The sequence below is a fragment of the Gossypium raimondii genome, chromosome 10 (assembly GCF_025698545.1).
Source record: "Gossypium raimondii isolate GPD5lz chromosome 10, ASM2569854v1, whole genome shotgun sequence".
Taxonomy (NCBI): domain Eukaryota; kingdom Viridiplantae; phylum Streptophyta; class Magnoliopsida; order Malvales; family Malvaceae; genus Gossypium; species Gossypium raimondii.
Window position 1 is genome coordinate 23,540,812 of NC_068574.1, and position 72,089 is coordinate 23,612,900.

At 32.6% G+C, this 72,089-nt stretch overlaps 4 protein-coding genes across 7 annotated transcripts; all 4 read left to right on the forward strand.

The window, feature by feature from the left end:
* Positions 1-7,308: 7,308 nt before the first annotated feature.
* On the forward strand, positions 7,309-31,843 carry LOC105776650 (2-isopropylmalate synthase 2, chloroplastic). 3 transcript variants are annotated; one of them, XR_008189895.1, is made up of 12 exons: positions 7,309-8,173; positions 8,815-9,028; positions 9,111-9,191; positions 9,775-9,867; positions 9,960-10,046; positions 11,444-11,544; positions 12,408-12,441; positions 12,522-12,596; positions 13,644-13,727; positions 14,555-14,689; positions 15,459-15,633; positions 31,698-31,843. XR_008189895.1 is itself a non-coding variant. In XM_012599444.2 (12 exons), exons 1-12 carry the CDS (start codon positions 7,473-7,475, stop codon positions 16,156-16,158), a joined length of 1,884 nt encoding a protein of 627 aa, XP_012454898.1. In that variant the 5' UTR covers positions 7,310-7,472; the 3' UTR covers positions 16,159-16,468. The 3 variants fall into 3 exon arrangements, 1 of the variants encoding a protein (XP_012454898.1); XR_001128048.2 differs by lacking the exon at positions 31,698-31,843 and adding an exon at positions 15,780-15,925; XM_012599444.2 differs by lacking the exons at positions 15,459-15,633; positions 31,698-31,843 and adding exons at positions 15,780-15,925; positions 16,026-16,468 and having other exon boundaries at positions 7,310-8,173.
* On the forward strand, positions 23,416-32,388 carry LOC128033910 (2-isopropylmalate synthase 2, chloroplastic-like). Its single transcript, XM_052622408.1, is given in 13 exon segments — positions 23,416-24,083; positions 24,736-24,749; positions 24,752-24,948; positions 25,031-25,111; positions 25,694-25,786; positions 25,879-25,965; positions 27,363-27,463; positions 28,324-28,357; positions 28,438-28,512; positions 29,559-29,642; positions 30,468-30,602; positions 31,698-31,843; positions 31,944-32,388. Coding segments are annotated over 13 exon segments (1,848 nt in total). The 3' UTR covers positions 32,077-32,388.
* Positions 32,389-43,098: 10,710 nt separating this feature from the next.
* Positions 43,099-47,277, forward strand: LOC105778475 (PTI1-like tyrosine-protein kinase 3). 2 transcript variants are annotated; one of them, XM_012602187.2, is made up of 8 exons: positions 43,099-43,321; positions 43,931-44,084; positions 44,720-44,973; positions 45,117-45,243; positions 45,369-45,642; positions 46,084-46,216; positions 46,551-46,637; positions 46,786-47,277. In XM_012602187.2, the coding sequence occupies exons 2-8, from the start codon at positions 43,991-43,993 to the stop codon at positions 46,909-46,911; spliced, it is 1,095 nt and encodes a 364-aa protein (XP_012457641.1). In that variant the 5' UTR covers positions 43,099-43,321; positions 43,931-43,990; the 3' UTR covers positions 46,912-47,277. The 2 variants fall into 2 exon arrangements, with proteins under 2 accessions (XP_012457641.1, XP_012457643.1); XM_012602189.2 differs by lacking the exon at positions 43,099-43,321 and adding an exon at positions 43,363-43,507.
* A 1,884-nt stretch (positions 47,278-49,161) lies between these two features.
* On the forward strand, positions 49,162-54,560 carry LOC105777892 (uncharacterized). The gene is made up of 4 exons (XM_012601396.2): positions 49,162-50,385; positions 52,021-52,279; positions 53,051-53,228; positions 53,674-54,560. Exons 1-4 carry the CDS (start codon positions 49,308-49,310, stop codon positions 54,211-54,213), a joined length of 2,055 nt encoding a protein of 684 aa, XP_012456850.2. The 5' UTR covers positions 49,162-49,307; the 3' UTR covers positions 54,214-54,560.
* The last annotated feature ends 17,529 nt before the right edge of the window (positions 54,561-72,089 follow it).

Consider the following 72,089-nt stretch of genomic DNA (forward strand, 5'->3'; position numbering starts at 1 on the left):
TTGAAGGCTACTTAGCGAGGAATGTATGACCTTCGCTCAAGATATTTGGAAGATGTTGAAACAAGGTTAAATGCACCAAATAGGAATGCTTGGACTCACGGACCATAACTTAGCCGATACTTATTTGTTCCAAAGTTTTGGAGAACCAATCGGCAAAGTTGAAATTACGAATTAGATCATTTATCGTGGGTACAAGCACATCGATATGTTCTGCTTTCACCACGAATCATTGGAACCTTTACTAAGTAAGTTCTACAAATTTGATAAATATTTATCAAACTAATAACTATTTATCTTCTAACAAGGTGAACATTTTTTAACATAGTGAGTACAAACAAATAGTGAGATCTCGTCAGCCCCAAGAACACAACATCGAGATATCAATAAGATGTTTACGAATCTTTTATGAATGGTTAAGCCAAACAAGATGCGCTTGGAGCTTCCGCTACAAATAATAATGTTTTCTCATAACATTTTTAATTACTTAGTTTACTTTCCGTTCAATAGGTTTGGAGTGGGAAGAACGTAAACGATGAAGTTAAATGGCTCTCCCGAGGTCCAAATCGAGTGGTTAAAAGATATAGTGCGTTCCTCATCAACGGATTCAGATTTCATACAAAATATCGTGAGAGGTTGAGGAGAACGCAAAATTGTGGAATAGTTGTCAATTCTGCAATCACAAGTTATGCTAGTGCTAGGGACAATAATCCTGTCGAGGGAAATATGGAATATTTCGGACATCTTACTGACATAATTGAGTTGGATTACTACGGCAAATGGAAAGTTGTCTTATTTCGAGGTGATTGGGCCGATGCTAATACAGCTCGTGGAATTAAGCAAGATCAATTTGGTTTTACAATGGTGAATTTTGACCGATTGATTCACACAGGACAACAACAGATAGATGAGCCGTATGTATTCTCATATCAAGTTAAACAAGTTTTTTACTCAAAAGATCCAACTGATGAGGGTTGGTACGTTGTACTCCGTAACATCCCTAGAGACTTGTTTGACATGGGCAGTGGAAGTAGATATAACATCGACGACGATCGTAAACTTTGCCCTTTCCGAACAAAACTTAAACGACAATATCCCTAGTACTAGTGCACAATTTCAATGGGTTCGTCAGGAGACCGATGAAGATATTTACGAATAATGATGTAGTAAGATTTTACGATTCTTTATTTATATGTAATATATTATAATTTAAATCTTGGTCTTATTATATATTTCAATTGTTTTATATGTGCTGATATTGTTGTAATTAGTTATTAAGTTGTCAACTATTTTATGTGTATTGTAGATAAAATGCCTAGAAGAAAAATTCTAAGGGGAAGCATTACGAGGAATGATCCTAACTCGACAGAGACAAATAGTACTGAACAGCAGACATCAATTGGATCTTCGAATGTTCCGATTACAGCTGAGGATCCTATAGAAGTTAAAAGTAATTTTAGGTTTAATTTACATGCGTGTTTCTGTTATAGTTGATTTATTTTTCAAATTCTTATATTATAATATACCATTTGTAGTTGAAAATGGTGGGACGCGTAGAGGTCGAGGACGTACGCTACTTAGAGAGTTATACGAGTTAGATCCAGTCGAGCGTGTCAAAGTTGGACAAAACAGTTTTGGTCAGCCTGTTGGATCAGAAGCTCGACTTTTAGCAGGATACATGGGCATTTTAGCACGAAATCCGAATATGTTGCCTATCAACTACGAGTCATGGCATCAAATGCCCGAAAGCAAAAAAAACCAAGCCCTCGATAATATTAAGGTAACAAAATGTTAATGCCATCTGTAATGCTTGAGAAATAGTTTCATTTATATTTACTTTATTAACTTGTGTTTTTTGTTTTTTGTAGGCGAGGTTTGCTTTAGAGGTCTCGGATGCTTACGTAAAGAAAGCATTGGGAAAAAGATGGAGAGACAATAAAAGTACTTTGAAGAAAAATTATTATAAAACAAAAACAACCCTAGATGAGAAATTGAAAAATGTCCCGCCGGGTATGTTGAGGTACCAATGGGAAGATACGGTTAGATTTTGGCATTCGAAGAAAGGCGAGGTATGACGTACTTCCAAACTATTTTAATTATTTTGGTTTATAGTATTTTCTATTTACGTACTAAAAATTTCATAACGTAGGATCGTGAACAAGTTGGAAAAAGCAGCAGGCAGAAACAAAAATTCACCCACACAGCCGGGTCGAGAAGTTTTGCATGTGTAGCTGAGGCGGAGGTATTTTTAATTTTTTTAATATTGTCGAATATATATAACTTTCTGTTAAATAATATTTATACTACCATATTGTAGGAACTATCGTCCGGTCAAAAGTTGGACGCCTTCAACTTTTGAAATTACACATAGGAAGAAAGATGGATCTCCCATGACTCTCAAGTCGGTGAAATAATGGTACGCTTACTTAATAAGATTTGACTTATTTTAGTTATTTTAGTGTTTATTTTCTAATGGTTTAATTCATTGCTTGTAATGCAACTATTGTTATGTTGCATATGTTTTTAATATATAATATTGCGCTCCTAACTATGTGATTTATTTATTAGGAAAACTAAAGGATAAAAGGCGAGTACTGGGCGATTGCTTCTAGTGATAGTTCTGTTCATCTTGAAGACATTGATAATCGGATTATTACTGAAGTTTTGGGTCCTGAAAGGTATGGTCGGGTTCGATTTCAAGGATCTTTTGTTAGCCCAACCCAATATTTTGGATCCAGCTCCCACCAATACATGGCTTTGGGAGTCGGGCTCAAGTCAAGTTCGAGGTTGAAAGACCAAATGGTCGAGATGCAAGCGACCACAGTTGAGGTTCAAAGGAAATATGAAGAACTCCAGCTACAACTTAAAGAGAGGCAATGAGGAAGCGGAAGCTGCAACGAGAGAAGCAGAGCAGGCCAAAAAGTACGACGAACTCCAGCAACAGCTTCAGGCTGTGATGAAGATGTTTCTGTCGCAACTTCCGCCTTCATAGTGTATGACATAAATATTTTTATCATTTTAACATTTAACATTTTTGCAAAAATACTATGAATTCACTTTTATTTATTGATATTAATATTATTTTATTCGTTTAATTTGAAATATTTTATAAATTTATTGCTTTTATCGGTTTAAATCGTTCCTTTTGATTTGTCTGCATGTGAGGTGAAAAAATGAAAAATTTAATATAAAAAATCCGAAAAATAGTGGCGTTTTTGTATAAAAGTGCCGCTAAAGAACATGTTCTTCTGGAAGCGCCGCAAATACCTTTAACGGCGAAGCACCGCAAATACCTTTAGTGGCGTTAAAAAGTGCCGCTACAGGCCCAGAAAAACGCCGCTAAAGACCTGTTTTGGTGTAGTGGTGGAAACTTTTAAATGACGTGTAGTTTTGGAGATTAAAATTTTTAGTCATAAATCTAAAATCCATAACTAAAAAATGCAAGTACTAGATCACGATATAGTGTCGCTAATACTGTTAAACCCCACCTGTAGGAACAGACACGTCGCAAATCATTAAGTAAGGGCAGGTACATCAAGTGGACACTATTAGTATCGGAATCCAGTATAAGTACCCTCTATAAGCTGTAGTATATAGGCTCGAGCAGCCTGTACCTTCTCCATCTCGGTCGCATAATCCGATAATGTTTTAAAATTTACCTTCAACCACGAAAATTTTAAACCCGTAAATTTATTGGTACCATCACCTGGAGATCATCCAAGTAAGTCATAGTAAAACATCGTAGGATCTACTATGTCGCTTGAATTGGTTACCGCATCACTGTCCACGAGGAGCCTAATTACATTGCGACATCCTCCAGTATAATGGTGCATTTCCTACATGGTAAATGAAATATGTGCGTCTCTAAGCGTCACCGCTCAACTAGTGCCGATATTAAGTCACCCCTCAGCTCAAACACATGGATTAATGCCACTGATCCAAATCTCGCGACATCTAAGTAGGGCATAATCTGTGCATCCGGTTGGTAGCTCGGACCATGGGTACGCGGCCTCAACACTCGGTACGAACCCTAATCATATTACAAAATTGGTTAAGACCTCATAATTAAATAAAAAAGTACGTGCAACTATGCCAAAAATACGTACAACATTAGAACATTGTCTTACCGATAAATAGATTATCTTAATTGTGTGATCTTCTGCAGTAATTAAAGAACTCATATCGATATCTGCAAAAACAATTAAGATTTTAATATTCGATTTAACAAATAAACAATATAAAAATCACGATTAGTACTAATACTTAAACCATTAATTTTATCTCAGTTTACCTTAAAAATAATATCAACCAATAAAATGTGAAATATAGTACAACAACATATATACCAAAGGCTAGTATACTAATAAAACTGAAAACAAAGCCTTGAAAAGTTAAACTTTTAACACAATTCTAAACTATTAATAATAATTATAATAATAACAAAAAAAAACTTGGTTTTCTTTGAGAGATCTTCGGCTGTGAGGAGGAAGGAGGACTATCCAAATATTTGTAATATAATATTTTTTTAAAGAGACAAACACCGACTAATATAACTAATTATACTAAAAAAATTAATACATGTTTGACTTTCGAGATAATGAGTACTAACTTCTTAACAAAATAACATACTTTAAAAATATCAAACTACTGTTAAAATAATTAATTACACTAAAAAAAGAGAAGGGAAAACTTGGAACTTACCTTCGGTGGTGAGGGGGAAGGGAGCCCCTTCAAATTAAAAAATTCGTGTGGGGGTCCTTTTCTAATAATAAAAAATAATCTTTATATTATATTTTTTTAAGCTGAAAAAAATTGTTATAATAAATTTTAGGTATTGGAACTCGAACCCATGATCGACGGGTCACGAGCTTGGGTTTCAATACCCGAAAATTAAAATGTTAACTTTTTTTAGCTTAAAAAATATTTTTTATTATAAATAATATGGTGCCACCTGACATATCGGTGACACCAATAAAAAATATTTTTTTCGTTTTTATGCTTATATATGTAAAAAAAATAAGTATTTTGGGTTTATTGCACCCAAAAAAATAATTGTTTTTAAGAGGGAAGGGGTGCTATCGATTGGTCAAGCGACACCAATTACTTACAGTAGAATTTACCTAGATTCGTGAATATTAGTGTCGTTATATTATTCTTGTATTTATTTATTTTATATTATTGAAGTAAACCTTGGTTGATAAGTGACAATTTTAATCCTCAATTTTTATATATTTTTTTCAATTTGAGCCTAATTTTGTATAAAAATTATTTTAAAAATAGAATATCTTATATAAAAATCTAGAAAAATAAAGTCTCGAAAATGTTGTTGTTGAAAAACTAATATGTATGAGAAATAAATAAAATTATCATTTAATAGAATCCAATAACTAATTAAAACAGAACAAAACAAAACAAAAAAAGTTAAATAATGTTTCTCAAAACCAAATTAGTAATATTTTCAAGTCAAGTTCCATGCCCTTAAAGAACATCCGAATTTGATATTATAAAGTCTTGTGAAATCGAATCGATGCCAATTTTTAGCAAAATAATGTAATTTTTTCTTTTTCAGACTCAATTCAAAATTTCAATTCATTTAAATTATTTTTCAAAACCCAAATCGTTAAAAAAAACCCTATATTTTCAATTTTCTTTATTGTAATGAAAATGCTATATGACGAAATATAAGAGGTAAAAATAAAGAACCAATAATTTTACTTAATGTTTTATTTTTTTCTATGTTTTTAAAGAATGGATATTAGATATTTTTATACAAATAATACAAAGAAAATTTGAAGGATTTAAAACAATTTCCCTCGTTTCCTCTCACTTTATTTATTTTTGAAATTTTATTTACTTTTACTTTTATTTTAATTTTTAGAAATTTCTAAAATTTAAAAGGAATTTCAATTTTATAATTTTATATAGGCTTAAAGGTGCAAAAGTCCTCAAACTTTTTCCAAAAAAAAGTAATTAAGCCCTTTTTTTTTGCACTCATTTGGATACTTGAACTTTTAAAATCATCAAAAAAGCCCTCAAACCTTAAAAATAAAAAAAAGAAGCAATTAAGCTTGTACTTTTTTTTTGCACTCAATTGGGTACTTGAACTTTCAAAATGCATCAAAAAAACTCTCAAACTTTTTTAAAAAAAGTAATTAAGCCCTCGCTTTTATTAAAATTAGAAAAAATTAAAATCAATAAAAGCTATAAATATTATTAAATTTTAATAAAAATTCAAATATTAAAATTTATTAAAAATTATAAAAATAGTAAAAATATAAAAAATTGTAAAATTTTATAAAGTTGTAAGAAAAATATACAAAATGTAAAAAATATAATTTTGTACAATTTTTTATAAAATTATCGTACCAAAAGAAACAATTTATAATTTTTTATAACTTTTATTAATTTTTATCATTTTCACCATATGTTATGATGTGTTGCGACACGTGATGATTTTAATTGAAAAACTAGAAGTCATTAATTTTTTATGATTTTTATAAAATTTTACAGTTTTTATTTTATGATTTTTATAAAAATTCTAATTTTAATAAATTTTTATTTTTATTAAAATTTAATAATTTTTCTAAAATTTATTATTTGTTATTTTTTTTAAGTTTTAATAAGTAGGGGCTTAATTATTTTTTTGAAACATTTTAAGGGTCTTTTTGATGCATTTTGAAAGTTCAAGTACTCAATTGAGTGAAAAAAGGCATGAGCTTAATTGCTTTTTTTTGAAGAAGTTTGAGGGCCTTGTTAATGTATTTTGAAAGTTCAAGTGCTCAATTAAGTAAAAAAAAAGGAGGGGCTTAATTGTATTTTTTCAAAAAATTTGAGGGTTTTTTACGCCCTTAAACCTTTTATATATGATTAGGTCAATTGATTTAAAGTATAAAAATTGAGGATTAAAATTATTATTATATCAACTAAAAATCACTTAACAGAAAAATTATCCATAATTTAATGATTAAAAGTGTAGTTTATGGCGATCAAAACTCCGACGAAGGCCAAGAACTATTGGGGAAATTCTGGTTAGATTATAATTTAAGTTGATTTTTTAATATTTTTAATTTCATCTCATAAAAAATTTAATCTTTTCTTAATATTTGGATTTTATTATTAAAAAGATTTAAATAAAACAAAATGAAGATTTAGTATTTAAAAAATATTAATTTTTAAAAGACATCCGTAGTCATCACCTTAAAAACCCAGTCATGATGAACCTTTATAATTTGGATTTGGCTTGTTATGGAAAGAGTGGGTCCCAGGCTTACCAGATTTTTGATCCTTTTTAAGACTCTCCCTATCTTGTTCAAAACAAAAATTCTGCTCTATCTCTTATCACCCCTCTGTGCTGGCGGCGCCTCCACTCTCATTTCCCTCCCAACCAAACTGAGAAAAGACAAATTCACAACCAACACACTGTCCATATAAACCCAAACTCTTCCTCTGTAATTCTCTCTACCTTCTCTCCTTCCATGGCTTCCTCCATCTTAATTTCCTCCAAGTTCTCTCCCTTTCATTTTCCCTCTCCCAAATCCTCCCTTTTCCTCCCTTCTCCCACTTCCCTCCACTTCCTTTCTTCCAACCCACCCTGTTTCCCTTCTTTTCCTTCCAAATCATTACCCAAGGCCAAGTCTCTTCTCATTTCCTCTTCTTTAGCCCCTACTCCCCCCACTCCCCTCCGCCGTCCTCTTTACATTCCCAACCATATTCCAGACCCCAACTACGTGCGCATCTTCGACACCACTCTCCGCGATGGCGAACAATCTCCTGGCGCCACCTTGACTTCCAAGGAGAAGCTTGATATTGCACGTCAGCTAGCCAAGCTTGGCGTCGATATAATAGAAGCTGGGTTTCCCGCTGCTTCCAAAGACGATTTTGAAGCTGTTACGGCCATTGCTAAAGAGGTTGGAAATGCGGAGGATGAGAATGGGTATGTGCCTGTCATTTGTGGACTCTCTAGGTGTAATGAGAACGATATTAAGGCCGCTTGGGAGGCGGTTAAGTACGCCAAACGGCCCAGGATTCATACATTTATCGCTACCAGTGGTATCCATTTGGAGTATAAGTTAAGGAAGAGTAAAGAGGAGGTTTTGGATATCGCTAGAAGTATGGTTCGGTTTGCAAGGAGTTTGGGTTGTAATGATGTCGAGTTTAGCCCCGAAGACGCCGGCAGGTTCGAGTTTTTCTCTCTCTCTCTTTTCTTCCTATCATATGTTTGTGAAATGGTTGTTCAAGGATAAGATTATATTCCATTGTTGTCTATATTTTATTGAAGAAATGAAACAACAGAAAGAGGAAGATTAAACTTTAAAATCAAAATAAGCAGTAGAAGTTTAAATACGGATAAAGATAATCTATTGTTTAATTTATGTATATTTCTTTTCTGTATTTAATTGAAGTTTTTTTTTTTGGTGAAAGATATGTGCTTGGTCATAAAAATCGCTGCAATAGGGAGCATGCATGTTATTGTAGAAATGGGCGTTAAAAAAGTTTGTTTTGTAGAACTGACCATTATGTATTTGTATTGTGCTTGTGTATTTTGTCTGGTAATTATGGTGTTTTATATTTATATAAATTTTGATATGTTAATAATTTGTACTATCTAGAATCTAAGACATTCTTGTATTAATGTTGTCTTGTGTTTTTTTTTTCTGCTTTGTGTAATCGAGTTGTGTTTAACATTGCCAGAGGCATTTTGCAGTAGTATCAGTGTATACATGTCCTATATGCTACTATTGAAATAAATAAATGAAAAAGGGTAGATTTTTTCCCCTCTTGCTTACATGATATTGTTGTTCCATTGGATCCTACCAGATCTGACAGAGAGTTTTTATATGAGATTTTGGGTGAAGTGATCAAGGCTGGAGCGACAACTCTCAACATACCTGATACTGTTGGCATAACTATGCCTAGCGAGTTTGGCCAATTAATTGCTGATATAAAGGCCAATACCCCTGGAATTGAGAATGTTATTATTTCAACACACTGCCAAAACGATCTTGGGCTTTCTACTGCCAACACGCTAGCGGTATGGTCCTGGTTTACTTTGTTAATTAATGCACATTGAGGTATACTTGGTCTGTATTTACATCTTTGCTGCATGAATTCAGGGAGCTTTTGCAGGTGCAAGGCAGGTGGAAGTAACAATCAATGGCATTGGAGAGAGAGCTGGAAATGCTTCATTGGAGGAGGTGAGCTTTTTCTTTATTCAATATTATAATGATTGTGAATTTGGGATTTCAGTTACGCAGAAGTAGATGGGAAAAAGCCTGGTTTTCTTTAGCACCATATGATGTTCTTGGACATTTAAGGTGAATAATTCATGATCTTGAGTCTGTACAACCTAAGACCTGTTGTCAATCAAATCTGCTTTAGATGGAGACACATTGCACTGAAATTCAGTTGACAAGGGCTCATTGCATGATCACGTGCTTCTATATATGAGATATGAAAATTATTTTACATTAATCCACTTCATTTTTTGTTTGCAGAGATAGAGAGGGGGAACGGGGTCTTGACAATGAGGGTGCTTATGCATCCATCTGATAACTTTTGTCTTTCTAGTTTTGCAGTCTGCCTATGTTAAGCATTTAAATTTTGTAAATAAAAGTCTTTTAGCTGTCAATCTCTTTATTCTTGTGTTGTGGCGACTTAAGAAAAATTATTTTGGTTGCAAGTGTCGAAACTAGTTGGACAGTTTTTGTAAATTGTAAGATTACCTATGTCTTGTTTTACTGTTTTGATTCCGTTGGGCTGCTACTTTTGTTTATGCAGGTTGTGATGGCAATAAAATGTCGTGGCGAGCATGTATTAGGAGGTCTTTATACTGGAATCAATACTCAACACATTGTGATGTCAAGCAAAATGGTATTTTTTTGTGAACTTTGGTTCAATTAGTTGGCCTTACTTTTGATTGAATTAGCTCTGGGAGTTATTGTTGACTTAATATGGTTTTTTAGGTAGAGGACTACACGGGGTTACACATACAACCTCATAAGGCTATTGTCGGAGCCAATGCTTTTGCTCATGAAAGTGGTATCCACCAGGTTGGTTTTTCCAACATTTGACTGCATATATGTTGTGAACCACTGAACCTCTGAATGTTTTCTGTCAATTGGTGAAGCTTTTCTTTATGGCTGATCTCATTGATTAATTTTGGAATTGTATTTACCATTGTAGTTGAAAATTAATAAAATGCACTTAATAGAATGCACTAACATGTGTTATGATTTTGTCCGTCTGTAAATTTTGCTACTGTGAATACAGCTTTGTTGTTTAGTCTTTAGAAAACCAAAGTTATATTCTCTTTTGCCTTCCATTAAGAGTTTGCGAAGTTTAGATGCATGGTAGAAATTAATAATGGACTCTGTACACCTTTTCTTTTATTATTATTTAAAATGTTTGAGGGTGTAGCTAGCTAGTAGCAATCTCTTGCTCTGGGGAAACAATGTTAGCTGAGGAGCATGTTTGAGCTTGTGGTCTATTTATTGTTTGGCAGAATTTAGTGGGGCAAACTGAGGATTAAATATAGAACTTTTTAAGGACCATTCTTACAAGATTGGAGTTTGATGCTGTTTACCAAAGCCCTTGTTCAACCAGAGTGCTTAGAAATTAAGTTGCTAATTTTAGATGGTAATATTAAGTCATGCATGTGTAATGATATCTATACGTGTTTGAAGTTGCAGGTGGGTGGCTAGATTCTGTAATCTTTCCATTGTTTGGCCCTTTAGTAGCATTTTTATTTGATCTGTCAATTTCCTTTCTTGTGTTGCTTTTTCTCCAGTTATGCTTGTGTGTATGTATATGTATATATGCAAATATGAGGATGTTGTTGACTTTGGACCATTACTCCTTCTCATGTTATCATTGCGTGAGTGAAACAATGATGACAAGCGAAAGTAATACACAAGTATTTTCTAGCATAATTCTGACTGCAAGTCTTAAAAAAAATGACATGATAGCATAAATGGGACCACAATTTTATTATTCTAGTCAAGGTTATCATTAGAAAGTAGTATTCATTTATGCTAACATGGCAATTTCAAATGCTGCCCTCACCATAATTTGATGGGCCACCAATTGATGTGGTAGGAATGTAACACTTTCTCCTAGCTAACTTTTTTTTACGAGGAATACTAATGTGCTTTTTAAGTTTGCTTGAATGTGTTTTACTGGTTGCCCTTCTGTTTTCTTTGTGTTTTCTTCATTTCTCCTGTTAAGTGAATATTTACAATATTAGTTGATAACACTTTTGATACGTTTAGCTACAATGGTGATTTCTTCTACAAATCAGGCTTGCTGAGTGAAATTGTTGACAATTATTGATGGTGTAGTTAAGACCCAACTCCATCAAACTCACTTTTAATCCCAAGCTAAATATGTATGCTTACTAAAAGTTAAAAGCAATAAGAAATATAATCCATATTTGCTTTCTATTCTATAGGATGGAATGCTTAAGCACAAAGGTACTTATGAAATTATTTCGCCTGAAGATATCGGGCTTGAACGGTCTAATGAAGCTGGTATTGTCCTAGGAAAACTTAGGTGGGTATTTCATCTTTCAAAATTTTTCCTCCATTTTTGTGGTAATATATATATTTTTTCGTTTGATATGTTTTAAATAGTGTTTAAAGCGATGTAGATGGATCATAGTGATTTTTTTAGAGCAGAACATGCTATAAGTGGTTTACCAGTTGATTTTCAATGTTGGATGTGATGTCACAACAAATCTGACAGAAATGGTTGAGGACTTAACATATTTACATATTTTATCATCATCACTAAGAATACTATACTTAGGTTTTTGAATATATCTTATACCAATCTTGATGAGTATATTTTGAACTTTATTTGAGGATAGTGGAATCCCTGCAGTAGTATGGGGTGATCTTTTAATAGGTTTTTTCCTTGGCTTTTTTCTTCTTCATATGAAAAAAAAGTGATCATTCACATTTATTAAGGTAGTCAAATCAGGTTATTATTATCACCTGAGTTGCTAGGCAGAAGAAGTATTTCGGCCTGGTACAATAGGTTGCATCTTATTAGTATATTGGATAAATATATTTAACTTTACCTAATATTCTTGAATAGCTCGGCAAGTTATAAAAAATATTTGATTTTTGAAGCATAAAGGGTCACTCCATTTGTTAGATTTCTGCGAAGTTTCTTAGTGTCAAATACAGACTTCTTTCTCTCCTGACCAAAAAAAGAGTTGTCAGCTTCTTTTGCGAGATTGATTCCATCTTCCAATATTTTGCTACTACTTTAATTTATGCAGTTCTGTTGTGATATTTATGACATTCATGTTGTTGGTATCTTCCTATTCATTTTTTTTTTTACGATTTCATTTGTTACAAAACTCATGATTTCTCTCTTAATTCTTTTTATTCTGCAAATCTATGGTAAAGTGGACGGCATGCTTTAAAAGACCGATTGAAAGAGGTATGGTGCTATTTAGCATGTTACATGTAATTACCTCTCTTTTCTTCATCTAAGCACCTAGTTCTTGTTGTTTATCTCAGCTTGGTTATGAGCTTGACGATGAACAGCTTGGCAACATATTCTGGCGCTTCAAAGCAGTAGCTGAACAAAAGAAGGTGACCAAAATTCTCTATTGATTTCCTGGATTTCTTTTCCTGTAATATCATCATTCAGGCAACTATTTATAACATTCCAAACTGAATGAATTGTGTTTTAAAAATGAGATGTCTTCAACTGTGGAATTCTCCTTTCCAATGATAATTTCTAAGAAAATGAAAATTGAGGAGAGGTTGTACATAGAGTCTGTATAAAAATTTCCCTTGGCATAACAACAATATAGTAATGGATCTTACCTTTTTGACAGTTTTTCTAGTTCTCCACACCTTTTCAGTAATTTTGAAAAACTGGTTTTCTAGTCTCAGCAACTAAACTACTTATCTGTATGGAATGAAAAAAAGATTGGGATACAATACTGAGACAGGAAATAGATAATGCTTTTATTGTTAAATGTATTTTTTCTTTTTCTTGTTTACTATATGCTGGTGGAGTCATAAGCTCCATTTTTGTTGCTGAATGTAATTTTAACTCAATAAACACCAATCTTTCTCAATCCATCATGGAATTATTACATGGTTAACCTTTTAATTTAATGGTTAAAGATATGATGTTGGTTTGAGAAATTGTCTGTGGGCTTAGAGAATGACGACATAGGGGTTGCTGGCAGGTGATATGTTGCAAGATTTCCTGGGTATCCCTGGTTTAAGGATTCTTGTTATCAGGGATGGCTTAGCAAATAGTTAGTGACAGATGTAGGTGGATTTGTGATCCACATAATTGAAAATATATTTTCAAGATCATATAGTGATTATGGAAAGGTAGTGGAAAGTAACAGTCTTTGTTGGTTATGAATGCTTGTATCAAATTTTGTTGGTTATGGCATTTTTAGTCAGTTTGTTTTAGCTGAGTTGTATTCTTTTGTACTATATTTTGATCTTAAAAGGCAACACTAACTGTTGTTCTAAAGCGATGCTAAAAATGCATGATTTCTGTTGTTTGGAAGTTCAGTTTATTTTAGCTGAAGTGTATTCTTCTGTGCTATATTTTGATCTTAAAAGGCAACACTAACTGTTGTTCTATACATGTTCTATTTACTGGTGTTCTAGAGAGTCACTGATGCTGATCTAATAGCCTTGGTTTCGGATGAAGTTTTTCAACCTGAAGTTGTTTGGAAGCTTCATGATCTGCAGGTAACTAGAGATAGTTGAACCATAGTTACAGGAATGTGACATGGATGTGCAAAGGGTTTTTCATGGTACAGTGGGCGTACGCTTCACTAGTTCTATTTGGATTGCAATATTATATGAAGCATTATTGGGGTTGTATTACTTTAAACTCTATATATTTTTTGCTTTTGGTTTAATTTAATTTGAATAATATAGAGATAAGTGTATATGTAGTTTATAGTCAGTAATAGACATGATTATAAGAAAATGCATTATATTTAGATTGGTTGCTTTCAGTTTATTTAATTTTCCTCTAATGAGAGAAAAATTATGGTATATTTTGTAGTAATTTTTCCTCATTCCCTAAATGATGTGTCTGCCAATTAATTTACTTACCAGTGAAAAGTCGAGAATAAAGCTCTGCAATTATAAGCTTGATTAAACCCTGATAACAAATTTATGAACTTCATGAAGCCCCAATAACAATTCAAAATCCAAAATAATGGCTTTAATTCATGTTCTCTTAACCTCCAGCTGTTCTGCCTCACTGTTCGCACCTCATGTTAAAAGTTTCCAGATTCTTCTGTTTTCCTTTTATTTTTGATTGGTCACATGCTTTTCCTATCAGATCCTCTTTTTCTTTCTTCCTATTTTACCTATCAATTTAGGTCCATGGTTTTGCCGATCCACATTTTGCACCAAAGTGATCCAGGATGTAAAATAGCCATGATCTGTGATATACAATGTGGAATTCAGTTCTAGTATAGCAGCAATCCCTGGAACTGTTTATTTTACAATGTGGATCATCATCTTATGTGAACTTAATTTTTAATGGAAAACATTAAATGCAGGTTACTTGTGGAACTCTTGGCCTTTCTACTGCCACAGTTAAACTCATTGGTGCTGATGGCGAGGAGCATGTTGCATGCTCAGTTGGAACTGGGCCAGTAGATTCAGCTTATAAAGCTATTGATCTCATTACAAAGGTTTGATACTGAAGATTAGAAGTTTTCCTTTGTTTTCTAGAGTTTTCTGTTGGGTATTGGATAAGATATGATGCAAGATTCAGTGTTAGGGTTATTAAGAAATTGTCTATGAGTTCTTGATTTTATTATCATGAATGTCCTTTTGGGATTTGCTTTTTCTTTATAGGGTTTCATTGGCTCCAACTATGGAGCCATTTAGTTCATAATTTTCAGTTTCGAATATTGAACCTCAGTGTGGTCTATTCATCATTTTAGTGAACTTTCTTTCATTTTCATTCACTCCCTACTTCTCTTCATGTGCCTATGTTACTCAAACTCTTGTGTGCGAGTGTCGGATACAGGTACGTGTATGTTCAACTTTTCTATATTTGTGGGATCTTTAGAAGGTCATGTACTCATATATACGTCCAAAATGTGCCAGATACAGATGGTTCAACAAAATGAAGAGCCGAGCAACATTGTGTCGTGTTACCTGAATTTAGTAGCAGAGAATATGGCTTGTATTTATTTGATTAGTCGGTCAATAGACATGTTCTATCCAAACTTATCTTGTCGTGCTTGCCATAAAAATAAAAGCTCCTTACCTGCTATTAGGAACCTGTGGTTCATCACTAGGGCTTATAGGTTGTAACCTATAGTCAATAAAATTTCTGTTAGAATTTAAGGTTTCCTAATTGAATATCTTCTGTTTTCTTTGTACCCGCTCCCCTTTCCGCCTTGTGTGAAAATATTATTTGAACCTGAAGCTTATTTCAATTGGTTCATACAGCCACTAGTAAGGGATGGCATCCAGGAGATCTGGAATTCGAATTCCAACATCCATAATCTCAGGCTGCAGGCTCTTTGGTACCATTCTGAGTATTCTTTGGTGAATGGTTTCCCCTGTCCATAATGGTGTTCTGTGGCATTTATTATATAAGGAGGGATTCAATTTGAGGACAATAGTAAATAATTCTGCCCTTTGTTTTTCTGGGTTTCCACCATGCACTCCATCTTCCCAACCCTTCTCGGTGTTTGAATGCTTCTTTCTACATGTTTTTGCTGAGATTTTTGAGTAGTACTTAAAAGCTTTTTTTCCTTCATTTTGCAGGAACCAGTCACACTTCTTGAGTACTCCATGAATGCCGTTACAGAAGGCATTGATGCTATAGCCACCACCCGCGTTCTAATTCGTGCTGAGAAAAGCCGCATATCAACTAATATTTTGACCGGTGAAATTGTTCAGCGAACATTCAGGTATGGTTTCTTCGTATTCTTGTTTCCATTTGACATGTGTACTTCTTCCACTTCCACTTCTGAAATTCAGTGCTTAAAATCGATCTCCTTTTTGTGCCAGTGGAACTGGGGCAGGAATGGATATCGTTGTTTCCAGTGTCAAGGCTTATATTGGTGCATTAAATAAGATGTTGGGTTTAAAGGAACAATATCAGACAAAAGCTTCGATAGAACGAACTCCGGTTTCTGCTTAAATGGTATCGATCCCGTACATGCATGCATCATGTCAGTTTTGTAAATACATGTGCTCTCCTTTTAGTGACAATGCTTTGAAAGGTACTTGTGTATACAAGTTTCATAAGCAGATATGTTTGTTTTTTTTGCTACATCATAGACAGAAATGTTAAGTAAAGACAATGTTGGTTTTTTGTTATTTCTTGTGAATTTGTAGTAAGAAATTGTCAAAACTTAGTGAAGCGTCAGTTGTTATATTAAAGACAAACAAGTTTCTTTGGACCTAGGTTTCTTGATCATGGAATAAGAAACTCAATTGTAAATCAAAAATGGGTGGTCGGATCTTAAATAAGAATTTCAGTGGTAGTTGATCCAGTCGAAATCTGGTACAACATATCACCTGAATTAAATTTACTTTTCTTTTTTTTTTTTAGTTTTTATATTGTTTTCTATAGAGGACCAAATTTTGGAATTGGAGAGCAAAACAATGATGCTTGAATTAAATTGGTTGTACTGAAAATTGATTGAGGTATCAGTTTGGAGAATAGTATTGAATCATTAAACTGGAATCAATACGGATCGATTCAATTGGGTTTTTTTTTTTAATATTTTTTAATCGAATTAATGGAACCAGTTGAATTGATTGAACTAGCCAAGTGGTGTCCTAACTGATTCAATCATTAATTCGGTTTTAGAAGTATTGAGCAAAACTCAGTTTAATTAAAAAAATCGAAAAAAACCCGAATTTTAAGCTAATTGAATCGAGTTACTAAGTTTTTTGGATTAACTCCAATAAATAATTTGATTTTTTAAATTCAAATCCAGTTGAATTTTGTAACTTAAATAATTTTAATTACTCAAATAATAAATTAATGTAAATGCCTCATAAATTTTTGCTAATTTTGAAAATGAAAAACTGACTTCTCTCATAAGAAATTATAAACTATTTCAAAATAATTTTAAAAATCAAATTATATATAAAATTCCTCTATCATATGAACCCAATGTTACCCAAAAAAGAAATACCACTAAATAAATTTGAAGTATAGAATTCTTCTAAACATGACTCTAGCAAACTATATATTTTTTTTCATCACCAAGTAAATGTTTACTAAAATATCTTTTCTAATATAAGGTTTTTTTTTTTAAATCAGAGTGTCCACTATTAGTAGCAATGATTAATCCTCTCGTCGCAAGTGCTTTTCAAAGAAGTAAACTACTAGTAATAAAATGTGCTACATTCTCATGCACTAACCTCTATAGTATCTTTATAGTACCACGATTAGAATTTGATGGTGTGATATTGGCAACCAATTATACAATGACATGTAATAGCTTCATATCATGACACGTGGCAAACCCTAATAAAAATTTATAATCTTATAAATTTATAAAAATATATAATTAATTCTCAAGAATGAATTTGGGCATTCGTTTGTTCATATTTATTCTCGAAGTGAAATAATTTTATATATAATTTTAAGGGTAAACTATACAAATGTTCACACAACTATTAACATCTTTGTGTTTTGGTTATCCGCCTTTAAAATGATAATGAAAATAATGATGGGATATTTTTTAATTGGTATGATAACATATAAGTCTTCAGTACTTACATGTTCTATCAATTTAATCCTAATTCTAAATAATTCAATAAATTTAACAATTTACAAATCCTATCGAATTTATTCTTAAACACATATAATTACTATATATTTTGAAAAAGTACAAAATACAAAATTATTATAGATTGTATAATAGATGGAGGCAGTTACGAATCTTTCACTTTGTAAGCTTGGTATTGTAGATCATGATTGATTCTAGTTCAACTTTTCTTGACGTTTCCTGGGGAAATGAATAACGGCTAAAACAAAGGCTTGATAGGAAGAAGACACTTTTATCTAGAAAATGCAGTTTTTTAAATAGCATTATGTTAAATCCTGATGCATAAATATCAATCATTTCAAAATGAAATGAGGAGAGGAGAGAAAATGAGAAATTTTCCTTCAATTTTTCTCCTCTTACCAAGTGAATCTATAGAAAAAAAAAATTATATATTTTTTAATCTTTCTAATTTTCTATCCCTTTTCCTTCAATTTTCTTTCATTTGCAAATCATCTGACTTACAAGCCAATAGCCATTAGTTCAAAGTGCTTTAAAGCTACAGGAATCTCAATTATTCTCGTCGATGATGGGTTGAAACTTAACAAGAAGCATGACATCCGTTGGCACAAAAAATTGTTACTTGGTAGGATACTCAAAATCCAACATCCGGTTGAGGAGATTCTCGTTGGATTAGGAAACCTTTCAATGAACAATATTTAATATGCACCATCAATGAATAAAACCATGATACATTATCATTAAATAAATTAAAAATAGTAGAAGACTTATAAATAAATTCTAATAATTTTATTTAAACATAATTAAATTATAATGATGTCATGGGTTTGCTATATATGAGTTTCAATAAATATTATATAATATTTTATTTTATACATTTTCAAAATATATATTAATCATTTAATTATTTTTATTTTTATGATAATTATATATGTTTAAGGATAAAATTGATAGAATTTGTAAATTAGAGGGTTACATTTAGGATGTATAAGTATTGAAGACTTAATGTGTTATTATACCGATTAAAAAAGGCCACATCATTATTTTTGTTGCCATTTTAACGGCGAGTAACCAAAAATAGTAATGTTAGTGCCTAACTTGATTTTCTTATAGTTGAGTAATCAAAATAGAAACGCACTAATAATTAGATGACCATTTGTAAAGTTTATCTTATTTTTAAAAAATAGATTATATCGTTTACATATTTTTAATTAAAAATAATAATATAAAACCCAATTTTTATCATAAATAAATAAAATTACTAAAACAAGCACTTTTAGATTGAATATGAACAAATTGTTGTCCAGGTTAATCTAATTCTAGACAACCATTTGTCTAAGTTCTTTTTTTATATATGAAATAATTTTAATAAATTTATATATTTTTTAATTTTGAATTTTAAAGTGATAATATAAAAGCTAATATTTTATATAAAATAAAATTACTTAAAAAGTCTAGAATGAATGCACACAATTAATTGTCCATGTTCATTCTCGACCTAAAATAATTTATATATATATATATATATATATATATATATATATATTATAAATTTATAAATTTATATATTTTAAAAATATATTTTTTAAGACTTTCAATGTGCTATGATGTGAGATTGTTTACCCAACTAATCTCAAAGAAATAAATATTTATAAAAATGATCCTGTTTGAAAAATTATGACTGAAATAACTTAAAATCTATAGTGCCGGGCAGTGCAGACCATCTCACCACCAGCACCACCCTCCATCATTCCTTAACCATGCCTTAATGATTGTCCCGCATAATAAAAATGATATTTTTATGCTTGGCGTTGTAATGGTCGGCACCCATATATATATTTGAAATACCTTAAAAAATATGGGTATTCTACGATTTAAAAAGGAAAAGATAAAAATACTATTTTAATAGGTATCGGTATTGAAGTGGTCGGCACCGGTTAAAAAAAAAAAAGGATTGAGGAGGAAGAGAGCTACACTTCAATTATGTCAATTGGCTCGAAAGATGTCGATGATGGCATATTGCATAGTGGAGTGAATGAGGCAGCTAGGGCAAATTGAGAAGAAAGAAGAGAAGTAAAAAATAAAAAAGAAACCAAAACTAATCTGTAACCATTATTGGGGAACAGTTACAATGATAAATCAATAAAAGAAAAAAAAATAGTGAAAGCTGCCTTAAATACAATAATAATTAATTAACAATTATTTAAGACAAATCAATAAAGAAAAAATATTTTTAATTTAATAGTCAAATTAAAAAATCATTGAATGTATGTACCTTTGAGATTAAAAAATATAAAAATATTACTAAAACACAAATACAAATATTATTAGTAAAAAATTAAAAGTTAAAAATTTAATAGATCATTTTTAAAAAAAATTTAGTCATTTTATATTAATGCCTACAGTAACAAAAGAAAATGAAAGTGAAAGTAAATACAAGGTACCGAGAATATAAGCAAATTTTAAAGATGAATATTAGTTTCCATAAAACATAACAAAAATTGAAAGTAAAAATAGGAAAATATATTTCAAAAATCAAGAAATTGAGATAATATAGTTAAAAATGATGTTATATAGTTTTCTTGGGGGTTTTAAAATTAATATATCTAGTTATCTTCAACATAAATTCAAATTAAATAAAATATATTTTAAAATTTAATAAAATAATTAAAATAAATTTTAAAATTTTCTATTGAAATAGATAATATTTACATGGAGTAATGAAATATGTATTTAAAGTTATTTATTGGTTTTCAAATTTAACTTAGATATCTAGTTGATTAGTTTCATAATAATAAAGTAAATACGTCCCAATGAGCTTTTATCTCATATCCTCCTCCTCTCCTCAATAACGCCATGATTGCTTTTAAATTTTTTCTTCATTCTTTACTTCTCTTTTTCTTCTCCATATGTCCTTGTCCCCGCCTTCACTCCACTATGCAATCATCCATCACCAATGTCCATCGGCCAATCGACATAATCGAGTTTAACTCTTTTCCTCCTTAATCAATATTTTTTATTTTGAACCGATGCCTATCACTTCAAGACGACACAAAAAAAATCATTTTTTAAAGTTTTAAACCGGTGCCAACCACTTCAACATCGGCACCCGTAAAAGCAAAAATTATTTTTTAAAGCTTTGAAGTGGTGTCGGTCACTTAACACCGGCACCAAAAAATAAAAATTATTTTTATTAAAATATTATTTTTCCTTTTATTTTAAATCGAGAATACCCTTATTTTTTAAGGTATTTAAAAAGTACATATGGGTGCTGACCATTACAATGCCGGCACTAAAAAAATATTATTTTTTATTGGACGGGGCAATCATTAAGGCATGATTAGGAAATGATGGAGGGTGGTGCTGACGATGAGATAGCCAGTGCCGCCCGACCCTATAGATTTTAGATTATTTCCGTCATAGTTTTTCAAACAATGTCATTTTTAAAAGTATTTATTTTTTTGAGGTTAGTTAGGTAAAATAGCCTATTACTACTGGTGTCAATTCATCAAATTCTAATGACATTACTTTAGATGTACCAAAGTGTGTGATGAAATCCAAGTTCAGTACCAAAAAACATTTAGGTACCAACTAGTTACAAGTAATTCAGTTCAAGGGGAAAATATATATTAACCCTACTAAAGATTCATAATTGAGTTAGTGTCACAAGTCAACTGGTCATTAACTCAATTATAAAATGATTAAAAGTCATTCATTTCACAAAATAAATTATTATAAGAATGCTTTTATTTTTATATAAAATCAATAAAAAGTCCATATGGTAAGACTTGAATTTAGACCACTATAATTTTTAGACCTTTAGTTTATCATTTCAACCAAAGATTTATTTAATTCTTACGTAAATATTTTTCATTCACATTTAAATTGTGCTATAATCTAATTTATCTTATGGTCTTGTAACTTGTTTGTGTCATTTCATATTTAATTATTTTCATAATATTTTTGTACCATGTCTTAGTGTTAGAGGTCAATTGATGAAATAGGGTTCAATTAATCCGTTTGAACTCACCCGACTCATAAAACATATGGAGAAGCCCAATGAAACACTCTAATAAAACCAAAATTATCATGGTAAATAGTGTAAATCTTAAAGTGATAAGATTTTTTAAAGTTTAAATCTCTTAGGATTCTCAATTGTAGATAGACTCTAATCTTGACTGTCGATGTAACTCAATCTGTACCGTTGGTTTTGGGAGAGCTCAACTATAAATAGAGACCTCCCGCTTCATTTGTAATGATTCCATTCATAGTTGTGAATGTATTTGAAAGCATTTACTAAAACATTTGGTCTTTACTCTTTCATTTCGAGCTTGCTTCCTCTTTGTTTCAATGACTTAAGAGAAATTCTACAAGAATTCTCATTTTGCGAGAGTAAAGCTGACTTAGGCGAATTTGAAGTAAAGAAATCGCCTAAGATTGCGTGGTTTGGCAGACTAAAATTCTAACCCCGTGACATTGACAATAATAACAATGTCAACCTAACTATTACTCAATCGACAAAATTAAATGAAATTTTGGTTCAAATGAAAAAGTTAAAAATATAAAGGCCATAGAATTAGAGGTTTCACTATGTATGAGCTTTTTAGTAATTATATATATATATATATATATATATATATATATATAATCTTATAATAATACAATTTAATTTGTAAAAAAAAAATTATAATCATTACCTGTTGAATTAATGTTCAATTGGCTCTTGGACCTTAGGAGTTTAATACATAGTATAGACCAAGTTTAATTCACAAATAGATATCTAAATTATGTCATTTTTCACATCTTGATAACTTTTTTGGTCACACATGATATTTAAATTACTTTTTTTCTTCAAGTTGATCACTCGTTAATCAAACCATTAAATCTATTTTTTTCAAAAAACCGTTAACCTATAAATTAGTACTTAAAGAATACTTTTTTTCTAGGTTGGTACCTAAACTCTTTTTTGATTACAAGTGGCACTTAAACTGTTCTTCCGTTAACCATTTTACACCAAAACATTATATCCATTAAAAAAAATTTAGCCAATAATAGATTGTCATGTCATTATAACTTTTAAAAATATTTTTTTGATTCTTTTTTATTTTATTTTACATTATTTCTCTCCTTATTTTTTTTCTATTTTATTTTTTCTTCCTTTAAATATTTCACAATGCCTACAATGTTCGAAATTGGTCCTCCCGAGATTGAGACACTAGTGATTAATTCTTTTTGTAAACTTCACCGCCTACTTGCTTGACCTGATATGATCGAAAAAGTTCTTTCATCAATCAAAACCTGTAACACCCCCAACCCGTATCTCTTGCCGGAACCGGGTTACGGAGCATTACCGAGTTACTAGATCAAAGAGATGAAATTTCAAACATTTCATATCATCAAAACAAGTCATCAAAGCATCATTTTAATCCAAATTATAAACATATCAAATCCAAATCAATTTTGCCTAGTTCATGAGCACTTAAATATAGAATTAAATTCACATGCACCTATCTAGATTTAGTTCAATTTATCATGCCATAATATGACTTCAAAAACAAACACATATTTATATGTATAAAACCAGCCAAATATAAACTTATAACCTCAATTACAATCAAACCACAAAATAATTATTATTTAGACACCCTAGGTACATGCCGTTTCATTTTCCCTCTCCCAAATCCTCCCTTTTCCTCCCTTCTCCCACTTCCCTCCACTTCCTTTCTTCCAACCCACCCTGTTTCCCTTCTTTTCCTTCCAAATCATTACCCAAGGCCAAGTCTCTTCTCATTTCCTCTTCTTTAGCCCCTACTCCCCCCACTCCCCTCCGCCGTCCTCTTTACATTCCCAACCATATTCCAGACCCCAACTACGTGCGCATCTTCGACACCACTCTCCGCGATGGCGAACAATCTCCTGGCGCCACCTTGACTTCCAAGGAGAAGCTTGATATTGCACGTCAGCTAGCCAAGCTTGGCGTCGATATAATAGAAGCTGGGTTTCCCGCTGCTTCCAAAGACGATTTTGAAGCTGTTACGGCCATTGCTAAAGAGGTTGGAAATGCGGAGGATGAGAATGGGTATGTGCCTGTCATTTGTGGACTCTCTAGGTGTAATGAGAACGATATTAAGGCCGCTTGGGAGGCGGTTAAGTACGCCAAACGGCCCAGGATTCATACATTTATCGCTACCAGTGGTATCCATTTGGAGTATAAGTTAAGGAAGAGTAAAGAGGAGGTTTTGGATATCGCTAGAAGTATGGTTCGGTTTGCAAGGAGTTTGGGTTGTAATGATGTCGAGTTTAGCCCCGAAGACGCCGGCAGGTTCGAGTTTTTATCTCTCTCTCTCTCTTTTTCTTCCTATCATATGTTTGTGAAATGGTTGTTCAAGGATAAGATTATATTCCATTGTTGTCTATATTTTTATTGAAGAAATGAAACAACAGAAAGAGGAAGATTAAACTTTAAAATCAAAATAAGCAGTAGAAGTTTAAATACGGATAAAGATAATCTATTGTTTAATTTATGTATATTTCTTTTCTGTATTTAATTGAAGCCTTTTTTTTTTTTTGGTGAAAGATATGTGCTTGGTCATAAAAATCGCTGCAATAGGGGAGCATGCATGTTATTGTAGAAATGGGCGTTAAAAAAAGTTTGTTTTGTAGAACTGACCATTATGTATTTGTATTGTGCTTGTGTATTTTGTCTGGTAATTATGGTGTTTTATATTTATATAAATTTTGATATGTTAATAATTTGTACTATCTAGAATCTAAGACATTCTTGTATTAATGTTGTCTTGTGTTTTTTTTTTCTGCTTTGTGTAATCGAGTTGTGTTTAACATTGCCAGAGGCATTTTGCAGTAGTATCAGTGTATACATGTCCTATATGCTACTATTGAAATAAATAAATGAAAAAGGGTAGATTTTTTCCCTCTTGCTTACATGATATTGTTGTTCCATTGGATCCTACCAGATCTGACAGAGAGTTTTATATGAGATTTTGGGTGAAGTGATCAAGGCTGGAGCGACAACTCTCAACATACCTGATACTGTTGGCATAACTATGCCTAGCGAGTTTGGCCAATTAATTGCTGATATAAAGGCCAATACCCCTGGAATTGAGAATGTTATTATTTCAACACACTGCCAAAACGATCTTGGGCTTTCTACTGCCAACACGCTAGCGGTATGGTCCTGGTTTACTTTGTTAATTAATGCACATTGAGGTATACTTGGTCTGTATTTACATCTTTGCTGCATGAATTCAGGGAGCTTTTGCAGGTGCAAGGCAGGTGGAAGTAACAATCAATGGCATTGGAGAGAGAGCTGGAAATGCTTCATTGGAGGAGGTGAGCTTTTCTTTATTCAATATTATAATGATTGTGAATTTGGGATTTCAGTTACGCAGAAGTAGATGGGAAAAAGCCTGGTTTTCTTTAGCACCATATGATGTTCTTGGACATTTAAGGTGAATAATTCATGATCTTGAGTCTGTACAACCTAAGACCTGTTGTCAATCAAATCTGCTTTAGATGGAGACACATTGCACTGAAATTCAGTTGACAAGGGCTCATTGCATGATCACGTGCTTCTATATATGAGATATGAAAATTATTTTACATTAATCCACTTCATTTTTTGTTTGCAGAGATAGAGAGGGGGAACGGGGTCTTGACAATGAGGGTGCTTATGCATCCATCTGATAACTTTTGTCTTTCTAGTTTTGCAGTCTGCCTATGTTAAGCATTTAAATTTTGTAAATAAAAGTCTTTTAGCTGTCAATCTCTTTATTCTTGTGTTGTGGCGACTTAAGAAAAATTATTTTGGTTGCAAGTGTCGAAACTAGTTGGACAGTTTTTGTAAATTGTAAGATTACCTATGTCTTGTTTTACTGTTTTGATTCCGTTGGGCTGCTACTTTTGTTTATGCAGGTTGTGATGGCAATAAAATGTCGTGGCGAGCATGTATTAGGAGGTCTTTATACTGGAATCAATACTCAACACATTGTGATGTCAAGCAAAATGGTATTTTTTTGTGAACTTTGGTTCAATTAGTTGGCCTTACTTTTGATTGAATTAGCTCTGGGAGTTATTGTTGACTTAATATGGTTTTTTAGGTAGAGGACTACACGGGGTTACACATACAACCTCATAAGGCTATTGTCGGAGCCAATGCTTTTGCTCATGAAAGTGGTATCCACCAGGTTGGTTTTTCCAACATTTGACTGCATATATGTTGTGAACCACTGAACCTCTGAATGTTTTCTGTCAATTGGTGAAGCTTTTCTTTATGGCTGATCTCATTGATTAATTTTTGGAATTGTATTTACCATTGTAGTTGAAAATTAATAAAATGCACTTAATAGAATGCACTAACATGTGTTATGATTTTGTCCGTCTGTAAATTTTGCTACTGTGAATACAGCTTTGTTGTTTAGTCTTTAGAAAACCAAAGTTATATTCTCTTTTGCCTTCCATTAAGAGTTTGCGAAGTTTAGATGCATGGTAGAAATTAATAATGGACTCTGTACACCTTTTCTTTTATTATTATTTAAAATGTTTGAGGGTGTAGCTAGCTAGTAGCAATCTCTTGCTCTGGGGAAACAATGTTAGCTGAGGAGCATGTTTGAGCTTGTGGTCTATTTATTGTTTGGCAGAATTTAGTGGGGCAAACTGAGGATTAAATATAGAACTTTTTAAGGACCATTCTTACAAGATTGGAGTTTGATGCTGTTTACCAAAGCCCTTGTTCAACCAGAGTGCTTAGAAATTAAGTTGCTAATTTTAGATGGTAATATTAAGTCATGCATGTGTAATGATATCTATACGTGTTTGAAGTTGCAGGTGGGTGGCTAGATTCTGTAATCTTTCCATTGTTTGGCCCTTTAGTAGCATTTTTATTTGATCTGTCAATTTCCTTTCTTGTGTTGCTTTTTCTCCAGTTATGCTTGTGTGTATGTATATGTATATATGCAAATATGAGGATGTTGTTGACTTTGGACCATTACTCCTTCTCATGTTATCATTGCGTGAGTGAAACAATGATGACAAGCGAAAGTAATACACAAGTATTTTCTAGCATAATTCTGACTGCAAGTCTTAAAAAAAATGACATGATAGCATAAATGGGACCACAATTTTATTATTCTAGTCAAGGTTATCATTAGAAAGTAGTATTCATTTATGCTAACATGGCAATTTCAAATGCTGCCCTCACCATAATTTGATGGGCCACCAATTGATGTGGTAGGAATGTAACACTTTCTCCTAGCTAACTTTTTTTTACGAGGAATACTAATGTGCTTTTAAGTTTGCTTGAATGTGTTTTACTGGTTGCCCTTCTGTTTTCTTTGTGTTTTCTTCATTTCTCCTGTTAAGTGAATATTTACAATATTAGTTGATAACACTTTTGATACGTTTAGCTACAATGGTGATTTCTTCTACAAATCAGGCTTGCTGAGTGAAATTGTTGACAATTATTGATGGTGTAGTTAAGACCCAACTCCATCAAACTCACTTTTAATCCCAAGCTAAATATGTATGCTTACTAAAAGTTAAAAGCAATAAGAAATATAATCCATATTTGCTTTCTATTCTATAGGATGGAATGCTTAAGCACAAAGGTACTTATGAAATTATTTAGCCTGAAGATATCGGGCTTGAACGGTCTAATGAAGCTGGTATTGTCCTAGGAAAACTTAGGTGGGTATTTCATCTTTCAAAATTTTTCCTCCATTTTTGTGGTAATATATATATTTTTTCGTTTGATATGTTTTAAATAGTGTTTAAAGCGATGTAGATGGATCATAGTGATTTTTTTAGAGCAGAACATGCTATAAGTGGTTTACCAGTTGATTTTCAATGTTGGATGTGATGTCACAACAAATCTGACAGAAATGGTTGAGGACTTAACATATTTACATATTTTATCATCATCACTAAGAATACTATACTTAGGTTTTGAATATATCTTATACCAATCTTGATGAGTATATTTTGAACTTTATTTGAGGATAGTGGAATCCCTGCAGTAGTATGGGGTGATCTTTTAATAGGTTTTTTCCTTGGCTTTTTTCTTCTTCATATGAAAAAAAAGTGATCATTCACATTTATTAAGGTAGTCAAATCAGGTTATTATTATCACCTGAGTTGCTAGGCAGAAGAAGTATTTCGGCCTGGTACAATAGGTTGCATCTTATTAGTATATTGGATAAATATATTTAACTTTACCTAATATTCTTGAATAGCTCGGCAAGTTATAAAAATATTTGATTTTGAAGCATAAAGGGTCACTCCATTTGTTAGATTTCTGCGAAGTTTCTTAGTGTCAAATACAGACTTCTTTCTCTCCTGACCAAAAAAAGAGTTGTCAGCTTCTTTTGCGAGATTGATTCCATCTTCCAATATTTTGCTACTACTTTAATTTATGCAGTTCTGTTGTGATATTTATGACATTCATGTTGTTGGTATCTTCCTATTCATTTTTTTTTTTACGATTTCATTTGTTACAAAACTCATGATTTCTCTCTTAATTCTTTTTATTCTGCAAATCTATGGTAAAGTGGACGGCATGCTTTAAAAGACCGATTGAAAGAGGTATGGTGCTATTTAGCATGTTACATGTAATTACCTCTCTTTTCTTCATCTAAGCACCTAGTTCTTGTTGTTTATCTCAGCTTGGTTATGAGCTTGACGATGAACAGCTTGGCAACATATTCTGGCGCTTCAAAGCAGTAGCTGAACAAAAGAAGGTGACCAAAATTCTCTATTGATTTCCTGGATTTCTTTTCCTGTAATATCATCATTCAGGCAACTATTTATAACATTCCAAACTGAATGAATTGTGTTTTAAAAATGAGATGTCTTCAACTGTGGAATTCTCCTTTCCAATGATAATTTCTAAGAAAATGAAAATTGAGGAGAGGTTGTACATAGAGTCTGTATAAAAATTTCCCTTGGCATAACAACAATATAGTAATGGATCTTACCTTTTTGACAGTTTTTCTAGTTCTCCACACCTTTTCAGTAATTTTGAAAAACTGGTTTTCTAGTCTCAGCAACTAAACTACTTATCTGTATGGAATGAAAAAAAGATTGGGATACAATACTGAGACAGGAAATAGATAATGCTTTTATTGTTAAATGTATTTTTTCCTTTTCTTGTTTACTATATGCTGGTGGAGTCATAAGCTCCATTTTGTTGCTGAATGTAATTTTAACTCAATAAACACCAATCTTTCTCAATCCATCATGGAATTATTACATGGTTAACCTTTTAATTTAATGGTTAAAGATATGATGTTGGTTTGAGAAATTGTCTGTGGGCTTAGAGAATGACGACATAGGGGTTGCTGGCAGGTGATATGTTGCAAGATTTCCTGGGTATCCCTGGTTTAAGGATTCTTGTTATCAGGGATGGCTTAGCAAATAGTTAGTGACAGATGTAGGTGGATTTGTGATCCACATAATTGAAAATATATTTTCAAGATCATATAGTGATTATGGAAAGGTAGTGGAAAGTAACAGTCTTTGTTGGTTATGAATGCTTGTATCAAATTTTGTTGGTTATGGCATTTTTAGTCAGTTTGTTTTAGCTGAGTTGTATTCTTTTGTACTATATTTTGATCTTAAAAGGCAACACTAACTGTTGTTCTAAAGCGATGCTAAAAATGCATGATTTCTGTTGTTTGGAAGTTCAGTTTATTTTAGCTGAAGTGTATTCTTCTGTGCTATATTTTGATCTTAAAAGGCAACACTAACTGTTGTTCTATACATGTTCTATTTACTGGTGTTCTAGAGAGTCACTGATGCTGATCTAATAGCCTTGGTTTCGGATGAAGTTTTTCAACCTGAAGTTGTTTGGAAGCTTCATGATCTGCAGGTAACTAGAGATAGTTGAACCATAGTTACAGGAATGTGACATGGATGTGCAAAGGGTTTTCATGGTACAGTGGGCGACGCTTCACTAGTTCTATTTGGATTGCAATATTATATGAAGCATTATTGGGGTTGTATTACTTTAAACTCTATATATTTTTTGCTTTTGGTTTAATTTAATTTGAATAATATAGAGATAAGTGTATATGTAGTTTATAGTCAGTAATAGACATGATTATAAGAAAATGCATTATATTTAGATTGGTTGCTTTCAGTTTATTTAATTTTCCTCTAATGAGAGAAAAATTATGGTATATTTTGTAGTAATTTTTCCTCATTCCCTAAATGATGTGTCTGCCAATTAATTTACTTACCAGTGAAAAGTCGAGAATAAAGCTCTGCAATTATAAGCTTGATTAAACCCTGATAACAAATTTATGAACTTCATGAAGCCCCAATAACAATTCAAAATCCAAAATAATGGCTTTAATTCATGTTCTCTTAACCTCCAGCTGTTCTGCCTCACTGTTCGCACCTCATGTTAAAAGTTTCCAGATTCTTCTGTTTTCCTTTTATTTTTGATTGGTCACATGCTTTTCCTATCAGATCCTCTTTTTCTTTCTTCCTATTTTACCTATCAATTTAGGTCCATGGTTTTGCCGATCCACATTTTGCACCAAAGTGATCCAGGATGTAAAATAGCCATGATCTGTGATATACAATGTGGAATTCAGTTCTAGTATAGCAGCAATCCCTGGAACTGTTTATTTTACAATGTGGATCATCATCTTATGTGAACTTAATTTTTAATGGAAAACATTAAATGCAGGTTACTTGTGGAACTCTTGGCCTTTCTACTGCCACAGTTAAACTCATTGGTGCTGATGGCGAGGAGCATGTTGCATGCTCAGTTGGAACTGGGCCAGTAGATTCAGCTTATAAAGCTATTGATCTCATTACAAAGGTTTGATACTGAAGATTAGAAGTTTTCCTTTGTTTTCTAGAGTTTTCTGTTGGGTATTGGATAAGATATGATGCAAGATTCAGTGTTAGGGTTATTAAGAAATTGTCTATGAGTTCTTGATTTTATTATCATGAATGTCCTTTTGGGATTTGCTTTTTCTTTATAGGGTTTCATTGGCTCCAACTATGGAGCCATTTAGTTCATAATTTTCAGTTTCGAATATTGAACCTCAGTGTGGTCTATTCATCATTTTAGTGAACTTTCTTTCATTTTCATTCACTCCCTACTTCTCTTCATGTGCCTATGTTACTCAAACTCTTGTGTGCGAGTGTCGGATACAGGTACGTGTATGTTCAACTTTTTCTATATTTGTGGGATCTTTAGAAGGTCATGTACTCATATATACGTCCAAAAATGTGCCAGATACAGATGGTTCAACAAAAATGAAGAGCCGGAGCAACATTGTGTCGTGTTACCTGAATTTAGTAGCAGAGAATATGGCTTGTATTTATTTGATTAGTCGGTCAATAGACATGTTCTATCCAAACTTATCTTGTCGTGCTTGCCATAAAAATAAAAGCTCCTTACCTGCTATTAGGAACCTGTGGTTCATCACTAGGGCTTATAGGTTGTAACCTATAGTCAATAAAATTTCTGTTAGAATTTAAGGTTTCCTAATTGAATATCTTCTGTTTTCTTTGTACCCCGTTCCCCTTTCCGCCTTGTGTGAAAATATTATTTGAACCTGAAGCTTATTTCAATTGGTTCATACAGCCACTAGTAAGGGATGGCATCCAGGAGATCTGGAATTCGAATTCCAACATCCATAATCTCAGGCTGCAGGCTCTTTGGTACCATTCTGAGTATTCTTTGGTGAATGGTTTCCCCTGTCCATAATGGTGTTCTGTGGCATTTATTATATAAGGAGGGATTCAATTTGAGGACAATAGTAAATAATTCTGCCCTTTGTTTTTCTGGGTTTCCACCATGCACTCCATCTTCCCAACCCTTCTCGGTGTTTGAATGCTTCTTTCTACATGTTTTTGCTGAGATTTTTGAGTAGTACTTAAAAGCTTTTTTTCCTTCATTTTGCAGGAACCAGTCACACTTCTTGAGTACTCCATGAATGCCGTTACAGAAGGCATTGATGCTATAGCCACCACCCGCGTTCTAATTCGTGCTGAGAAAAGCCGCATATCAACTAATATTTTGACCGGTGAAATTGTTCAGCGAACATTCAGGTATGGTTTCTTCGTATTCTTGTTTCCATTTGACATGTGTACTTCTTCCACTTCCACTTCTGAAATTCAGTGCTTAAAATCGATCTCCTTTTTGTGCCAGTGGAACTGGGGCAGGAATGGATATCGTTGTTTCCAGTGTCAAGGCTTATATTGGTGCATTAAATAAGATGTTGGGTTTAAAGGAACAATATCAGACAAAAGCTTCGATAGAACGAACTCCGGTTTCTGCTTAAGGCGGGTATCGATCCCGTACATGCATGCATCATGTCAGTTTTGTAAATACATGTGCTCTCCTTTTAGTGACAATGCTTTGAAAGGTACTTGTGTATACAAGTTTCATAAGCAGATATGTTTGTTTTTTTTGCTACATCATAGACAGAAATGTTAAGTAAAGACAATGTTGGTTTTTTGTTATTTCTTGTGAATTTGTAGTAAGAAATTGTCAAAACTTAGTGAAGCGTCAGTTGTTATATTAAAGACAAACAAGTTTCTTTGGACCTAGGTTTCTTGATCATGGAATAAGAAACTCAATTGTAAATCAAAAATGGGTGGTCGGATCTTAAATAAGAATTTCAGTGGTAGTTGATCCAGTCGAAATCTGGTACAACATATCACCTGAATTAAATTTACTTTTCTTTTTTTTTTTTAGTTTTTATATTGTTTTCTATAGAGGACCAAATTTTGGAATTGGAGAGCAAAACAATGATGCTTGAATTAAATTGGTTGTACTGAAAATTGATTGAGGTATCAGTTTGGAGAATAGTATTGAATCAGTTAAATCTGGAATCAATACGGATCGATTCAATTGGGTTTTTTTTTTTAATATTTTTTAATCGAATTAATGGAACCAGTTGAATTGATTGAACTAGCCAAGTGGTGTCCTAACTGATTCAATCATTAATTCGGTTTTAGAAGTATTGAGCAAAACTCAGTTTAATTAAAAAAATCGAAAAAAACCCGAATTTTAAGCTAATTGAATCGAGTTACTAAGTTTTTTGGATTAACTCCAATAAATAATTTGATTTTTTAAATTCAAATCCAGTTGAATTTTGTAACTTAAATAATTTTAATTACTCAAATAATAAATTAATGTAAATGCCTCATAAATTTTTGCTAATTTTGAAAATGAAAAACTGACTTCTCTCATAAGAAATTATAAACTATTTCAAAATAATTTTAAAAATCAAATTATATATAAAAATTCCTCTATCATATGAACCCAATGTTACCCAAAAAAAGAAATACCACTAAATAAATTTGAAGTATAGAATTCTTCTAAACATGACTCTAGCAAACTATATATTTTTTTCATCACCAAGTAAATGTTTACTAAAATATCTTTTCTAATATAAGGTTTTTTTTTAAATCAGTGTCCACTATTAGTAGCAATGATTAATCCTCTCGTCATAAGTGCTTTTCAAAGAAGTAAACTACTAGTAATAAAATGTGCTACATTCTCATGCACTAACCTCTATAGTATCTTTATAGTACCACGATTAGAATTTGATGGTGTGATATTGGCAACCAATTATACAATGACATGTAATAGCTTCATATCATGACACGTGGCAAACCCTAATAAAAATTTATAATCTTATAAATTTATAAAATATATAATTAATTCTCAAGAATGAATTTGGGCATTCGTTTGTTCATATTTATTCTCAAGTGAAATAATTTTATATATAATTTTAAGGGTAAACTATACAAATGTTCACACAACTATTAACATCTTTGTGTTTTGGTTATCCGCCTTTAAAATGATAATGAAAATAATGATGGGATATTTTTAATTGGTATGATAACATATAAGTCTTGATGCTTACATGTTCTATCAATTTAATCCTAATTCTAAATAATTCAATAAATTTAACAATTTACAAATCCTATCGAATTTATTCTTAAACACATATAATTACTATATATTTTGAAAAAGTACAAAATACAAAATTATTATAGATTGTATAATAGATGGAGGCAGTTACGAATCTTTCACTTTGTAAGCTTGGTATTGTAGATCATGATTGATTCTAGTTCAACTTTTCTTGACGTTTCCTGGGGAAATGAATAACGGCTAAAACAAAGGCTTGATAGGAAGAAGACACTTTTATCTAGAAAATGCAGTTTTTTAAATAGCATTATGTTAAATCCTGATGCATAAATATCAATCATTTCAAAATGAAATGAGGAGAGGAGAGAAAATGAGAAATTTTCCTTCAATTTTTCTCCTCTTACCAAGTGAATCTATAGAAAAAAAAAATTATATATTTTTTAATCTTTCTAATTTTCTATCCCTTTTCCTTCAATTTTCTTTCATTTGCAAATCATCTGACTTACAAGCCAATAGCCATTAGTTCAAAGTGCTTTAAAGCTACAGGAATCTCAATTATTCTCGTCGATGATGGGTTGAAACTTAACAAGAAGCATGACATCCGTTGGCACAAAAAAATTGTTACTTGGTAGGATACTCAAAATCCAACATCTGGTTGAGGAGATTCTCGTTGGATTAGGAAACCTTTCAATGAACAATATTTAATATGCACCATCAATGAATAAAACCATGATACATTATCATTAAATAAATTAAAAAATAGTAGAAGACTTATAAATAAATTCTAATAATTTTATTTAAACATAATTAAATTATAATGATGTCATGGGTTTGCTATATATGAGTTTCAATAAATATTATATAATATTTTATTTTATACATTTTCAAAATATATATTAATCATTTAATTATTTTTATTTTTATGATAATTATATATGTTTAAGGATAAAATTGATAGAATTTGTAAATTAGAGGGTTACATTTAGGATGTATAAGTATTGAAGACTTAATGTGTTATTATACCAGATTAAAAAAGGCCACATCATTATTTTTGTTGCCATTTTAACGCGAGTAACAAAAATAGTAATGTTAGTGCCTAACTTGATTTTCTTATAGTTGAGTAATCAAAATAGAAACGCACTAATAATTAGATGACCATTTGTAAAGTTTATCTTATTTTTAAAAAATAGATTATATCGTTTACATATTTTTAATTAAAAATAATAATATAAAAACCAATTTTTATCATAAATAAATAAAATTACTAAAACAAGCACTTTTAGATTGAATATGAACAAATTGTTGTCCAGGTTAATCTAATTCTAGACAACCATTTGTCTAAGTTCTTTTTTATATATGAAATAATTTTAATAAATTTATATATTTTTTAATTTTGAATTTTAAAGTGATAATATAAAAAGCTAATATTTTATATAAAATAAAATTACTTAAAAAGTCTAGAATGAATGCACACAATTAATTGTCCATGTTCATTCTCGACCTAAAATAATTTATATATATATATATATATATATATATTATAAATTTATAAATTTATATATTTTAAAAAATATATTTTTTTTAAGACTTTCAATGTGCTATGATGTGAGATTGTTTACCCAACTAATCTCAAAGAAATAAATATTTATAAAAATGATCCTGTTTGAAAAATTATGACAGAAATAACTTAAAATCTATAGTGCCGGGCAGTGCCGACCATCTCACCACCAGCACCACCCTCCATCATTCCTTAACCATGCCTTAATGATTGTCCCGTACAATAAAAATGATATTTTTTGGCGTTGGCGTTGTAATGGTCGGCACCCATATATATATTTGAAATACCTTAAAAAAATATGGGTATTCTACGATTTAAAAAGAAAAAGATAAAAATACTATTTTAATAGGTATCGGTATTGAAGTGGTCGGCACCGGTTAAAAAAAAAAAAGGATTGAGGAGGAAGAGAGCTACACTTCAATTATGTCAATTGGCTCGAAAGATGTCGATGATGGCATATTGCATAGTGGAGTGAATGAGGCAGCTAGGGCAAATTGAGAAGAAAGAAGAGAAGTAAAAAATAAAAAAGAAACCAAAACTAATCTGTAACCATTATTGGGGAACAGTTACAATGATAAATCAATAAAAGAAAAAAAAATAGTGAAAGCTGCCTTAAATACAATAATAATTAATTAACAATTATTTAAGACAAATCAATAAAAGAAAAAAATATTTTTAATTTAATAGTCAAATTAAAAAAATCATTGAATGTATGTACCTTTGAGATTAAAAAATATAAAAATATTACTAAAACACAAATACAAATATTATTAGTAAAAAATTAAAAGTTAAAATTTAATAGATCATTTTTAAAAAAATTTAGTCATTTTATATTAATGCCTACAGTAACAAAAGAAAATGAAAGTGAAAGTAAATACAAGGTACCGAGAATATAAGCAAATTTTAAAGATGAATATTAGTTTCCATAAAACATAACAAAAATTGAAAGTAAAAATAGGAAAATATATTTCAAAATCAAGAAATTGAGATAATATAGTTAAAAATGATGTTATATAGTTTTCTTGGGGGTTTTAAAATTAATATATCTAGTTATCTTCAACATAAATTCAAATTAAATAAAATATATTTTTAAAATTTAATAAAATAATTAAAAATAAATTTTAAAATTTTCTATTGAAATAGATAATATTTACATGGAGTAATGAAATATGTATTTAAAGTTATTTATTGGTTTTCAAATTTAACTTAGATATCTAGTTGATTAGTTTCATAATAATAAAGTAAATACGTCCCAATGAGCTTTTATCTCATATCCTCCTCCTCTCCTCAATAACGCTTACAGATTGCTTTTAAATTTTTTTCTTCATTCTTTACTTCTCTTTTTTCTTCTCCATATGTCCTTGTCCCTGCCTTCACTCCACTATGCAATCATCCATCACCAATGTCCATCGGGCCAACTGACATAATCAGAGTTTAACTCTTTTCCTCCTTAATCAATATTTTTTTTATTTTGAACCGATGCCTATCACTTCAGTACCGACACAAAAAAAAAATCATTTTTTTAAAGTTTTAAACCGGTGCCAACCACTTCAACATCGGCACCCAGAAAAGCAAAAAATTATTTTTTTTAAAGCTTTGAAGTGGTGTCGGTCACTTCAACACCGGCACCAAAAAAATAAAAAATTATTTTTATTAAAATATTATTTTTTCCTTTTTATTTTTAAATCGTAGAATACCCTTATTTTTTTAAGGTATTTAAAAAAGTACATATGGGTGCTGACCATTACAATGCCGGCACTAAAAAAATATTATTTTTTATTGGACGGGGCAATCATTAAGGCATGATTAGGAAATGATGGAGGGTGGTGCTGACGATGAGATAGCCAGTGCCGCCCGACCCTATAGATTTTAGATTATTTCCGTCATAGTTTTTCAAACAATGTCATTTTTAAAAGTATTTATTTTTTTGAGGTTAGTTAGGTAAAATAGCCTATTACTACTGGTGTCAATTCATCAAATTCTAATGACATTACTTTAGATGTACCAAAGTGTGTGATGAAATCCAAGTTCAGTACCAAAAAACATTTAGGTACCAACTAGTTACAAGTAATTCAGTTCAAGGGGAAAATATATATTAACCCTACTAAAGATTCATAATTGAGTTAGTGTCACAAGTCAACTGGTCATTAACTCAATTATAAAATGATTAAAAAGTCATTCATTTCACAAAATAAATTATTATAAGAATGCTTTTATTTTTATATAAAATCAATAAAAAAGTCCATATGGTAAGACTTGAATTTAGACCACTATAATTTTTAGACCTTTAGTTTATCATTTCAACCAAAGATTTATTTAATTCTTACGTAAATATTTTTCATTCACATTTAAATTGTGCTATAATCTAATTTATCTTATGGTCTTGTAACTTGTTTGTGTCATTTCATATTTAATTATTTTCATAATATTTTTGTACCATGTCTTAGTGTTAGAGGTCAATTGATGAAATAGGGTTCAATTAATCCGTTTGAACTCACCCGACTCATAAAACATATGGAGAAGCCCAATGAAACACTCTAATAAAACCAAAATTATCATGGTAAATAGTGTAAATCTTAAAGTGATAAGATTTTTTAAAGTTTAAATCTCTTAGGATTCTCAATTGTAGATAGACTCTAATCTTGACTGTCGATGTAACTCAATCTGTACCGTTGGTTTTGGGAGAGCTCAACTATAAATAGAGACCTCCCGCTTCATTTGTAATGATTCCATTCATAGTTGTGAATGTATTTGAAAGCATTTACTAAAACATTTGGTCTTTACTCTTTCATTTCGAGCTTGCTTCCTCTTTGTTTCAATGACTTAAGAGAAATTCTACAAGAATTCTCATTTTGCGAGAGTAAAGCTGACTTAGGCGAATTTGAAGTAAAGAAATCGCCTAAGATTGCGTGGTTTAGCGGACTAAAATTCTAACCCGTGACATTGACAATAATAACAATGTCAACCTAACTATTACTCAATCGACAAAATTAAATGAAATTTTGGTTCAAATGAAAAGTTAAAAATATAAAGGCCATAGAATTAGAGGTTTCACTATGTATGAGCTTTTTAGTAATATATATATATATATATATATATATATATAATCTTATAATAATACAATTTAATTTGTAAAAAAAATTATAATCATTACCTGTTGAATTAATGTTCAATTGGCTCTTGGACCTTAGGAGTTTAATACATAGTATAGACCAAGTTTAATTCACAAATAGATATCTAAATTATGTCATTTTCACATCTTGATAACTTTTTTGGTCACACATGATATTTAAATTACTTTTTTTCTTCAAGTTGATCACTCGTTAATCAAACCATTAAATCTATTTTTTTCAAAAAACCGTTAACCTATAAATTAGTACTTAAAGAATACTTTTTTTCTAGGTTGGTACCTAAACTCTTTTTGATTACAAGTGGCACTTAAACTGTTCTTCCGTTAACCATTTTACACCAAAACATTATATCCATTAAAAAAATTTAGCCAATAATAGATTGTCATGTCATTATAACTTTTAAAAATATTTTTTTGATTCTTTTTTATTTTATTTTACATTATTTCTCTCCTTATTTTTTTTCTATTTTATTTTTTCTTCCTTTAAATATTTCACAATGCCTACAATGTTCGAAATTGGTCCTCCCGAGATTGAGACACTAGTGATTAATTCTTTTTGTAAACTTCACCGCCTACTTGCTTGACCTGATATGATCGAAAAAGTTCTTTCATCAATCAAAACCTGTAACACCCCCAACCCGTATCTCTTGCCGGAACCGGGTTACGGAGCATTACCGGAGTTTACAGATCAAAGAGACAGAAATTTCAAACATTTCATATCATCAAAACAAGTCATCAAAGCATCATTTTAATCCAAATTATAAACATATCAAATCCAAATCAATTTTGCCTAGTTCATGAGCACTTAAATATAGAATTAAATTCACATGCACCTATCTAGATTTAGTTCAATTTATCATGCCATAATATGACTTCAAAAACAAACACATATTTATATGTATAAAACCAGCCAAATATAAACTTATAACCTCAATTACAATCAAACCACAAAATAATTATTATTTAGACACCCTAGGTACATGCCGACACAAAGGATAAACATCACCACATTTGAGTTCGAGATTGTTGTTAGATGCTGAATCGACGATCAAAAGTTAAGTACCTAACCTGCGCACGGGAAACAAAACCGTACGTTGAGTATAAACTCAATGGTATTTCTATAATCCGAATATTTAAAGATAATAAATTACAAATATACAATTGAAATATAAACACATATTAATATTTAATTATTATAACAACTACATCATATTTCATTTGTTTCACAAATATCTCAATTCTCATACTTGCTATATAAAAAGCTTTTCACAATTTATTTCACATTTCTTTATACAATTGCAATATCCATTCCATAGTCATTTCATGAGTATATAACTCATATATTCTATATATTTGCAACATATTTCACATTCTATTTTCAATTCACTATTTCACTTCCATTTCTCATACCATGCCATTTCAATATCAATTATAACATTTTATTATTTATTTACCTCTATTAACACGACTCGGACTTGGACGGATACACGGATCCAACCAAACACACCAGTTTGGCACCCAGTCCCTCATCGAAATAATCCGAAGTAGTAAATTGACACCCAGTGTCTCATCGACTCGAAGTCGAAGAAATCCTTGAACTCATCCAATCCTATGGCATGCCATCTATATCCGACTCAGCCTGATACAGTTAATAGGGTTTCAATTCACTTTTCAAATACAACCAATATTCATTTCAATTCAAATAATCAATATATTCAATATATATACCAATTCAATCAATATAAATTCAATAAATTCATCACATACTAAATCAATCCATTTCAATTGCAAAACACAATAATTCTTACCTCAACACTTATCATATACATTAAATTGAATTATAACAATTAACAACTAAATTCGGATTATAGAAATACAAACAAAAAATTTCGAACTATTCCTCGTCGACTTTATCTTTTCCCTTTTTAGTCGAGGATTCCGGTACGACATTAGCTACGAAATTAAAACAATTAAAATTCATCAATACAATAAATTTATTTTCATATTGCATATTCCAATTTTTACTCAACATTTGTCTAAATTCCAATTTAGTCCCTAAACTGAGACTAATTTTATTTCTTCACAATCAATTCTATATTTTCATTCAATTTCCACTTTAAACTAGATTTAACGCTCTAATTTCACTTAAATCCCTAAATTTCAAAATTTTCACAATTTAGTCCCTATTACTCAAAATTTACAATTTATTCTATAATTCAATCCTTTTTCACTTCTAACTTAAAAATCTATCAATTTAATCCCTAATACTAAAATTATTCAACATTAACAACATTTAAAAACTCAATAATTTCTAAAATTTTGACATGGGTCGAATAGTATTTAATACCGAGATTCCAAAAACATAAAAATTAAAAGGAAAAAAAAGACTAAATTAACTAACCAATTGAACTTTGAACAATTGAAGCCCCTAAGTCCGTGGCTTTCTCCTTCCTTTCTTCCCTGTTTGGTTTCTATCTTTCCTTCTTTTTATTTATTCTTTATTTATTTTGCTTTATTATAATATAATATAATATAATATAATATAATATAATATAATATAATATAATATAATATACTTAATAATTAAGTAAAACATATTTTATTATAATATATATTAAATTTATAAATATCTTAGCTTATGTCACCTCGTTAAAGAACAATAGCATAATTGCTTCTTTAGTTTTTTTAATTTTTCTTTAATCTATAATTCAACTTTCACATTATATGTAATTTAGTCCTTATACCTAATTACTTTTAATTCAAGCAAATTCACTTAATCGAAACCTAATTAACTACACAACTAGCTTCGTAAATATTTATCAAAAATATTTACAAGTCCGATTTACGGGAACGGGGTGTCAGGAATGCATTTTTTTAATTTAATCCTTTTTAATTAATTAACCATCGAAACGTGGAAATTTCTTAACAAAACTTTAAGACCACCTTAATGACACTCCGTAAATATTTATAAAAATATTTACGGCTCAGTTTATAAAAACAAGGTCCCGATACCTTATTTTCTTAAACCACTTGAACTTAATAAATCACTTATATAATATAAATTATCAAATCAAAAACCTTTTTTAAAAAAAAATCACATTTGACTCATAAATATTAAATAATAATATTTACGAACATACTTGTCGGATTTAGTGGCCCCGAAACTACTGTTTCTGGCACCACTAAAAAAACGAATTGTTACAAAACCAATGTTTTCAGAACTAAACTGAATCGATCGGTTGGACTGGGAATTAGTTCGGAGATAAAGGTTGAATCATTGGCTCACAAACCAAAACAAATCAGCTAAACTGAGCTAAAAAAATCGGTTGAACCAGAAAAAATTAGGTCTCTATTTTTAAAATTTTTATGAATTTTTAATATTTTAAAGGCATATACAGAAAATAATACAATTTTTTGCTACATGGTAATTTTTAATTGGTTATCTTTTAAAAAGAATAAGCTTAATGGTTTGACTAACGACAAATGTACCAACTTGGGAAAAAATAGTTTAAGTACCATTTATGACAAAAAAAAATTGTTTAGGTACTAAAATGAGAACAATGACATAGTTTAGGTATCAATTTATGGGTTAAGCCTTTTTAAAAAAAATAGACTTGACGGTTTGACTAACGATGATACCAACTTAGAAAAAAATAGTTTAGGTACCACTTCTAACAAAAAAAAAAGTACTTACGAGTAACTGAGTATAGTTTAAGTACCAATATGTGAGTTAAGCCTATAAACTACTATCTATACTATTAATAAAACCCGTAACTGAGTTAGTATCACGGGTTATTCAGGTCACTAACTTAGTTAAGAAATTATGGAAATGTTCTTCCATAATTAAAATAAGTCAAATTATTCGAAGATATTTTAATTTTTTCATTTTAATAAAAAAAATATATACAACAAGATTTGAACCCACACTAATTAGATTAATAATTATAATACATTTTAAAATATATTTAAAAATTTATTCATGATCTTAAAATTTCCCTTCAAAATCTTTTATTCAATGTACAAGTTTTTATATAGGGTAATCTAAACAAATTCCATTAAAAATAAAAAATTATTTATTAATCATTATAGAGAGAAACTAAAAAGAAAAGAAAAGGTTAAATTCTGCTATTAGTCTTTATACTTTGCAAAAACTATGCATTTAGTCCTTATACTTTAATTTGACCAAATTTAGTCTCAAATTAGTTAATTTTAATAATGTACTTTTGAATTTTGAATTTTTCCTAACCCAAACAATAGAAGTTAAATTTATTCGGTTAAATTCAATTACTAATCCTAGGCTATGCGTATAGTTATGGATTTAGTCCATATTCTCCAATTAGATCATTCTAACTCTATGTACTTATTGAATTTTGCAATTTCAATCTTAACACAAATGATCGTTATTAATCCATTAACTGAGTAATATGTGAAAATAACAAGTTGACAAGGCATTGCGCATATGGTAATATGTTCTCCACATCAGACTTTGGAAATAGAAGAACTTAACAAAATGAATTGAATAGTACCACTTGGTGAGGACTGAAATTTTAAAATTCAAAAAGTAAAGGGACTAAAAATGTCAAATTAAAGCATATGGATTAAATCCACAACCTTCACCAAGTAGAGGGAGTGATGGAAAAGTTTAACCAAAAGAAGAACTAAATTTAAAAAAAGGGAGAAATATTCCATTCAATTTTTATCATTTCGCGCGTTGCCTTTCTGTCATTTTTTTCTTCCATAAAAAAGATTCAAAACCGAAAAAAAGAAAAGCCTTCAAATATCAAAATCTTCCAATTTCATTCTATCTCTGTTTGTTTCTCTCTCTTTCTCTCCAACACAAAATTCAAAAACCAAAAAAAAGAATTTATAACAAACCAACCCTTGAAAGAGAAAGAGAAAGAGAGGAGATTTTTATTTTTATTTGCAATAAAAAGGAGAGGAATTTGAGAGAAAAGCCAGGTATTTCTTTTTTGTTTTGAGAATTTGAGGGTCTTTTGATTCTTTGATTTCTTTCGTGAATTTTCATCGACCCATTTTAGAATCAAGGCTGGGTTGTCGTTTAATCTTTTATTTATTTGCATTTTCACTTTTAATTCTCTGTTTTTCCTTTTAATCCAAGGCTAGTTTAATTGGCGTGGCTTGTTGGTAAGCCTTAATTTTTCTCTTTTAATTTTATATGTATTAATTTTTTTTATCGAAAATTCATCTCATTACGTTTAATTTATGAATTATAATTAATTCAATTGGACTTTAGTTTCTTCTTCTTCTTCTTTTAATTAAATTTATTGCTTTTTGATCAGATAATGCTGTGGTTTAATTATTTTCCTACATATTTATCAACATTTTCTTTTTCTATGTTCTATTTTAAATATGTTATTATTGGAGTATTGACTGCTTGCATTGTTGGATGAATGTTGAATCTCTGTTATGTGTCGTATCCTTTTTAAGCTTGTTTTTAATCCCGGCATTAGGCAAATTTGGTTGCACCGCATGTGGAATTAATTATCATAGTTTACTTAATTTTACAATGTGTAGGATTATGAATGAATGTCTTATGGAATTATGCAGGTACATGCTCCTCCTCAACTAGAAAATACTGACGATTTGTATTTGAAGAAAAGAGCAAGGATGCGTCGGTGGCTTTGTTGTACCCGTCAGGTAAACGAGAATTATCGATCACATGAAAGTGAGCACTTCAAGAGCCCCGTGTTTCTATCAGACGGTATGTTATTTTGATGTTTACCTTAAACTGGTAAATACAAATGCTATAATATATGTGATAGAGTACTCTTTGTATGTATGTATGTATGTCTTTGTCAATTGACTTTTGTTCAAGTACTCTTGATTTATGCAAAGAAATTAGAAAGTTCTCTATTTTCTCATGATTTTCCTTTTTCTTTTGTTTCATAATGTCATATTTTGGTTGAAATCTACCTTGCATTCTAATCATTGCATTTCAGAATGGAAGCTTCTATGTTTCTTGTCAATATTTCCTTCATTATTCAAGAATTAGGGATTAATTTTGGTTGCTTTTGATCAATTTCTCTTTTAATTAAACGAGAGAGGGATTAGGTTGTCTAGATCCGAACCTTGGACCTAATGTCAACCAAGACTTCAAATCTTTCTTTCTTTCTGAATTTTCTTTTTAGTATTCCTCGAATGGAAAAAAAAAAGTTTGCCTCAGTTTATTGGGATATGTTATCCAATCTTCTAATCTGGTACCTTAAATTTGATATTCTGTCAAAAGGTTTTTAGAATAACTTTTTTCCTTGTTTCTGTTTAATTGTTCAATTTCTCATCAGTTTTGATGATTTTCTTAAGAGTTTTTTTCTGATCTCTCATGCTACACGTTTTCAGGGCAGGAAAAAGACACAAGGGTAGCAGCTGATGTCAAGCCCGAAGTGCATAAATCAGCACCACCTATTGAAGTACCCGCACTATCACTGGAAGAGTTGAAAGAAAAGACTGACAATTTTGGATCAAAGGCTTTGGTTGGTGAGGGTTCCTATGGCAGAGTTTATTATGCAAATTTGGACAATGGAAAAGCTGTGGCTGTGAAAAAGCTAGATACTTCCGCTGAGCCTGACTCAACTGTAGAGTTTTTGACCCAGGTCTGTAAGCAATTCGAAAGAAGGGTCTTTAATAAGTTTTTTCTTTCTTTATTCTTACCGTTAATGCAGATTCAGATTGTTGTCATATTGTGTTTTCCGCTTGTTTCATAACACTTTTAGTCGTACACATTTAATCTGTTTAGGTTTCCATGGTTTCAAGATTGAAAAATGAAAATGTTGTCGAGTTGCAAGGTTACTGTGTTGAAAGAAATCTCCGCATCCTTGCATATGAGTTTGCAACTATGGGATCACTACATGACATATTGCACGGTTTGTGTGGCCATCCTAAAATTAGTTCCTGATTTAGATTTATCGAACTAACGTCTTGTTATACAAAGAAGGCTCCATTAGCTTGTTTTTCTTTTCTTATTTTTTCCAATTTCCGGTGATTTTAGGAAGGAAGGGGGTTCAAGGGGCACAAGCAGGTCCAGTGCTTGACTGGATGCAGCGGGTAAGAATAGCTATTGATGCCGCAAGGGGCTTGGAATACTTACATGAGAAGGCTCAACCTGCTATTATACACAGAGATATTAGATCTAGCAATGTGCTTCTCTTCGAAGACTTCAAAGCAAAAATTGCAGATTTTAACCTCTCAAACCAATCTCCTGACATGGCTGCTCGTCTTCATTCTACTCGAGTTTTAGGGACATTTGGTTATCATGCTCCAGAGTATGCTTTCTAAGCTCCTCTACATTATGTTTATTTGTTCTGAACCAGCCTGTCATCCCTGGTGCTGTGTGTTTATTTGGTATCTTGTATAAAATTAGTTAGGTTTAATGTCAATATGCAGATAATTGTAACTGGTTTGCATCTAGAGTTTATCATATACTTTTTTCTTTATTTAACTCATTGTTGTCGACTATTTCCCCCAATTGATGCTGCTACTGGAAAGAATTGCCAACCCTTTCTGCCACTTTCATGATAGATATACAAATGCAGCCTAGCACCAATGGGTCGTTGCCTGTATGTAGAGTCCACTGTCCATGTTGCTAAAACTAAGGGACTTGAGATTGAGGGGGAACCAGCATTTTTTTTTTGTAATGCATCACTATGCCTGAGGAGCTGCAGCTTTATTTACAATTTTAGCTGATTTATGGCAACTTTTTCCAGATATGCAATGACTGGACAGTTGACACAGAAGAGTGATGTGTACAGTTTTGGGGTTGTCCTTCTAGAACTTCTGACTGGGAGGAAACCTGTTGACCATACAATGCCTCGTGGACAGCAGAGTCTTGTTACATGGGTGAGCTTATTGCTTTCTCTTCTTTCGGTCCACCGTTTCCCTTCCCTTTGTCTAATTTGATGGTGCATTTCTGTTTCCTTTGCATGTTGTTTCCATGTTACTCGAACTTGAATAGTGTTGGACACAGTTATGTGTCTATACTGTATATCTTTATTTTTATTTTTTGTCTAAAGCTTCTATGCTAGGTCATATCCCTGTACACATGTTTGAATGTGTCAAACATACGTATTGGATACCGAGTACCAGAAAAAATGAAAACTTGGACTTGATCTTTTCGTTTCCTTTTATATTTGATTAACTCTTCAACATTTCTGTTTTCTGTATCTCCATTTAGGCTACTCCGAGACTTAGTGAAGATAAAGTTAAACAATGTGTGGATCCAAAACTAAATGGAGAGTATCCTCCTAAAGGAGTTGCTAAGGTATTTTTTTATCTTTTAACGCCCAAGTTTAAATTTGTAACTTAGGGATGGGGGTCGGTTTTCGGTTTTCGAACTCTCTAAGACATGTACATGCAAACCAAACTAGCACTCGACGATTTCGATTACATATATTTTTCTGTTGATGCAGCTGGCAGCTGTGGCAGCATTGTGTGTGCAGTATGAATCCGAGTTCCGTCCAAACATGGGCATCGTCGTTAAGGCTCTCCAACCTCTGGCAAAGGGCCAAGCAGCAGCAGCGGCATCAGAGACATAAAAACAGATAAATGCAGTCCTTCACCTTGGATTGAAATTTCTGCAACTTATGCACAGTTCATTTCCATTCTGACTACAAATTATATATTTATTCAACATATTATATGTATTTACTTCTTTCTGCTTTTTTCTTTTTGTTTGTTTGGTTTTTGTCATATACGACAACCATGTATAGGATTGGGTTGGATTGTTTAACATCACCTGATATATGATATGATCTCTCCGCTGCCGGTTTTGGTCACCGGGTGCCGATGTCCTTTTGAGTTGTACAATTAAGCAAGGGATTGGGTCTTGTGGTACATAGAAATGTTAACAAATTATTATTATTATTATTATTATTATTATTATTATTATTATTGTTATTGCAGTCCGGTTTATTTCCCAGCACAATGAATTAAACCAAAGTCTAGCTCTATTCTGGACCAGTGATTGCTTCTTCACTAATTAAATTAAATTATTTTTATTTCTCGTCATCTTAATCGTAAATAATTTTCATGAAAATGATCTTTTATTTTATAATTTAAATTGAGAACTTGTTTCTCTTTTAAATTGTAATTACCTTTAGTATTTTTTTAAATTTTCAAAGTAATATTTATTAAATCAAATTAAAAATATGCAGTGTCTTCAGAAAAAAAAGTTTCTGATGTTAAATATAATATAATGGGTAAATTTAATTATCAGTCACTTTAACTATTAGCGTGTTTGAATTTTGGTCCTTAAATTATAAAAACTTTAAATTTCGTCTCTAATATCTTTAATTGATTCTGTTTTGGTTACCTTAAGTTAAAATGTTAATAAGTATTAATGGAAATGATGATGTGTCATTTAATCCTCGGCACTTATACATTCTATTAACTTTGTCTTAATTCTAAATAATTCAACCCTTCACATTTTCCTTTCATCTTTGATTTCTAATATGTTTATGTTTGTTATTCTAGATCCTTACGAACAGCTTCAAGTTCTAAGGAGTTCCACTCCAGTCCAACTTTTCTTACTTGTTTTCATTCGTTCCAACATTTGAATTTAAATGTTAGTAATGGAATAAAAATTGTAGACAAAAATACTCTAATAGTTGGGTGACTAATGGCGTGGTTTATCTTAATATAATATTTTTATTTTCTTAAATTTAAATGTTTCGTGAATGTTGTTTTTTATTACCTTAATATAACATTTGGTACCTAAACTTGTCAAATATATCTAATGTATTATCAACATGTGATGGATTACATGGAATTTAATGGCAGGAATTGTTACAGTTATTTGAAGTTTCCTCTATTTTACTTTTCATTGGGGTTGAGATTACATGAATGATTCAAGAGGGATTGCATGCTTAAATTAAGGTATGGTCATCACAAAGCCCTCAATTCCACAAATATATTATTAGTATAAGATGAAACTCATGTTAAAAAATTATGCTTTGAGCTAAGCTTAATGATGATGTTGAAGAAGAAAACAAGAGCATTAAAAACCCAAAATAAAAGAAATTTATTATGTTAAATTAAAAATTAAAAGAAATTAAACTAGAAGCAATTGAACATTTAAAATATAAAAAGGTTCCATTTCCTTTGCCACATGGTGGTCATACATCGGTTATTTTATTGTCTCATAAAAATAATATTGTTTGTTTATAGGAGTAAATTGTGTAATGTTTGACAAGTTTATGTACCAAGCTAGACAAAGAAGAAGAAGAAGAAGAAGAAGTTTAGGTATCAAATTAGGAAAAGTGTCAAATTTAGATATCAAATTAGATTAAAAAGTGTCTAAGCACCAAATTAAAAAAAGTTAATTTAATTGTAATTGTCCGTAGGCTAACAACCTACAACTTTTACTCTGGTGAACAATTTATTATAGAAAAAGCATAAGTAGGTTCATAGAATTAGGTTTCTTTTGATGTTTGAAATTTTAATTGTAGTTCTTGTCCTTTTACATTTTATTTGTTAACATGAGATGGTTGCCTATGCTTTATCATCTCCAAAGAGATGTAGTTTGTTGATGATGTTACTTTTTGTAGGTTAATTATGATTGGATTTGCACACAGATGATTAAGGAAGTGTAGTTTTATATCCACATTTCGTGGAATGATAAGAATAGTACACTGGCCGATGAGAAAAATTTGTCATCATGAGAATTTATAAATATAAAAAATAAATTTATTAAATTATTCAAAATAAATGCAGTGAGCTAAATTTAAGTGACACATAATGGAGAATACTTTGAAGTAAGAAAATGAGTATAAATGATGGGCCAAATGAAGAGAAAACCGAAACAACCCAATGCAATCTGTTTTTTCAATTCGATTACCTCTGTTGCTCCTCCTTTATATATTTCCCTCCCAACTCCCACCCTAAAACCCCAGCGTCTCTTTCCAACACTTTCTTCATTCGCTCTTTCTCAGTAATGGCTGATTATGCGATGGAATCCGATTCACACGTTTGTTCTAAGCGTAGAACAACTTCTGGCTCTGAACAACAACAAGAAACTTCTCTTCCCCCTCACCTTTCCCCTTCTCTCTATGAATCCACCGCCGACCACCGGGATTCGGGCCTTCAAGACTGCCAAGAAGTAACTGCTATGGATCATAGCAGTCCAAAGAAGAAACCCAATTGCTTTTCCCTTCTTTCTCAGGAAAACCAAGAAATGGGTCTTCATTCTTTCGCTCCAAAGGATGTCTCTCTTTCTGGGTTTTTCGAGAAAGAAAAGGTGGATGAGGTGGAAAGCAAAGAGGGTTCTTTTGGAGTTCAAGAAGTTGATATCCAAGTCAACACCATTGAAGCTGATAACAAGGAACATCTCGGGACCGGTTTGGAATTTGAGGAGAAAAGGGTGGCAAAAGGAAAATCTTTGGAATCTGAAAATGTCTTGGAAGCTGAAAAGAAACGACTTTTGACTGAGCTTGAAGTTGGAAACGTCTTTGGTTTTGCAACGAACTCGTCCAAGATTGATGATGGAAACGGCGTTAGTGGTACCAAAGGTCTTGACTTGCCTGTTAAAGGGTCTTTAAAGATTGAAGTCATCGATGATACGGCTTTGATTGGATCATTTCCACTCCCCAGAACTGGAAATGGCAGTGTAAAAGATGAGAAGAAGAAGAAGGGGGAACATGAAGTTGATGGTAAGAAAGCTAAAAGATCAAGAAGAAAGGGAAAGAATGTAAAAGAGGTCTTAGGGGAATCGGTGGCTATGAGACATATGGAATCAACCAAAATTTTTGAAGTTCAAAAGGGTAAGACAGAAAGCAAAACTCAAAATAAGATAATGTACTCAAGAAAAGAGTTAGAGGCTTTGAGGTTTGCCAAGGTTGGGGAACAAAGGAGTTTTTGGAGGGATGTATATAATAGTCTTGGTAAAGATGTGATCAGAGAGTATGAGGACTTGGGAAGCTGGAAGCATCAGAAGAACACCGGTTCAGGTTCGGGTTCGAGCTCTGACACGCGTCATCGCTTTGGAAAGAAGGCAGAGTCTCCTGCAATTATAAGTACGTTTTGTTTTATATCTCTTTTTTTTCCTGATGTGTTGTTTCAACATTTAAGTGCTCCTTTGGTTGTATTTATCACTGTCTATTACCTTGTTGAATGTCTATCTACCTTAACATAGCAAGAGTCCAAAGCATTAGTTCTAATACATCATATGATAGAGTTTTATTGATGTTATTTGGGATTATGGTTTACTTCTGCAAAATAAATACATCAATGATATCATATAGTTCTGATGGTGATGAAACTATATCAGTCTTTTGAATTTTATTGTGTGATATATAGTGGAAAGCCTTGTGTGGTGCCCTTCATTCCCTTCTGCTTTATATTTAGTTTTGAACCTTCAATAAGATGGTAGTTTCTCGGAATGAGTCTGTATAGTTTTATACCAAATGTTTCAGTCTTTGATTCCTGAAAAATGGATGATTGAGATTTTGATACATTGTTTGATAACTGGTATAAAACATGACATACTGTGAGTGTGATACCATAGGTTTTCCTTGGTATAGCTCAGGGGTATCCTTGTATAAGTGATTAAAGCTTTAATGAATATCATTTGATATGAGAAGACGCCTTCTATTTTGTAGTATATATTTAGTCATATTCCTTTCATACTTGTCTACCGACTAGTTTTTAGTCTACAATTTGGTGCCAGACCTTTTGTAACTGAAAAATGGGGATTTTTTGTTTCATCCCATTAGTTCTCATTTTCTCATTCAAACTACAGCAGAGAGTTTATATATTTTATGAATATTTCTTTTGTCCAAGTTAAAACATGGGAAGTATTTTGCAGACAAAGATTTCATAAAGTTAGTATTTGGTATGACTTTTTGGTTGGCTTTGATAACTTCAAGTAGATTTCTTTAACAGAATTTCAGCTGGTTTTGATGGCAAAAATGTACTTTGTTTTAAGGTCTTCCATCTAATTTCCTTCTCTTTATGCTCTTTTTTTTTTTTTACTTCTTAGAGGCCATTTGTACCAAAAAAAAAGAATCATAGTTTTATCTTAAAAAAAAAGGCTTTTCCTCTATTATTCAGTTCTTTTTTATATAAAAAACTAGTGTCTTTTAATTGATATGGAAACTCGTAGACATTCTGAGCAGTCATCGACCAGAATCCAGCTCATTTAGTGTCAACTTGATGGGTTCATTTTCTGTTGTAACAGGTGTGGTTGCTGGAAGAGGAACAAGGAATGGTCTCAATATCTTTGTACATTGAAGAATGGCCTGAAGCGATCTGGAAAAAGACCTTATGTTCAACAATTGAACTGATAGGACTTTCTTGTGTGTACTTGGGTGCATTATTTCTGTGTTTAGTTCCAATAGGCTATTGTACATTGGAGTCTTGCTGTTGGGTATTTTAGATCTAATGTGTGTTAGTGGTACAGATGATATGCTACATTCTTTGTAACTAGAAAGTAATAAAGTGATGATATTCTTTAATGAAGTGCGATGGAAAAGCTTTTATTAGCCATTTGCTGTTACATGCATTTTGCAATGTTTTCCTGTGCTGTTACTTGCATGTTTATAATGTTTTGCTGTTGGCTTTTACTTGCATATTTGAAATGCTTTGCTGTTTATTTGGATTCAATATTCTGATATGCACAAGCACTCGTTAAATATTTCGATCGCTTTCAGGGGATTATTCTGAAAATGTGGGTAATGAACTAGAATACATGGAGGATAATGAGACGGAAAATATATATCCTTTCAGTTTTTCTCCTACTCGTGATGTTGAAGTTGATTCCTTTGTTGATGCGGAAGAAGAATGTAATGAAGGTGATGACAGTGACGAAGATTACACCAGCATTCTTAGGCCTGCTTTCATGGTAGAAGGGGAACCTGACTTCGACTCTGGTCCTCCGGAGGATGGATTAGAATATCTTAGGCGTGTCAGGTAATCCTTCCTTATCTTTAAATTGTCAATTAATTTATCCATTTTCTTTATCAGCAATGCTGTTTTGCTTTCATAGGTTTATCCATTTTCACAGACCTATTCCTAGGTTTGTATCACAGTTCAAACCATGCTAAAGAAAGTACAACAGCTGCTGAACTCTCTCAAACATGTCCTCATTTAAGTGAAAGAATTTGCATACTTGTAGAGTTCCAGTACTTATTAGTATAATTGCTGTCCTCCCCTGTAGCCTTGCAATTGCAACATTTCAGGGTCAAGCTTCAGGAAACCTGAACATATGTCTGAGTCTGACTAATTTAAGATTGTTGGAGTGTGGAGGTGCAGATGTGGAAGCTTCAACACTTGTTTAGGTCTTTAGTATGGAATATCATCTAACCTTGGCTTATAAGTTTCGGCCGTTTGGCCTGTTGCCAATTCAATGTTATGGCATTAGAATGGTTTTGATCATCAGACATTCTTCCAGTGCTTTATTCTCAATATCTCATGGTGACTTCTCTGCTTATCCTGTTGGTTTCGTGGAGCCGTAGATACAAAATTAAGTGTTACTTGTAGTTAATTTTTGTTGGGATAATAAATCATATTGGAAACCTCTTCGACATTATTGCATTTATTTGCGAGATTTTAAGTCTAGTTTTCATTGGAGTTGCTTTTTGATTGACAGTTGGAGATCTTACGTCACAAAATAGAGATTTTCTATGGTTAATACGACTATTCTAATTGTATCAAACTAATAGTCCTTAACTTCCTGTTTAGGTGGGAAGCTGCTCAAATTCCGAAAGTAAAGATCGCCAAGCCTGACAGGACTATATTGGACAAGGAACAAAGTGTTTATATGCCCCAGATTCCTGAAATTGCTAAGTGCCCGGAACATTTATTGCCATTGAAACATTGGGAGGATGCATTTCTTGCAGATTTTTCAGAGCTACGACTGGTATGTACTTTCGGGTTTTGTTTCTTCTGCCATCATTACTTGACTTGACTTTGTATACTGATTGAATAATCTTGAAGAGAAACATGTAACCTTGAAATTGGATATATTTATATATATTTATAATATATGAAGTGCACATTGAGTGAATGAACGATCTTAGATCCCTTAACAATGCTTATTTCAAACCTTTTCCCCTTCCTCTTTTCAAAGTGTTTAAAACTGAGTTTTCTGGTACAATGGAGTCTTTAAAACTGAGTTTTTGCACATATTTCTCCCTAATCATGTTCAAATATATATCAAACATGGATGTCAAACATGGGTACAACAAAAATAAAGTTGAAACAACATAGGAGAAAAGCTTTCATTTCTTTGAATTCTAAAGCTATCTTTTAAGATTTCAAAACCTGAAAGAAAAATTAACTTTTGTTTCCTTTCTTGATATCAGGCCCTTTTACAAATGGAGGATCTCAATACTGAGATTTCTTGTAAGCTACCAAAATTGTCTGTTCGAGAGGATGATTTGTTTCAGCTGCCGGCCAGTGGCGTTATCGAGAAATTGAACAGTCATGCAACCAGTGAAGTCCGTTCTGACCAGGTACCTTTATTGAATGCTGCAGACAACGAGATTTCATCGTCTCACAGCAATCCATGTCCTAAAACCTCTATCAGTGATGCTTGTGGTGAGTACCCGACCTTGTCCACAATCCGAAAGATGGACTCAGTAGCTCGAGTTTCGATGCTTAGGAAATGGATAAGTTCGGTTGAGAACATGAGCTCACTATCAAGGAGCAACTGTGTGTGGCTATTTGCTTTATGTGCAGCAATCGACACGCCTCTGGATGCGGGTACTTGTGCATCTCTTCGTAGTCTGCTCCGGAAGTGTGCTAACTTGAGAGCTGGGAAGTGTGAGGTCGATGATGAAGTTATTATGCTAAACATTTTGGCCACAATTTCAGGAAGGTATTTCGGTCAGTCAGAAACCTGAAGGGTTTGCTTGATATTTATGAAACATTTCATGTTAACATATGAGGAAAAACTTATTTAATATATCAGTATTTTCATAACATCAGTCACAAATTGTTCATTGTTCAGTATACGAGGAAAAATTACATGTTTTGTTACTACTGGTTAACTACAGTTTTTTCTGTTTGTACATGGTAGGGATGATACCGGTTCAGTCTGTTTTTTTATTTTTTTGGAATTTTTAAGCTGTTTATCATAATTTGAGTTTTAGATGAGAGTGATTGTAATCGCATGTTAGAAGAGAATCTTAAGTCTGGTTTGGATTGTCCTGTTGTAGATGAGGATATTAAATCCACTATTTTCTCTATAGCTATACTGCCAAATTCTTTCAAGCATTGGGAGCTGATGTGTTGAGGACTGTCAAATTTTTCTTTGATTCTGGTCAGCTGTTAGGGTCTTTTAGTTATACTATTCTTGCTTTGGTCCCAAACCCAGGTCAAGTTCCTAAGTTTAGACCAATTTCATGCTTGCTATCTATTATATCTATTAATCATGGTGCTTTTATGGAGGGTTGGAGTTTTGTAAATAATGTTCTTATGCTCAAGAGATGGGAAATTTGTCCCCTCTTGATACGAGGAAGGCCTTTGATTCCATACATCAGGATTTGTCCATGTATTTAAAAGTTAAGAAGATTCAACCCTCCTATTTTTCCAATTTAAAAATTTTTAGTTTAATCATTATCTGCTTAATGTTTATTTTTTTGTCAATCATACATAACATCATATGATCGCAATTTAATTAACATGTCAGCGTGGAAATTTTTGATGAAAAATGCTAATAAAATTAGAACATCTTATTCTTTAACTTTTTAAAGTAGGTTAAATTTCAAATTTTTTGATTACATGGTAGAATTCCCCTAAGATTCTAATTGGATTCAAGCGTGTGTAAGTCACGTTTTCAATTATCAAGGGAGGTTTGATAGGGTACTTCTACGGGGTTAAATGAGTAATGCAAGGGCCCATGTCTACTTGCAAAAATTGAAAATTAAGATTGAAGAAATAAGGATCTACTGATATGATGCATGTACAAAATAATCACATGAGATTAATTGTTTAATGATTTGTTTAAGCACAAGACTTTCAGGACAATTCTTGTGAATTTATTACTTGAACTTTCAATGATTATTGTGAGTTAGATTGTCATTGTGACTAATTATTCTAAAATTTTGTTTTAATGTACAAACAATTAATAATTAAATGCCTCCAGTTAGTAGCTAAATTATATTTTTTAGAACAAAAGTTTATATAAGTATAAGGATATGATATTTTATATGAATTGACACTTGTACACATCATGCCAATAAGTTTTGATAAATACTCTCCATTATAATTGGTTTTTGGTCGAGTCAAATATAATGTATTTTAGAATTTTGAATGTGCAATATATGTCTAAGTTGTTCCTCCACAATGCACAAAATGAATATTTAAAGAAAGTTGAGAATATACCTTAGTTATGAGTCTCCTTGTATTATTAAGCGTGTTGAATAAATTGATATTCAATTATGACAAGATTTGGTGATTACAATTTTGATTTGACAGTTTTCCTAACATTAGGGGAGAGAAATAATTGTTAGATGGATCGTCATAAAAAGTAATATGAATCAGAAGTTCAAAAAGGATAACTCACTTTATTGCAAGTTAACTGCAGATGTATTTGAATCAAAGTCCTAGTAGGACAGTTTGTTAAAATAATGAAAAAAAATGAGGATCTTGAATTTGTCGAGAAATACAAATATGGAATAGATTGATCAAAATAAAAAAGATAATTCAAATAGAATCAAATTCGTGAAGTTTCTAGACCAATAGCCTAAACATTTAAAGGTATAAAGTCGATGCAGATACATATGCCTAATCTTGTGAAAATGAAAGAAAAATGTGAAGGTTTTCGCTAAGTCCCGACTTTGAAAAGATATTGTTGACACCATTTTTTTGATGAAAACGGGGTCGACTTGGATTTTGAAAATGAAAACGAAAACGGGGGTCGCCACCAATCCTTTTTGATAAGGTGTGATCGGATCACCTTGAAAAGTGGTTGTTTTTAATAAACGATTTGATTTTATTAAAACAACGATTTTGGTCCACGAAATTCAGAAAATAGGTTCGGGAGTCGGTTACGCACGAGGAAGGATTAGCACCCTCGATACACCCAAAATTGGTACCTAGTTGATTACTTAATGTCTTAGTGTCGAAAAACTGAAAACTTTAGAGAGATTTAAAATACGATCCTAAAAAACACTTGAATGACATGGATTAAGATTTAAGAGGATATTTGGCTATTTGGTCAAACGAGAAATCGAACCCAGCACATTAGGGCACATTTCCTTGAATTTTCAAACGCAAAATATTGTCTTACTTCGAAATTTTAAAAGGATATTTGGCTATTTGATCGAACAAGAAAAATCGAAACCCAGCACATTAGGGCACGTTTTCTCGAATCTCCAAACGCAAAACATTGCCTGATAGAGGGTTGCGCGCGGACCAAGATCGAGTTACCAAGTCACGAGAAACTCTTACGAAAGTTCGAAACAATCAGATCTGAAATGAAATAGAAAAAAATAAAAGATTAGATCTTTGAATTTCCAGATCTGAAATAAAATCCCCAAATCAGCAAAGAATCAAATTGAGACTCGAAATAAGTATTAATAAGGATTCTTGAGAATCAAGAACACGTAATTGAACCCCAAAGAAGACTCCAATCTGCCGAATCTATCAATTGAACATGAAACAAAAAATTAAAACGCAACAGATCACAACAACCCAAAAATTGAAATAAAATGAGGATAGGTTGTTTGGACGGCAAGATCAAAGGAAAAGGATGATTGAAGAACATTTTCTTGCTGCCAAGAAGAGTGCTGATCGATTTCTTTAAGGTTGAAGTTGGCTGGAAACACAATAAAAGAATTGAAATAAGTTAGATAAAGAAAACGGCACAAACAGAATTTAAAAGAAAGAATGACCAGCAAGAAATAAAAGATAAAGTCCTAAGAAGCCTTGAAATCCCGAAAGATTTCACAACTCCCTTCAAACGGCTCTAATCTCTCCTCCAATAAAGAACAATGGCAAGAAGAAGGCTGAAGATGGCTCCCACAATCAAAAAGATTGTTAAAACTACTTCTAAAGAAACTCAAGAGAGAATTCTTGGAGAAAACTCTAAGAGAATTTTTACTCAGCAAAAATATGAAATTTTAATGTATTGTAATGTGTAATGTAGGGTGGCTGACCAAGCCATATATATAGGCCTCCTAACTACTTTCCTAGCCCTACTAGGAAAACTAACAAAAACCTAATTGTTGACTTTCAAAGGAATTTCGTCCAAGGCTTTTAAATGGGCCTTTTGGACTGAATTTTTACATAGAAAGTTATTCATAAAGTCAAAAAATTAAAACTAAATATTTAAAAAAGTTAAAACTTAACAAATTGGGCCACTTTGACAATTTGGCCTGATTTTCAACTAAGTCTAGTTTAAACTTCTTGATTGGGCTTGGAACATCTTATTGGGCCGTGTCTTCAAGAATTTGGGCTTTTAATCCGTTCTCTCCCGAAATTGGTTCGTTGATGCTTGTAAACGAGATCCAATGCGCCTTAGTTGCAAGATTCGGTTTCTTGGACCAAGATTTTCAAGATTTGAAATATTGATTTTCTTGATTCTTGAAATCGCTCAAAACAACAAAATTGGACCAAGATTCAGTTTCTTTATTTTCTTGAAAACAAGAAAGTGAATCTTGATTTTCTTTTTCCTTCGTATACGCATCTAAGGCCTTTGTGACTCGTATCATTGCCTTTATTATTTTTTTAGAAAAATCCTCATCTCGAGAAAACGACATGCCATATCCAATGCGTTAGGACACAACATATCGAATTCTCGATACGAGAATACATGCCGAAAAATTTACTTATTTAAAAAGACATTTAATTATCTCGGGTTTAGAAAAGAGATCATGCCCAGTAAGTTAGGACACGATCTTTTCTTAATTCCTGAGATCGTTTAAAACTTGAGTTTGAAAAGATTCGTGTATTTAGATTTATCGTAAAAATCGAAACCCAGTAAGTTAGGGTACGACCTTCTCGAATCTAAACACGAGATTTTGCTTATTCAAAAATTATAATTTATGCATCGAATAAAACTAATCTAACATGAAATAGTAGAAATGAAACTCGATAAAAATACACGTAACAAGATAATGAATACAATAATGTAAGCATAAAGTTAAAACATTCATTCTTAATAATGAAAATGTAAATAAAGAAATAAACAAAGAAAATGTATAAAGCTATAAAAACATAAAAAAATGTGTATATACATAAAATTATGGAAATATGAAAATATATGGGGACGTATATGTATATATAGATAGATTATAAAAATATGCATATTATATATGTATGTAAATTATAAATTCAAAATTACATAGGGATATGTATATATAAATATAAATGTGCATAATTTTATATATATATGTATATAATTTATAAGGTATGTAAACATAAGTACGTATATATAAATAAAAATACGCATGTGTATATGTATATTACATAAAGACAAAAGAGATACAAATATGTACATTATAAAATAAAACAATGTAAGTATATACATATATATATGCATATAAATAAAAATAAAAATATGAATATGTACGGATTTATATATATATATATATATGAATTATAAAATATAAAAAAATGAGTAATTATATAATAATAATTACAAACGGGTTTAATCGAATTTTAGAATAAAAATTAGGGGTTTAAAACGAAAATAAACAAAAAAGGGGTCCCAAAGGATCAAAATATAATGCGCCCAAAGAATGGAGGACTGATTGAGCAAATATTCCCAACCTTTAGCGCGTCATTTCGTTGAGGACCAAATTGGAATAAGCGCAAAAACCGCTGGGCCAAATTAAAAACAATAAAAGACTTTATTATAAAACCATTAAAAAGCGGAAGGGCTAAAGGTGCAATTAGCCCTTCCGTCGAAAACACGCGGATCCTCCTGGAGCGGGTCAGTTCGACCAATGGGTCAGATCAAAACGGCACCGTTTTGGTGCCTGAGAAGGCTGCCCAAAACGACGTCGTTTTGAAAGCTTATTTAAGCCAAGTTTTTTTTCTCAAAACACTTCACTTTCAGCCCTCTTTCTAAAAAAAAATTTCTTTCTCTCAAAATCTCTCCGCTTGCCTCTCTTGAATCCGGCCGGAGGGCGGGCCGACTCTTGACCGGCTGACGGCCTTGGCAATCCACAGTGGCGGAAAGTTAAAAGGTGCGTTTTCTCCTTTTTTCTTTTTATAACTCTTTTAAATATATATGTATAATAGTTAAAAAGAAAACTAAAGAAATATATGTATGTATATAAGCAGTTTCAAAAGGAAGGAAAATAAAGAAAGAAAAAAAAATAAATAAAAGGGAAATAGATCTTATACCGAAACAAAGAGTCCTTTAATTTGTTTTTTTTTCTACTTTTTATTTCTTGAAATCGTTCCCCCATTTACAATGGTTTTTCAATCGGTTTTGTATCGAAAATAATATCCTTCCCCTTTTAGATCTGTTTGAATGGCTTTTAAATAGCCATTTTACAATTTTTCTATTATTTCTACTACTGTTTTGTCTTTCATTTCCTGCGTGTAGGTCTTGATAGAGCAGGTGGCAGAGTAGGTGGGGCGGAGCAGTGGGCAGGTGGTGGCATCGGCGCTCAGAGGGCAGGTGGCTGAAGGGACGTGCGGCGCCTAGGTTAGGGGCTAGGGTTTAATTCTGGGCCTGTAATTTGGGTTTGGGTAGGTTTAATTGGTTTGGGTTTGTTTTAAGTGTACTGGGCTGATTTTTGGGTTAGGTTTAGGTGGGTATTGGATTTTGGGTCTGCTGGAATTGGGCTGGGTAAAATTGGTCTTTACAGCTGCCCCTCTTTGCTCGTTGTCGTGTAACGAGAACAGAGCAAAGACTAAGAAAGACCAATTTTGCCCGGTTCTGCTGAGTCTTGACTTCGTTTGACGCTTCTCTTCTTCTAGTAGCCTCATTCAGTCCACTATGTCTTGTTGCGTCGATCCACTCCACTACACTTCAGAAAGATACGACTTGTAGCTTCAATCTTCTTCGCAGCAACTTCAGGGGGACGGAATTTATGGTTTCAGTCTGCTCCACTGCAACGTCAGGAAGATAAGACTTGTATCTTCAACTTGCTCCACTGCAACTTCAGGGAGATAAGGTTTGATATGATAAGATCGGCTATCTACAGTCTGTTCCACTACAACTTTAAGGAGATAAGACGGGATGCGATCTGCTCTACTGCAACTTCAGAGAGATAGGATCTGTGGTTTTAATCTGCTCCACTGCAACTTCAAGAAGATAGGATTGATTTTTTCTGTCTGCTCCACTACTGCTTAGGAAGATAAGACTTGTAATTTCCAACCTATTCCACTGCTGGTCAGGGACATAGGACTTGTGGCTTAAATTTGTTTCCCTACTCCTAGGGAAGATAAGATTCTGCTATCTTTAACCAGCTCCACTGCAACCGATGGAGGCAAGGCTTTGTTTTCGATCTGCTTCGCTGTTAACGCAAGAAGGCAAGATCTGTTATCTTTAACCAGCTCCACTGCAACCGATAGAGGCAAGGCTTTGTTTTCGGTCTGCTTCGCTGTTAACGCAGGAAGGTAAGATCTGTTATCTTTAACCAGCTCCACTGCAACCGATGGAGGCAAGGCTTTGTTTTCGATCTGATTCGCTGTTAACGCAGGAAGGCAAGATCTGCTATCTTTAACCAGCCCCACTACAATCGATGGAGGCAATACTTTGTTTTCAATCTGCTTCGCTATTAACGCAGGAAGGCAAGATATGCTATCTTTAACCAGCTCCACTGCAACCGATGGAGGCAAGGCTTTGTTTTCGATCTGCTTCGCTATTAACGCAGGAAGGCAAGATCTGTTATCTTTAACCAGCTCCACTGCAACCGATGGAGGCAAGGCTTTGTTTTCGATCTTCACTGATCTGTTCTCTGGGGAAATGACCTGTGTATTCTATTTTATGAACCTAATTATGCCTAGTGATTAGGATGACATGATCAGAATAAATCAAATGCTACTAACTAGACATGTGTGAATGGTGTTTGCATGAATGCATAATTTTTTTTTGAGAATGATCCCGCTTAGGTTGTCAACGCTGACGTGCTACAACGTCTTCTCGCTTAACCGACTTCTTCAAAGAATCACTTTAGTCAGATTGCCCCCACTGTGAAATCCACTGGGACATAAAATTTGTACCATCATTCTCCTACTGTAATCCAAGCGTAGAAATATGTGGCCTTTCCTCAATCATTCATTATCACAATTCAAGGATATAGGATCCGAGTCGTTCTAGTTCTTTACACCATTCCCAAGGTATCGTACCAAAGACTTGTGTGCAAATGAAGGCTCTTTTCTCCGAGGTAACCTCTTCCTATTGCCTGATAATCATTGCTTGCTTGTTCATTTAAGCTTTGTCATTAACCCGTCATCTTATCATTTTGTTCAACCAATGCATTCGACAACGAAATTCAAAGAGAAAGTGTAAGTTCGGACTCTTCCTTCTCAGATTTCTAACCTTTAAAATTGGTGTGTTCTAAACAATAGTCCTATTTCAGGCTCCTATATTATTTAGAAACTTTACAAAGTAATATGCAAAACTTCCTTTGTGAAAGTTTTATTAGTCCATTAATCATTATTCCAATGCAACATGTTTGCAAAAAGGTCATAACAATGGATAAGAATAAAGTTGGTTCTGAGCATAGCTCGAAAGAACAAATTATCGAAAATAGTAAAGAAGGATGACAAAGAAATTAATTGGGAATGTATATCTTGGAAAGGAAAAAAGTATTCCAAGAACAACAAATAATATGAGAATTGGGTGCCCCAGATATCGTAGCTTGAACTTCTCTGTACAAACTCTCTGAAGACCATTTTGAGTTGGATATGTGTTTAAGAGATCTACAGTGCTCTGTCGATGCCCCAAGATGTCACCTATCCTTTCCTGTTGATTCAGGCATAGCAAACTCACCACATGCCTAATTTGGTTAAGATTCGAGTTGCTTTGATTACCTCATGCCCCACTTTAATCAATATTTGAGTCGCCCTTTTTCGGGTTTTCAACTTAAATCCCCTTTAGCCTAAGGTGCCCTTTGCGGGTTTTCCCCTTAGCCTCTCCATTTTTACTCTTTCATTTTTTATTTTCATTTTTCATCTCCTTTTTTTTTTGTTCTTGAAATCCATTGTCTTGCAGTACGGCGACGAACCGTGATGTCTGATTTTGAACTGATTACAGCCCTCAGCTATCGTGCTGTCATTCAAGTTCAATGCAATTTCCAATGCCATCCTCTCTGGAGTTCTATATTGGCATATGATGACATTGACGCATACAGTAACCTCTATCCATTTGATGAAGTAATTAATGATCTCAATAGCGAAGCAATGCCCATTAGAAGTCTTCGATAATGGTGATGTCTATGCCCCATTTTGCTCGAAATTTGAGTCGCCCTTTTCAGGTTTTCAACTCGAAACCACCTTTGGTCACAAAGCGCCCTTTGCAGGTTTTCGCATTGGCCTCTCGTTTTCTTTTTCCTTTTTATTTTTCTCTTATTTTTGACTTTGATTTTTTTTTGAATTGGATCTGAACCCATAGGATTAGGCAAGTCCTTGTTATCCTTTTTCGAAGAATTTTCCTTGATATAGAGCCTTTTGGGGCGCCACTACGACAGAAAAATTTGGATGTTCCTTCTTAATCAGGATAAAATCTGACAACATCTTGAAGGGCGGAAACTCAACTTCAAACGGGCAAAGCTATGCTGACTCAACGAGAAAGGCATTGCCCTGGCAAATAATTACACTGTTCATACTGCAAATTTCTGACATCGCGCTATTGTGCAGATTTGGTTATCAGCGGTTAACCCGAGCATATCCTGGTATGATCATGCAAAGACATCTTTGAACTCTAGAGGTAACTCAACAAGGCCTTGCTTCGTCTTTGTAGTCAGGTCAATTCCAATATTCACCAAGCTCACAATTTCTAATGATTCCTTGAGAGGTAGGATCTGTTTCTCCTCTTGTTCTACCATCCTCAACAAGTTCAGAGATAAGCTACGATCTGTGTCATTTTCAAAGTCATGAGATCCGTCTAAACACATGCCTCGTCCAAGAGGAAAATCTGAGTCTGTAGCAGTGTCACTTATGTCATTGATATCTGGGGACTCATAATAAGTACCAAAGAATATACAAAAGAAAGTATAAATTTATGAATAATTATTTATATAATATGATTATGAATGAATGAATGATGTGGAAGAAAATCCAAAAGAATGAAATAATCAGACATAATTATTCAAAAAGAATGAAAGAATATTGGCTCAAAAGTGAATGCAAAGATGTATTTTATTAGAATAATAACGTTCAGACATTAGCCTATTTCACAAAGGAATTTCTATCGCTTTAGGCTAAAAACAATAAAAATATTCTAAACATTACTCTAAATAAGCTCTGATAACTACAGGGATTTCTTCCACAAGCTAATTGTTTAGAACACTTCAGGTTTATAAGGGCGGGTATCTAACAAGGTCCCCTTTTCCTTTGTTTTTCATTGATGTGAATATTTCCCACTCTTTTCTATACATTGCATTGACTCCATTATCAATTATGATTGGGTAATAGATTTCCCACACTGGAGTCGTCATCAAATTTGACGACGCCCCTATTGATAAGCCTTTCAATCGCTTTTTTAAAGGCAATGCAATTTTCTATGGAATGCCCCGTATTTCCCGCATGATATTCGCATTACGCATTCGCATCGTGCCATTTGGGGTACGAAGGCTGTGGGGGTTTTGAGTAGAATGGGGAAATAATGTGCGCATCAAATAACTTTTGATACAGCTCCTTATACGTCATCGGAATTGGAGTGAACTGGAGGTTCTCAGTACCTTGTTTCACAAAAGGTTCTTGTCTAGATGAACCTGACTAACTAGCAATCACCTTTCTTGGCTGTGTAATCGATTTGTTGTAAGTGTTCACATTGCTCACATTGTTTTCCTTCTTCTTTAAGTCTGACCTTCTATTATTTTCTCCAGCATCAATCTTTCCACTTCTCACGGCACTTTCAATCATTTCAACGCTCATGACTATGTCTGAAAAACTCTTCGAAGCACTTCCCAACATGTGAGTGATGAACGGAGGCTTCAATGTGTTGATGAAGAGCATCATCATTTCTTTCTCTAGGAGTGGTGGCTGAACTTGGATAGCGACCTCCCTCCATCTTTGTGCGTATTACCTGAAACTCTCGCTCGGTTTCTTCTCCATGTTTTGTAACGTAATTCTATCAGGGGTAATATCCGTTACATGACTGTATTGCCTCATGAATGCTTGTGCTAGGTCCCTCCATGAACTAATCTCGGTACGGCTCAATTGATTATACCATTTAGACGCTGCCCCTACCAAACTATCTTGGAAGCAGTGTACTAGCAGTTGATCATTATTGACGTAGCCAATCATCCTTCTGCAAAACATGGTGAGGTGAGCCTCGGGGCAACTAGTTTCATTGTATTTTTCAAATTCAGGCATTTTAAACTTGTGAGGAAGTACTCAGTCTGGTACCAAGCTCAGATCTTTAGCGTCGATTCCATGACAACTATCAGCACCTTCCAAGGCTTTGAATTTTTCCTCCAACCATTTACACTTATCTTCCCACTGTTTTGGCAATTCTTCATTTTCTTTGTCCTTTTCAGCTATTTCATCGAAGTCAGGGGTAGCGAGATTAACAGGGTTATTGCCAAGGTTAGAGCCCGGTCCATTTTGGAAGTTCATTAGGGCACCAACCTGAAACTGCTGAGGCATGATCGTGACTGAGGATTTGCGCGGGTACACCTCGGTCTGAACTTGCGCATGAGGAGGTGTAAAGCCTGGAGGATATAGATGTGGTCCTTCTTCTTCATCATTAACCATAGGACTTTTCCCTTTATTTACTCTATTTGTCAGTAATTGCGTCAGCTTAGTCATCATGTCATTTTGAGATTCCAGCACCTTTTGTAGAAAGCAAATTCCTTTACATAAAGCAGATGCATGTACGGCCTCGCCCTTATATTCCTAGAGACAATATCAATCTTTCCTTCATCTGTATGTTTGTGATAATCTCGCCAATTTCCAATAGACGCCACTGCTAGCTTCTTTTCTAGATCTTGGTCGTCATCTTCATGAGGCTCGTCACCTTCTTTAAGGGAGTTGGAACGTCGAAGGCTCTTGGACAATCGTCTTGAATCCTCAGGCCACGAAGCAAGGTCACGAACTCTTCCATCGTCCTTCTTGTTTTCTCAGAATATATTCAGGTAGTCGTATTGTTTTCTACTTTATCAAGGAATTCATATTCCATGACAAGCTTTCTAATTTAGTAATTGGATTTGAATCAATATCTCTTTCCTAAGATGCAAATGCAATGCAATCATAATCAAAACAAAACAAGATGGGTTAGTACAAAACAGAAGCAAACAAGGAAAACAAAAGTACCTAGTCGAGTAACCACTAGGGATTTGAAGTAGTCCTACCTAGGGTGGGCTCCTAAGGTCTTTTACATGTGGTTTGGTTCTAAAATGAGGGTACTTGAACCAGTAGATTCCTCAATCCTCACCCGTTATAGGCTCATATGGACTGAGTTCAGTTCAGGGGAATACATTTCCCTATGGCCATGCGGAGATGCAAATCTCATGAAGACATAGGTACGGATGTATCCCGGAAGCGATTCACTATCCCATGCGGAGGTGAAAACCTCACGAAGGCGTAGTTTCTCACTCCTACTTAAAAGGGTGTGACCAACGGTCATGCAATGCAATGCACAGAAATATATCCGAACTTAAACTAACACAGCGATTATAAATCACAATGATGAAGATCGTAATAAAGATGAATAAAAATAAAATGAAAGGATCGTATATTTAAACTAAGTTTTTGATTTTTGACAAAAAGAAAAAAAGTAATCAACTCGTGGCTTGACTCTCGTGTTTGTCCCCAGTGGAGTCACCAAGCGTTAACACCATTTTTTTGATGAAAACGGGGTCGACTTGGATTTTGAAAATGAAAACGAAAACGGGAGTCGCCACCAATCCTTTTTGATAAGGTGTGATCGGATCACCTTGAAAAGTGAAGGATTAGCACCCTCGATACGCCCAAAATTGGTACCTAGTTGATTACCTAATGTCTTAGTGTCGAAAAACTGAAAACTTTAGAGAGATTTAAAATACGATCCTAAAAACACTTGAATGACATGAATTAAGATTTAAGAGGATATTTGGCTATTTGGTCAAACGAGAAATCAAAACCCAGCACATTAGGGTACATTTCCTCGAATTTCCAAACGCAAAATATTGTCTTACTTCGAAATTTTAAAAGGATATTTGGCTATTTGATCGAACAAGAAAAATCGAAACCCAACACATTAGGGCACGTTTTCTCGAATCTCCAAATGCAAAACATTGCCTTTATTATTTTTTAGAAAAATTCTCATCTCGAGAAAACGACATGTCATATCCAATGCGTTAGGACACAACGTATCGAATTCCCGATACGAGAATACATGCCAAAAAATTTACTTATTTAAAAAGACATTTAATTATCTCGGGTTTAGAAAAGGGATCATGCCCAGTAAGTTAGGACACGATCTTTTCTTAATTCCTGAGATTGTTTAAAACTTGAGTTTGAAAAAATTCGTGTATTTAGATTTATCGTGAAAATCGAAACCCAGTAAGTTAGGGTACGACCTTCTCGAATCTAAACACGAGATTTTGCTTATTCAAAAATTATAATTTATGTATCGAATAAAATTAATCTAACATGAAATAGTAGAAATGAAACTCGATATTAATACACGTAACAAGATAATGAATACAATAATGTAAGCATAAAGTTAAAACATTCATTCTTATTAATGAAAATGTAAATAAAGAAATAAACAAAGAAAATGTATAAAGCTATAAAAACATAAAAAAATGTGTATATACATAAAATTATGGAAATATGAAAATATATGGGGACGTATATGTATATATAGATAGATTATAAAAATATGCATATTATATATATATATATATATATATATATAAAACACATGTATGTATATATGTATGTAAATTATAAATTCAAAATTACATAGGGATATGTATATATAAATATAAATGTGCATAACTTTATATATATATGTATATAATTTATAAGGTATGTAAACATAAGTACGTATATATAAATAAAAATACGCATGTGTATATGTATATTACATAAAGACAAAAGAGATACAAATATGTACATTATAAAATAAAACAATGTAAGTATATACATATATATATATGCATATAAATAAAAAATAAAAATATGAATATGTACGGATTTATATATATATATATATGAATTATAAAATATAAAAAAATGAGTAATTATATAATAATTACAAACGGGTTTAATCGAATTTTAGAATAAAAATTAGGGGTTTAAAACGAAAATAAACAAAAAAAGGGGTCCCAAAGGATCAAAATATAATGCGCCCAAAGAATGGAGGACTGATTGAGCAAATATTCCCAACCTTTAGCGCGTCATTTCGTTGAGGACCAAATTGGAATAAGCGTAAAAACCGTTGGGCCAAATTAAAAACAATAAAAGACTTTACTATAAAACCATTAATAAGCGGAAGGGCTAAAGGTGCAATTAGCCCTTCCGTCGAAAACACGCAGATCCTCCTGGAGCGGGTCGGCCAACGGGTCAGATCAAAACGGCGCCGTTTTGGTGCCTGAGAAGGCTGCCCAAAACGATGTCGTTTTGAAAGCTTATTTAATCCAAGTTTTTTTCTCAAGACACTTCACTTTCAGCCTTTTTTATAAAAAAAAATTTCTTTCTCTCAAAATCTCTCCCCTTGCCCTCTCTTAGCCCAGTATCCGGCCAGAGGACAGGCCGACTACTGACCGGCGACGGCGCCGCCGTCCACGGTGGTCGGAAAGTTGAAAAGGTGCGTTTTTCTCCCATTTTTTTCCTTTTTAATAACTCTTTTTCAATATATATGTATAATAGTTAAAAAAGAAAACTAAAGAAATATATGTATGTATATAAACAGTTTCAAAAGGAAGGAAAATAAATAAATAAATAAATAAAAGGGAAATAGATCTTATACCGAAACAAAGAGTCCTTTAATCTGTTTTTTTTCTACTTTTTATTTCTTGAAATCGTTCCCCCCTTTACAATGGTTTTTCAATCGGTTTTGTATCGAAAATAATATCCCCCTTTTTAGATCTGTTTGAATGGTTTTTAAATTGCCATTTTACAATTTTTCTATTATTTCTACTACTGTTTTGTTCTTCATTGCCTGCGTGTAGGCCTTGATAGAGCAGGTGGCAGAGTAGGTGGGGCGGAGCAGTGGGCAGGTGGTGCCATCGGCGCGCAGAGGGCAGGTGGCTGAAGGGACGTGCGGCGCCTAGGTTAGGGGCTAGGGTTTAATTCTGGGCCTGTAATTTGGGTTTGGGTAGGTTTAATTGGTTTGGGTTTGTTTTAAGTCTACTGGGCTAATTTTTGGGTTAGGTTTAGGTGGATATTGGGTTTTGGGTCTGCTGGAACTGGGCTGGGTAAAATTTGTCTGTACAGGTATAATATTCTTTTGTGGTGGATTCAATAAACCATTAGATATCTCATTGGTCTGGTAGTTAATGAAAGATTTAACATGCGTTTAATGGTTGTTGTTATGAGCTTTATATGATTACTATTTAATGGAAGTTTATATTAAAAATCCTTGAAAGATTTAGAATGATAGAAGCACGTAAAAATTCTCTCGAAATTATTCAATATGTTTTCATAAACATTTATATCAATTGAAATGATTTGAACATATGTGGTATATTTGACTTAGTGAATAGTAGTTGAAGGAAGATTATAAAATAATCCAAAATACCTATATATATTTTTATAGAAGGATCATGATTAAAGTTTACTATAATTATTGTTGAAACTCTGAAGAGATAAAATATATTTCCCCAAATTTTGCCTCACTTGTGACTTAAAAAAATATGATATTAGCGTTTATCAAAATTGTTCAAGTGATCATTTGAAAAGTTAATCTTCAAGATTGAATATGTACAATTTGAAATACACATTGTACTCTTTTTCTCTTAACGAGGTTTTGTCCCATTGTATGTTCCGATAAGATTTTTAATAAGTCAACATGTTATACGTATTATAGATATGTGTACTGCTTCCTTCACTAAGAATTTTTTCTCATGATTTTTATCTTCGTAAGGTTTTAATGATGTAAATTATCTACTAATGGACATTCAAGTGAGAATATTATGACTATTTTACTCTCTTATTTCTTGTTCTTTTATTTTCTTTATTATTTAATTCATAACAACAATATATTTACTTATTTCTTGATAAAAACTTCAGATACTAAATATTTATAATTTTATAATTTTATATAAATATATTTATACGATTAAGTATATTTTGCATGTATATATAATATATAAAGAAACTTAAAATAGATTATAATATATATTTAAAATACTTGAAATTCGAAAAACTTGAGTTGATACAACAGACTATATTGAAATCGATAATATGGATATCTTAACAAAGCAGTACACCTTTATTGTAGACTTACTTAAGGGTTGGATTTAAGTTCAAACATTGGTCCAAAATTTGGTAGGATTTATAAAAAACATTTGGCTTATAAAATGTGCTTAGGTAAAAAGGCTAGGCCTATTTAAAATATAGGTCAAGTTCAGGTTTTAATATTCAAAGCTAAGCTAGCTCTTTTTTTTTTATACAATATTAGGGATAGGGGATGTGGGTAACACAGTTCAAACTCGTATCAAACAAGTGTTTAACAAGAGCTTTAACCACCGCTCCATTCAAATTAAGACAAGCTCAGCTCATTTTTAAGTTTATAATGTTACTACTTCATTTTTTTTATATATTATATAATTTTTACCATATGAAAATTAAATATAATATATTATACTATAAATATGAAAAGATAGTAAAATTATTTGGTATACTGCCAATTGAATTTTTAAATTCTATAAACAGGGTTTTAAAAGTGAAGTATATTCCTGTTGATTAATTTCTCTCGTATCTTATTAATGGGAACATTCGGGTATTTATATATACTATTACTATTTATGACATGACCTCACTATTCATGACTTGACCCCGCTGTTCATGATTTGACCCCACTATTCCTAGGACTGATGTTCTAAGCAGAACTCAGGCATGCTGGACATGCGTTTCACTCTAGATTGCTTGCAATACCACGTGATCTCCCCTTCTATGAGCTTCTTGGGTATATGCGAACTGAGGCCCTGGCTTTCTCTTGGTTTGTGTGAGCTCTCATTACGAGCTGGATCAACGAGCTCCCCTCGCTGTCCTCTCACGGTTCGCCTCATATTCAATCGTCTGGTGGGACCTATTCGGGTCGCGGGTAGGCGACCCGGATCCTACCTGGGATTCACGCTGGTGGCCACTGATGTATAACAATCTAGTCCCTCCCGTAGTGGGTCTAAGGATGTTACAAAGTGGCGCTCCTTAGGGCTATCATTTCATATTTATTGTGGATTAAGAAATACACAACAGCTGCTGGGATCTGATGTGTGCTTTGCCATGTGTATAGGTCGATCGTGCTCGCACGAATTTGACAGTTGAGACCTCTTGGGTATTCGAACCATCATCACGCGGGGAAAAAATTTCTTTAAGAAGAAGAGTCTTTTGAAACCCTAAAATTCATACTTAACATTTTTAAAGTTAGAACCAATCAAAGATTTTTCTCAAGGTAAAAATTTTTCTCTGCCTTTTTCTTTTATTTTCTTCATCGAATATGCTGAGAATGAGATGAGCCGGTGGCCGATTACTCCTCTATTGCCCACTACGGGAATGTGCTTCGAAGACCTCCGTCGAGGTTAAAGTTCTTCTCTGCACTACAAAATATGAATGAATGAAATTGAGTTTGTGTGCACGGGGGATTGAAATTCCTCACTTCACGTATGAATTCTCTATTCCTAAGGGGGAGCACAACCTTAGCGATGTAAGCGATGGTGGTTTCCTACTCCCCCTCAATGCTTTGGAGGCTGGGTTTCACCTCTCTCTTCATCCGTTCTTTTGTCACATCTTACGTGAGTATGGGATTACTCCTGGGCAACTTTGCGGATTCTTCTGGTAGATTGCAGTCTCGTACTTTATTGACTATCTTCATCGAAATGAAGTACCAGAGCTTACCGTTATCCAGAGTCTGTATTTATTGCAGGCTCAGAATCGAGGGGATTAGCTAGGTTTCTATTATTTTTCTCTTCGCCCAAAATGTGAAACAATAACCGTGGACTGTTGCTCTAATTTTCGATTAAAATGGGAAAAAACATATTAGGGTAAGATGCAGGGTCACAGACGGGTTTGGTTTTCCTACGAAGTGGTCTTTGTTGAGCCAGGACATGTGCTTGTTTAAACGGCCATAAGAACAGATTGCGGGAAAACATAATTGGAAAAGCTTTGTATTGGGAGTCCCTTAATCATCGAAGACCTCATCACTGTGAGGAACGTATTCCATTACTGCTTGGAGGGTTGCAACCCTAATGGGTATAGGCCAGACGATAATAGAGAAGTCACTGAAGCACTGAGAGTAGTCGTTGAGATTCAGTCATGTCCATATGGAGTTTATAGTAATAATAACGATGACTTGGGCCAAATTTTGACCGGTCTCAAAGAGGAGCTTGAGAATTATTTCTACAATTATTATGGGATAAAGCCTCACCCGTGGATGATGGCCTCCTCGTGAGTAGGGAAGGTTGCTCCTATTAATCTATTAACTACTCTTACTAATATTGGG

What these genes read in the sequence shown, in the direction of transcription:
- LOC105776650 (XM_012599444.2), top strand. Translation starts at nt 7,473, where the DNA reads ATGGCTTCCTCCATCTTAATTTCCTCCAAGTTCTCTCCCTTTCATTTT. An exon ending in CTACTGCCAACACGCTAGCG is followed by an intron (nt 9,029 to 9,110) that starts GTATGGTCCTGG and finishes GCATGAATTCAG; the next exon opens with GGAGCTTTTGCAGGTGCAAG. An exon ending in TAAAAGACCGATTGAAAGAG is followed by an intron (nt 12,442 to 12,521) that starts GTATGGTGCTAT and finishes TGTTTATCTCAG; the next exon opens with CTTGGTTATGAGCTTGACGA.
- LOC105778475 (XM_012602187.2), top strand. Translation starts at nt 43,991, where the DNA reads ATGCGTCGGTGGCTTTGTTGTACCCGTCAGGTAAACGAGAATTATCGA. An exon ending in CCCCGTGTTTCTATCAGACG is followed by an intron (nt 44,085 to 44,719) that starts GTATGTTATTTT and finishes ACACGTTTTCAG; the next exon opens with GGCAGGAAAAAGACACAAGG. An exon ending in AGCAGAGTCTTGTTACATGG is followed by an intron (nt 46,217 to 46,550) that starts GTGAGCTTATTG and finishes ATCTCCATTTAG; the next exon opens with GCTACTCCGAGACTTAGTGA.
- LOC105777892 (XM_012601396.2), top strand. Translation starts at nt 49,308, where the DNA reads ATGGCTGATTATGCGATGGAATCCGATTCACACGTTTGTTCTAAGCGT. An exon ending in GAATATCTTAGGCGTGTCAG is followed by an intron (nt 52,280 to 53,050) that starts GTAATCCTTCCT and finishes CTTCCTGTTTAG; the next exon opens with GTGGGAAGCTGCTCAAATTC. An exon ending in ATTTTTCAGAGCTACGACTG is followed by an intron (nt 53,229 to 53,673) that starts GTATGTACTTTC and finishes TCTTGATATCAG; the next exon opens with GCCCTTTTACAAATGGAGGA.